The 72089-nt window shown below is 44.5% G+C and overlaps 1 protein-coding gene across 1 annotated transcript; it reads left to right on the forward strand.

The window, feature by feature from the left end:
• Positions 1 to 8722: 8722 nt before the first annotated feature.
• Positions 8723 to 42208, forward strand: APCDD1 (APC down-regulated 1). The gene is made up of 6 exons (XM_035013812.1): positions 8723 to 8829; positions 8978 to 9177; positions 22084 to 22267; positions 25164 to 25695; positions 37784 to 38105; positions 39717 to 42208. Exons 1-6 carry the CDS (start codon positions 8738 to 8740, stop codon positions 40166 to 40168), a joined length of 1782 nt encoding a protein of 593 aa, XP_034869703.1. The 5' UTR covers positions 8723 to 8737; the 3' UTR covers positions 40169 to 42208.
• The last annotated feature ends 29881 nt before the right edge of the window (positions 42209 to 72089 follow it).

Raw genomic sequence — 72089 nt, forward strand, 5'->3', positions numbered from 1 at the left:
TGGTAACCATCAGTTTGTTCTTGACACTCAAGAGTCTGTTTTTTGGTCTCTTTGTTTTTCCCCTTTTGTTCATTTGTTTTGTTACTTAAATTCCATATATGACTGCAATCATATGGTACTTGTCATTCTCTAATTTCACTTAGCATTTTACTCTCTGGCTCCATCCATGTGGTTGCAAATGGCAAGATTTCATTCTTTTTGATGACTGAGTAATATTCCATTATATATATATATATATATATATATATATATATATATACACACACACACACACACACACATATAAAATATATGGAATTCCATAATATATTCCATATATATAATGGATATATATAATATATATATTATGGAACATATTATATAATGGAATATATTACATAATGGAATATACATTATATATAATAGAATATATATTATATATAATGGTATGTATTTTATACATATATACATATATATATCTTCTTTATCTGTTTATCTATTGATGGACACTTGAAGGTGAGGATTTTAAAGGTGTTGGGGCAAGACACCTGCACGTGTGGACTTGTCCCCTGGCAGCCGTTGTAATAACTACTGCTGTCTGTCCGGTGCTTTGTAGCTCTTCTGCTCCAGCACCCACCTCCTGCAGCCAGGCTCAGCTCTGCATAAATGCTTGGGCTCCATGGGAAGGTCACCTCTCTAGGGCAGAGTGGTGGACGTGTGTGGGGGAGGGGGAAATGGAGGGTCTTCTGTGCAAAAGTGTGTCCAGGGGTTTGGATTAAGATGTTAAAACTGAGTTACTGAATTCAAGTATAATATGTGGGGTCAGCCCTCTTCAAATGGCCTTCTAGAAAGCCGTCCCACCTCTAAAAACTGTCAAGTCTCAGGAGGTCTCTCTGCCGCCGTGGCTTCCATGGAATTGATGGCCACAGAGCACAATGTTAAATTCAGCGTGGGCCAGGAATGCCTTAGCCTCTCCTCCGTGAAGCACAGAATCAACCAGTGCCCCTCTCCCTACCTGCCATGTTCCTAGAGAGCTACCAAGTCTTGGCATACTTGCCAGTTATGTGATGGCAAGGAAAATGTCTCTGTATTTCATTCTGCATTAAAATATTAGAAAGATGAGTTGGAGGATCTAGGAAGGTATGGCAGAATCAACATGTAGCCTCTAATTCCTCTTCTTTGTCCGTCTTTCCTCAGGCCCGCTCTGCAACAAGAATGAATCCTTCAGGAGTGGCTTTCCCCAGCAGCTCACCTCACGGAATCACAGTGGCCATACTGCACTGAAGGGCACCAAGTCAACAGCTACCATGATGGAGACAAAAAAAAAAAAAAAATGTAAGTACCACAGATAAAGTTGAATCACTTAGTTTGTCATGTTAAAAACTTACAAGATTATAAACCAGGAGCTTTTTGTAAAGTGGAAAATATTTTGATCCAGAAGAACCTCATGTACCTCCAAGAGGCAGCAAAGGCAGAATCGATGCAGTAAAGGAAAGAATTAATGATGCAGAATATATATTGAAGAGGAAATCCAAAATATAATTAATTCAACAAACATAATGCCTCATAAGGTCCTGCTTTCCAAGTTTTTGATCATTACGAGAGAGAAAATACAGACTTGAAGCACCAGGTGGAAGGGAGAGATGCTCTGAAATGAGATGGGGCACCCGGTGTCTGGTCCCAGCTCTGGACACGGACCCCAGCTTGTATGACCTTGGGGGAAGTCTGGCCTCAATGGGCCCCAGTCTCCTTGTGGCTGTGAACTCTCTGGCTAACCTCAAGGCTCCTCGCCACCCACCACAGGTAAATTCCACCTCTCCAAGTGTGAGAGTACCTGTTTGGCATTTCTCCCATCGGCTTTATGGTCAGTTGTTTCACTTCGACTGTTCTGGAGTTACTCAACCCTTCTCCCATTCCAACATGGAAGAAGTGAGTTCTGGCCTCAAGGCCGATAGCCTAACTGTACGGCTTGACCACCTGCCCGAGTCCACCTGCAGACACTATTTGTGTGGGTGGCCATGCCACCATCCTCAGTGTGGGGTCAGCACACTGGTGTAGGTCAGCCAATGGGTCCGCGTTAGACTTTTACGACCAGAGACTCCTTCCTAAGCACACTGTCTTGTTCTGGATGGACTGACTGTCTGCTGACCTCTTGTTGTATGAGCTTCGTTGGTGTGCGTGACTCAGTTTCTTACCTCCTTCTACTTCCCAGCACGATTTGCCAGCATATTTGCTGCTTTCATCTGACTCGGTGGATCCATTACAGTACAACATTAGGTCCCATCTAATCAATTGAGAGTCTGTGAATAACTACTACTTTAGGCACCAGGCTAAAGCATATGAAAAATCTAGAGATAAAATATGAGAAAATAAACTGTATACCCTTATAGTTTTCCTAGATTAATATGATTAATTTAGTTTTTTAAAGATCTTATATATTTATTTGACAGAGAGAGAGCACGAGCACGGGGAGAGGTAGAGAGAGAAGCAGACTCTCCGCTGAGCAGGGAGCCCGATGGGGGACTCGATCCCAGGACCCCGAGATCATGACCTGAGCTAAAGGCAGATGCTTAACCGACTGAGCCACTCAGGAGCCCCTGACTAATTTATTTTTAACCAAACTCTGGTGCTTTTTGAATATTGTGTCTATTTATAAAAGATTCCCCCTGCTGCCTGCATAAGGATAGAGGCTGCAAGGACACTAAGTTCTGTATAAAAAATAAAACAGTTAGGGCTTAAGCTAGGACCTGCTGTGCCCTGATAGAGCTAAAGTAATATGGTCAGTACGTGGAGATGGAAAATTATGAAGTGTTCTTTGTCGTGAGATCTTAGCACAGACATCGTAATCTCTGAAACTCAAACTGGCATCCCTACATCAGGACAGCCCTGGCAGTCATCTGGCCTTCACCGAATTGCATGAAGGTCAAAAGAGACCATGTATTTGGACATCTTTTGAGAATTACGAAGTGTTACACGAACGCGGAGGTTAGGCATCACTATGGACTCCGTGATGTTGCAGTTGGTGACCCAGAGGACTGTTTTGTTTAAGCTCCACACTGCGTTAGAGACCTGCCCTTCAGGGAGACGAGATGAGAGCGCACACAGTTATGCGTGCACAGCTCATCACTTTGTATATACACCGCCCGGCAGGGCACGCCCTCACGCCGAGAAGTTCAGAGACTCGCAGCAGCGGGCAGCACTTTAGTGACCTCCTGCTCAACCCCCCTATCTTACAGACTGCGATAATCTGTTCTAGAAATTAGACTGTTTGGATATTTTACATGTAAAACAGGGAACTGTAGCACCAACCATCCAGATGACAGTTGCAAGAAATGTCCAAATAGCCCCGACGGTATTGCCTTTTTAGCTTGCATGTCTCAAAACACATCTAACTCAATGTTGTTTGGTTTTTTGGTTTTGGGGTTTGTTTGTTTGTTTACTTCTGAGAGGTAAAAAGCATTTACTTTTGGTGCTATGGGCCTTAGAGCTGGGGGTAGCACCTCCTTTGGAAGTTAGGAACCCTACTGACTCTGCCCCTCGAAAGTTGTATGACTTTTAGGCAAACCGCTTAATCTCTTTGGCCTTAGCTTTCCTATCTGTGAAGGGAGCTAATAATCATTCCAGTACTAAATCAAAGATAAACAGTATTTGACTGTGATAGTACGATGATGTAATCAATGGTAGAATGCCACACCAGATGGTCAGTTGAGGTAAAACATATTTCGTTTCACATAGTCAAAACATATCAAGTGAATTACAGAAATGAAGTTATTATAAACGTTTGCTATATGATTAATTATAATAGGACTAATCTTAACTTCATTCCTCTAGTACTGATACTCAAACTTTTCTCATTTAGGCTCCCCAAGGAGGCTTTTAGACATTTATTCCTAATTGCCCCCTGCCCCCATTAAATTGTAAGTAATGAGGCCATACAGTACACCTGTTTAAGCACCGTGTGCCTTTGGAGAGCCACAAACCATCGGAAGAGTTTTGTTTTTCACACCCTCTCCCCACCAAAACTCAGTTTTCACCCTCTTGGGGGCGATTTCACCATCATTGAGAATGTATGGTCTAGTCTGACATCATCGTCAGTGAGTTATTTTTTAGGGTGCGCTTACATAGCGCTTGACTCTGTGCAGGTTATGCTACCCTCATCCCCATTTCACAGCCACGTTAAGTAACTTGCCCAAGGTCCTCTAGCTGCGAGAGCTGAGCCTGGTGAATCTGGCTCCCTACCAAGCGTGCCACACTGCCTCTCATTTGACAAACATGTTTGAGCGTTGCTATGTGCGCCATAACAACACAGGGCGTGCTCGGATTGAATACCAGGGTTTTTGTGTCTTCCTGTTTCTGTAGTTGTGTGCTGCGCTGGCTTAGGGTGGTGTTGGCCTCATAAAGACTCTTTCTTGATGGTCTGATCTTATCCTGCCTCATCTACCAGCCCAACAAATGCCCATTATGGAAAGATTTGTGAAGGGACTGGGGGGGGAGGAGAGGCAAACATAATACCCAATTTTCTTCCTGCCCTCAAAGAGCCAAGTAATCTCGTTAAGCAGATCAAGCAGTTAGACATACAGGGCAACCAGCCCGACAAGAAAGAATATTATAAGAAGCACATGAACGTATAGACAAAAAATGTTACCGAGGTCCTTTATTGTCTCCTGTCCCTGTTGATCTCATATTTTCCTTCGGTGTTAAGGGTCCCAAGTCTCGTCATTGGCCCCACAAAGACTTGTGACATGGGGTGAACGGATGGGTAAGCTGGGCCATCCTCATGCATCTCTTTCCCTATTTTGGGATGATTGTACATATCTATCTATATTCAGCAGTGGTCACCACATGTTGGATGGATGACTGGATGAATGAATGAATGCTAAGCTCACAAACATTTTAGTGGTTTCTTCTGATAATTGCCATGAGGATACAATGGAATGTAACCTTTAATTTCTGAAGCTCAGAAGACCATGTCACTCAGAAATACATCTAAACTACACTTTATTTTCAAAATAGAGTTTGTTCTAACTAACGTATTTTAAAAATGTAACTCAGATGTATGTCCCTTTCTAAGGACTCCTCAGGATAATGTTATTAGCTCTGCCTCCTCCTAAGGAAGCTGTATAAGATTTTTTAAATGTAATGTCTTTATCAACTACTGAGTCCTGCTGGGGACAAAAAAATGAAAACACTGACACAGGTGCTCAAAGGGGTTGAGTCATGACCAGACACCATTCCTGTCCTCCAGCCTCTCACACTCAGAGGCTTTTCCACAGTGTCACAGGCTGGGCACTGACGTCCAGCAAGTTTCATGAAAAGTCTATTCTCAGTGACACTTCCCATCTTCTGAGGACGCAGCAGTAGTAAAATGCTTTCAACCTTATTCATAGTTGAATACATTTCAGAATTCATGTTTTCATCCCTCTGACCCTTCTTGAAATTATCATTTTCTTCGAGAACTGACAAACATGGAATCTCCAAAGTTGCAAATGACTTGCATGATTATACATCTTTAGTCAGTTGTCCCGAGGACTGATTAGGAAACCAAATCTTGGCACAGATATTAAAGGACATTGGTCCTTGTGCCTCCTGGGATACTGATGCAGTTGAGCTGTCCACTACTCTGCTCGCTAATACTTGAGACACTCTCCTAAGAAAACCAAGCCAAGGTGATCACTCGAGCTATGTGGCCAGCACAGTCCGTTCCAGAAAATGTGCTCATGATTCAGAGTGACTGGGGGAAGAGCAAAGGGTGGTTCTGACTCAGAGCCAGAGCTGACTGTAGAGGCTCTGAGTTAGGATCAGCAGTGTTTATGGGAAAAGACCACTCCCTAGGCATGTGAGAGGCCCCGTGAGCTGGTGACGGAACAATCACAGGAGTTCCAAGGGTGCCTCTGATTTGCCGCATGTTTGAGAACTCAGCCCCTTTGACTTCTTCCTCATCAACATGCCCAAAGTTAGTTATGAGTAGCTCTGACTCTTGTAACATACTGGTTGATACTGCTGAGGGTATCTTGTCCAGCTGCCCCAGCCAGGACTCTCCCATTATCACCAGGACCTGGCTACCAACGCTCCTGCTCAAGGCTTGGTCCTTGCAAGTAGCCTGGGGAAATTCCTTGCGTGGGTTGCAAGGGGCCCACTTCTGAGCGGAGCTCACAGCCACCTTATTACCTCCCAGAAAAGGCCCTCATCCCAATTCTATTACTCTAAGCAGATAGCCACGTACTATGTAATCACTCTAAGATAAATTCCTACTGTTGTTTTCATTATTCCCTTCCAGAAGCGAGCACACTCAGGGCAAAAGTAAAAACGAATACAGAGAGTGAACCCTACAGCTAGGACAAGGCAGAATGCGATGAGGGAATTTCTGGGAGCAGCGACTCTGGCTGGATATTATGTGGAGGGTCGAGGGTCACATCTTTAAATCCAAGACACTACATGTAGAAAATAAACTGGCAAAACACATTTTAAGCTGATGACATCATTCTGGCTATGTTCATACCACACCAGTAAAACCAGTTGGAAAAACAAAAATTGAATCAACTTGACTGTCAAGATGACAGCAAATTACTGGCTGGGCTGCTGGTTTTCTTTTTCTTAAAACACAGAATCAAATAATTATTTAACTAGATATATTACCTAATTTTTCTGCTAACGTGTGATGAATGACCTTGACATTTTTCAATTACTATCAACGCAGTTGCTTACTCATAAGCACACCATCCCTAACGTTCTCTCCTGTTGTTTGCTTGTTTCAAATATTCGCTGAAAGACTAAAAAAGCGTCAAATGACTAGAAGGCATAGAAAAGCTAAATACTGCCTAGGATGTGTTCTTGGTGACCAGGCTAATGTTCTGCTTGAACAGCCAAGTAGGCTATTTACATCATTTCCAACTGCCCAACATTCATGAGGAAACCAAGTTCCTGCTTTAAATACGATTGACCTTTGGGCAGCATTCAAATCCAACAAGTCATAATCTGCTACCCAAACCTCCTAAATGGGACAAGCCAGAGACTGGGAACAAAGTGGGCCCAGAGAGATGGTGCAAAGCAAGCCCAGCACGAAAGAATGCTCCTGCTCAACCTTCCCTTCTCTCCCACAGCAGGAGTCTTACATCTCTGAGATTTGCAAACATTGGCTCAGAATCCTCACAACATCCTTGTGAGCCAGGCAGGTGGTACATGTTATGATCCCTCTCATTAAAGATGGAAAGATGATAATGATGGTGATAAAAACTGAAGCACATCAAACAGTATCAGCACCATCCCATCCAAAGACCCATGGCTTTCTCAGGAAAAAAAGAAAAGAAAAAAGAAAAAAGAAAAAAACTGGAAAAGTAGGAACTGTCAAATGTATTCTTATCTATTTTACTAAATTTTACGCCCATGCTAAGGTCCCACTAGTTCTGAAAGTCTAGAGCATAAAGAGTTGAATTGTTACATTGTTCAAAGGGGCAGAGAACTCTCTTGGGAAATTAGGCATTCTTTTTAAGTGTTTTATTTATGAAAAACACTAGCAGAGTCAAGAAATGTTCTCTTGATTCCATCTGGTCCCATGGCTGCTCCTTATCCCAGTGTGAGGAGGGGGGGACATTTAGCCTAAGAGCCTGGAGAAACCTCCTGAGAGCTGGTGAAAGGCCCATGGAGGAGCTCTGCAGAGGAGAGGCCTCCAGAGAAATGCGAGGGCCCTGGCACATCATCAGCCCACCAGGGGAGCTGCCATGGACCGAAACAGCTTGTACTGCGCCCTGGGGAATTGAGAGAGTGGAAGCCATTCCCGCCTTTCGTCTTAAAAGCCACTGTCCCAAATTGACCATACCCAAAGGCCCACAGAACACAGATAAAAATCAAGATTTGGGCTGGGAGAGAGGAGGAACCAGAGAAGGGCCTCGGTGCACTTTCTTGGGGACTGACAGCGAGTGTTTCTCGGAGATTTCTCCCGTGTTTCAACAAGTCATTTGCCTCCTGGAAGGGGAAGAAGAGCAAGAGCTCCTGTTGCCTACACCATTCCCTTCACAGGTTGGGGCCTGTGACAGGGCTCCTTGCTCATGGGGGTAAGATTGTCGGCGAAGGCGCGCACTGCACCCCTGAGGGAGCCGGCACTGCAGCGTCCAGACCCTGAGCAATTTTCCAAAACTCAACTCCTCTTTGCACTAATCTCCTGTCTCTTTTTCTCTCCTGCGCCCGGACACGCGCGCGTGCCTACACACCCACACACTCCAATCCTTGCAAGCGGACTTTTCTCGGACCCCCTCCACGAGTCCCCCAGCCCTGCAGCGCCCCCCACCCCTTTTCGGAACACCTCTCACAAGTGGTGCCTCCACCCCCGCGGAGGGATGAGAAAGGGTCCAGAGTTCCCCGGGGTGGAGGCCGGGAGGGTGAAGGGCACCTTTTTCCTGGCCGGCGAGGGCGCGGCGGCCGAGGGGGAGGAAGGAAAGGGGCGCCGAGCCCCGGACTGGGAGAAGGGGATGCTGGCGGGAGGGAGGAGGTTAAGAACTGGGAGGGGAAGGAAGGGGGCGGAGGCGCGGAGGGAGAGGGAGGAGGAGGCGGGAGGAGGAGAAGGGGCTGGAGCGGAGGACAGGGGAGGAGGCTGGAGAGGGAGGTGGGGGAGGCGGTGCCCCACGCGCCCTTTCAAGTCTCCGCGCCCCCGGCCCCCGGCGGCGGCCCGGGAGGCGGTGGCGCGGCGTCACCGCCCCGACTCCTCCCCCGGCTCCTCCCCCGGCCCACGGCCCGGCAGCCCCGCCGGCGGCGCTCGGGAAATATGAAGAGACGCTGCAGCTGCGGCGGCGGTGGCGGCCACTGCAGCACGGAGCGGCGCGCGCGGCGGCGGCGGTGGCCGGGGAGGGACGCAGAGGGCCCGGGTGCCGGGAGGCCGGGAGCGCGGACAGGGCCGGGCAGGGCGCGCGGGGCCCGAAGGCGCCCAGCGAGCGCGCGCCCCGCAGCCCCCGCACCGCGCCCCCCGGGCATGGGGCGCGCCGCGGCCGCCTGACGCGCGGGGCCTGGGCCGGCCGCCGGTGTCGCCGCGCCGCCGCCTCGTCGCGTCCTCCGGACTGGAGGCGGGGGGACAGAGCGCGCGCGGCGCCGCGGCCGTTCCCGGGGAGCGGCGTCCCTGGACGGCGGGCGGTCCCGGAGGAGGACTGGAGATGTCCGGTCTGTGCCGCCTCCTGCTCGCGTACCTGTTCCCGGCCCTCCTGCTTCACGGTGAGTTCCTGCGCGGGCGCCGGGGAACCCGGGCGCAGCCGCTGCTCCCCCTGCCCGGCCCCGGGAGAGGGGGCTCGCGGGTTCCCCGGCGGCGCCCGGAGCTGGTTTGCGGCTGGAGCTTGCTTTCTGGAAGGGTGCAGAGCTCACACACAGACACTTTTTAGCTCCTGAATGGATTGCATCAAGTTCCAGGGAAAACTTTTCTGTCCTGTTGGGGTTTCAAAGTACAGACTGTCATGAAATCGCGGGCTCCGCGATCCGGTCTCCAAAGTGTCAGGAGTGTTTGCCGGAGGGGCTCTTGATGTGGTGCAAGGTTTTGTGGGGCTGTAAAGCGAAACTGTGGTCATTTAAGGGGAAAAACAGCCCGCGCGCGTTTCTCTGTGCCCTCGGAGAGGAGTAGTGTTTGCTGAAGGTGTGGTGATGGGGCTCTCGCCCCAAGTGGACTGGGTGCAGTCGCAAGGAGCAGGGGACTCTTAACACCCCAAGATGTAATCATGAAAACCGGTCTCCGAAGGTTCTCCGGAACTGGACACCCTGTTTCCATCAGACTCTTGCTTGATGGTTTTGTTTCTGCGCCTCATGGGCCACATTTCCTCGGGGGCTCCGTAAACCCTTAGCTAGAAAACCCCAGCTCTTTCACAGAGTTCCAGGAATTGCACTGAGAAAAAGAAAGCAGATTTTGTGGTAGATTGGTGTTGATCCTTGCTGCGGGCGGTGGCAGAACATGTGCTGATTCAGAAATCCTGAGTGAACTTTCCCAAATGGTGGACACCTGACATTTCAGCAGAGCGTCTCCACCGGGAGCATGGCTCTCCTGCCTCCACACCACCAAGCCTCCAAAACCCCTGCAGGTCAGATGAGCACCCTCAAGACCGTCAGTTTCTGAGCAGGACCTGCAGCTCTTGGTGGAGCTTCACAATGCATTGATGCATTGTAGCTAGCACTGAAGACCAGGCTGTGACCCCCACCCCACCCCTCTGCACCCCCCACCCTGCGTGATCTAGGAAGGCACGAGCCCGGGAGCTGTGTAAGTGGCTCTTTTCTTTGTCGCCCGGCTTCAGGGCAGACAGCTTGAGCACTGCAGGCCCGCTAAGGTGCCTGGTGGGGCCAGACCTGCCTGATTGCCAAGGTGTGTCCATTGAGCCCCAGTGATCCCAGACTTTAGAAGTCAGAATGGAAGGCTTGCAGTTTGAGGGCCAAAGAGAGAAGGTATAATTACAGGGTTGCACTCCTAGGCCCATCTGCTTAGAATTACAGAGCAGTTTTAATCTTTGGCTGAAACATGAAACAAATCAGAGCCAATGAGCAGATCAAACAGCAGCTGCCACACACACCAGAAGAAAGAGGGTGAGAGAGATGGAACAGAGAGAATTGTCCCCTTAAAAAAATCTGTTGTAATATCTGCGAAAAAAAATGGCAGGATCTTTCAAATGAGAAATTACTTGAAAATTTGGCATAAACAGGATTTTTTTTGCATTTTGGACTGCAAAAGTGGGCCTCAGAAGTGCAGCTTGGACCAGCTTATTCCGAACGCTTTCTCCCTCCTTTCAGAGGTGGGTGTTATAATTATAAATTATACTTCCTAGGCTACCCGCTAGTCCAAGCTGGGATAATAACTAATAGTTGGTAATAAAAGCCCCAGTAAATCCTTGTGAGTATAGCCCTAAATCTCCCAATTTGAGTCTGTGTTGGCCTGAATTTCTTGGGATAAGAGATTTACCCAGACCGGGTTGTGCTGGGAGAACCTTGTGGCGGAAGGGAGGAAGGAAGGGGGCAGTCTGCACTATAACCCAGCGGGGGCCCGGTGGGGGGTCAGACCCTGTGCATGTGTGCGTGCCTATACGTGTGTGACAAAGAGGATATAAGAGAAAAAAGGCGTTTGCAAATTGTAATTGGATGGCATGGATACCCTGCAAAAAATTATCCAATTTCAAAGTGAGTCTGCAATGGCAAAATTATTAACGCTGCCGTTGCTCAAAGATCCACTTGGATCCTGCAGGGAGTGTTGGACTCTAGCGTAAAAAAAATAAACAGATGGAATGGTTGTTCAATGTATAAATCCTTGGGATTTAAGAAAGGCTTGTCATAATTCGTTAGGATAATGTAAAGCACCAGGAAATAATTGAGTATTCTCCTTTTCCCTTTTTTCCTCCTGATTTTCCCCGATTGAAGTAGTTTTAACTGAAAATGGATATTAATCATCTTAACCCAAGAGAATGGCTTGATGAACGTGTCCTACTCTATAGTCGGAGGTTTTACAAACATTTAAAAATTCTGTAGCAGCAGATGAGCTTGATCATATATTTTAATAGTTATGAGTCGAAATCTTCTTAGAATGGCTTGATGATTTTTTTCCTGATACCTAGGCATCTTATTTTACTAAACATAGGACACTATTTGTCTATTGTAGCAGTTTTGGTAACAACAGATTTGGGGGGTTAGGAGTGTGTTTGTGACAAACTTTAATAAGTGTAGTTTCAGACATCATTTATAGATTCTTATAGTAGCAAGTCACATTAATAAGATTAAAAAGTACACAAGGCCTTTATGAAGATTCTGTGTAAGGATGACATAGAAACTATGATGTTTGGCCTCCAGTCTTTGCTCAGTTTGTTGGTTACTTTTATTTCTACTAATTGCAAATCATAAATCACTCCTATGTCCTACTGGGGAGTAAATTAGGCTCTGGCTAGACTTGAGCCTGTTGTTTGTTTTTGCTGTTTTTTAAACTGTAAGTGTAGGGCAGGACACAAGTTCAAAATTTAATGGCATGAAAGTATACGTGTCAATTTTACTTTCCTCTCCTTCAACCTTTGAAAACAATTGAATTTCTTAATCCAAATAAAACCTATTGAATGTCACGGAGGTATGCAGCTGGAAGATGTCCATTATCACTGTTTTCTTTGCTTAGATGAAAAGCCACAAAAATCATTCGGCTCCAGAAACACAGATTAGCATGAGATATTCCAGAATAAGTGGTGCTTTAATGCACAGCAAAGTGCGGACTCTCCTTGCTAATGGAAAGATTTGATTTTAAGTTTTGGAAGTGATGTTGGGGGAGATGTTCTATCCCTCTGTGCTGTTTATTTGTGTAGAATTAGTTGACTTTTCTGAAAGGGAAGGCACTTTTGAGCTATTCTCTTTCATTCAAGCATATTCTAGCAAAATGAAAAAAAAAAAAAAAACCTGTAAATTTCCAAGTGAGAGCTTACCCAACAAAATCGGACGAAACACTTATATAGGGTAAAATAGGAATCTTTGAAATACCGTTTTACTGAAGAAGACAGTTTTTGTAACCAAGAAACCATTGTGTTTCCTGCACCCTCTCCCCCTTGGTCATAAAATGAAATCTTGAAAAGAAATATGACTCATTGGTACATAACAAGGAGCAAGGGTCTTAGGTGTTAAATATTCTCTTGCAGAATCAGTTGATGTGCTTCAGACATGTGGCTAGGCGCATCTATAGGAGCCGTGTTCATTCTTTTTCTCCTCAAATGAGAAGAGAACTAAACCTTAAGTGGATGATACGACTGTGTAATTACATACTGTTTAGGGACAGACTGATGACAACTTGATATAATCAATTAAAGTGAAGCATAAGACATTTAAGACTAGAGACATGAAAAGCTATGTTAGTGATTGTATACATCTGCTGAAAGCTCACACAGCAGGACGTGTCTTCAATAGACCCTGCCTGGTGTGTAGCGTTGAAGTGAAGACCCTGCCGTCGTCGTTCACACAAGCCTTCTTACTGTGTCAAGATTTTATGTGTTAGGGTCCTTATGGGAATAGAATTATTCTGTAAAGTCATGTGATAGGTATCAAGGTTAGAGAAATGATAGTGTGACACCCTAAAATTATTAAGGGTATTCTGTTTGGTAAGGGTTTTCCACTTTCATTCATTCAGCAAGTACGTTTATGAGGCCCTACTGTGTGCCAAGTACCCCCGCATGCCAAGGACAGGAGCTGTGAGGAGGTGCATACTCCCTTTCCTGCAGAGCCCCAAAGAATATCAACGGGTGAGGGAGGAAAGCTTGTTGCAGGGCCCCAGAGCGGGGAGGATGGCAGCTCTGGGTGACTGTAGTGCTTTCCCTGCTGAGAATCCCACCAAACCGCCCCAAACATACACATACCCCACGTACACCATACACACACACACACACACACACACACACACACGCACGCACGACCGTGCTGAAGAGCATGGGTGTGGCAGCAGCAGTGAACTACGGACGCAACATGCAAATTGTGCAGTTTGTGGTTCAACCCCAGTGTCTAGCCTGGGGACCGTGGCATTAGAAGAAAATGACATAGAAAATTACCTCATTTGCAGCTTTGGTTGAGTGGAGCCAGGAATTTGAAATCTTGACTTTATTATATTTCTCATAAAGGGAAAAATACTTTTAGATAAAAAGGTTTAAAGATTGGCAAGAGCAGCTCTTTCAGCTTTTATCTCAAAAAACAATTTGGAAATAAAAAGAAGAGCTTGGTAGGCATAGCTACCCACATGGTAGTAAAATCCAGTTTGTCTGCAATGCATACAGGCTTTTATTCCAACACATGGAAAGCTCTGCTGGAGCTTATCTAGCAGAATCCACGGTAAAGCATACAGTTACAGTAATGACTGCTTATTTAATTGGGCAGGACAATTTCATGGCTAAGTAATTACCTGCATTTAATCTAATCAGTCACATTTTATCTGCTTTGCGTTTTTACATATCACACCAGTTCTAACTTGAGAATACTTTCTCACTCTGATTATCTAAGTAATACATGTCACATTATTTAAAACAGAAGCGTGCAAAATGAGCAAGAAAAGAATCACTCAGAAGCCCCTCTCCAGAGACAACCATTGTTAATATTTTTACATATGCTTATTTAGCCTTTAAAAAAATTTTTTTTAAAGCATTGAACTACATATTATAGAGACTGACCTGATCAAAGATTAGTTCAGGTCAGTCCCAAGTGTGCTTGAAAATTGTTTCCTTCCCCACTAATTTTACATTTTATTACATGTAAAATGGTTTGGAACTTTTGGTTCTCGATCTCGATCAGCAGGTGAGAAACTCTGGAATGTATCTAGATAATTCAAATTTTTAAAAATGTTATTGAAAAATTGGGGATTTGGACATGGAGTATACTTTCCTTCTTTTCTTGTTTCCTTTCATTAAAAACAACGGCCCATGCGCGAGTGAGAACCTCACGTGTAGTAGGCACTTAGCTATTTGGTGAATGAATGAATGTTGACTTTCAGAAGGCAAGTAGTCACTTGCTGCTTGCTCCCCTGGTCTCCCACCCTTCGCTCTTCTCTTTAGTCCCTTCCTGTCCCTGGACTGGTTGCTTCCTGAAAACACCATGGGTTTAAGAACAAGCTTTGCTGGGGACGACCATAGCAAAAATAGTATATTCATTCCCTTTGACAACTATGCTAAGGACTGCTTTCTGAATGCATAATCTGGTGAATTCAGTGGTGTAAACAGTCATCTGGTCACGCACGCGGGCTTTAGATTTAGGGTGTCAATCTCTACATAAATGGCCAACTCTGTGCTTCCTTTCATTTCGGGAAATCTGGTTTTTTTATTGATACCATTGAGAGTTTTCAGTATCTGAACTGTAGACTTTACAATTATGATAGTGGTTAAGGTCATTCTGCAGTCATTTTGGATTACTGTTACTTCCTGGGAGTAAATCACTCATGCGCACGCATGCATGTGAATAAACCTTCCAGAGCTCCAGGATCTCGTTTAGTTCTCTAGAAGTGGTAACCTGTAAAATAATACCGTAAAGCCTTTAGGAATTAATTTTTTTCAACAAGTGAATAATTTCCTTCCGAAGTCTACTATTTTCTCCCACACTTACTTGAAAGAAATACCCACTTGTCATCATAATTTTATCTGAGCCCAGGCCCTGGGACCCCCAGTCTTGGAGACCATTTTATGGTGAAGTCCTTTTCCTAATTCACAACTCTCCTGGACAGGGAACAGTGCTATGGAGAGCTTCCAGCTTATTTGGTGTCATGGACTGGCCGTTTATAGAACACTTCACATTAAAGAGTGGTTCTCTGCTTGTAACTTTCTGTACCGAGGTAGTAACTGGCATTTGATAAATGAGATAGCATATGCATAAAGTAAATTGTTAAGTGTTACACAAACTTTAGTTATTATCATTATTGTAATTTTTACTTTGATACAAGTAAAAGGCGCATATTGGATGACCTACCCCAAGCCACCCTGAAGACCAAATTCACAGTCACTTTCTTACTGGATGGTGGTGGTTTTTTAATCCTTTGAGATACTCTTTTCCTTGGATTCATTTATAGCAAAATCTTAGTAGAAGAACCCAGCTAACTAATCTTCTCAGTTAAGCAAAATATCTAGAATCCTCAGTTAACCAAAATGTTGATGTTCTTTGTACCTGCACTCCCACACACAGACTTCATCAGCTTATAAAAAGTGAGGAAAAAACCTTTCATGGCTTAAACAGAGTTGTTACCTATTCACTCCAGTATCTCTGTATCCAGAGTACCATCCTACAGGGACTGATGTTCCTAATAATGACCTTGAGCCACTTTGAGAACCTGAATCATCAAAGAACGACCATAAATGTCAACTGCATTCAACATACAATGGCAGAATTTTCAACAACCAGCTGTTGTGATTAGTCAACACTTCCAGTTACATGGGTAGTCCAATTAAATGGGGGTATTAAAAAGTTGTTATATATAGCAAGCAGATATATTATAAATAATAGGGATACTCAGACAGCAGCTATTCGAATAGTTGCCACCCCTGAGTACTGCATTGCCAAGTACCAGGATGACAGATTTACACAATGTAAGATTAAAGTAGGACATATAAATATTTTGCACAAGTGTCTTTTCAGATGTAGTCCTAAATTAGTATTCGTTCCTACTTTCCTCTCTCCCTCCCTTCCCTCCTCTTTCCTTTCTTTGACTATAACTTCTTATATACCTTCTCCACAACATGCATAAGATGGTCAGGACAAAAAACTGAGAGACTACAAAAGAGATTTACTCTGTTTGTCCAGAGTGGTTCCCGTCTCTTATCTTTCTCATTTATTCAGGCAAAAATGATATGCTGAGCCATCATCACAGAAGTGTCAGAATGGATCTGCCTGTTTCCCATCTGCTTCCCATACCTCCGAAAATGGGAAAAGTGGTCTTCCCAAAATGGAATTCCTATTGTGCTCTTACACTGCATAACATCTTTTGGTGGTTTCTCTTAACCTTTCCAGTGAAATGCACCCTCAGCATGCTACATGGTAATCTTGATCATGGCCCTGCCTCTCTTCTTCTGTTCCTCTTTGTGGGCCACCCTGTGGTCCCCCTCCCTGAGCCCGGCCCAGTTCCTCCTACGTGAACCCCTCCTGTCTACCTCTTTATGTTTGAATATGCTGTATACTCTGCCCAGATCACTTCCATTCAGCATTCAAGGCATGGTTGCCCCTCCATGAACCTTCCAAGGATGAATTCAGAGCCTGCTCTCTCTGTCCTATGAGTCCCTTTACAAGCCCACTTGGGGGTCTGGTTTCTGGCCCAACTGAGACTCCCTCAGGGTATAATGTTTGTAGCTTCCATGTCCAGAACAGAGCCTGGCCCTTCAGAACCTTTCTGATGGTTTGAATGAATGAGTTGCTAGTTTCAATCCCAAACTGGAGTTGACATGCTCTGAGCGATGCAGTGAACACAGGGGTCCCTGGGTTGACCAGAAGTCTAAGGCTGGTTTCCTTGGAGGGCACGCCATGGGCGATCCTGAGACAGAAGTCTTGGGGAATAAGGAAAGCTGTTCATCTTGACCTCTCCTGCAGGTAGACTTGGTTCTTCAAATGATCTTTTAATTCTAAAAGCCATTTCATAGAAGTAGCACTCACGAGAAGGCCAACCAGAGTTTCTCCACCAGACAAGCCAAGTAAATATTGGAGACCACTGTTAGCAATTGACTGAAAACCTAAGAGACAAGTTTCTCCGATTGTACAGCAGCTCCGGCTTTCACATGACCCATTTAATTTTGTTCCCACCAAGGTGATGGGTGCTCGAAGGGCAGAGATAGAAAGGGAACCAATCCCATTTTTTCTACCCTAAGAATATAGTATCGGCCTCAAGTGCAGACCCTAACTCACTGTATGCCGAAGAGCCGTGCTAACTGTAGAGTTCTCCTCCACCTGGCTGCCCATGCTGCTGCTCTTCTGCCCTGACAGTCTTGCCATTTTCTGTGACCTGTGCTCGTTGTCTGGTAAGAGCGATGGCCAAGTGGAGATTTGTCTCTAGAAACCCGAGCGACATAATGATCTTTTGCCTGCTTTCGAATGATTGGCGTATTGGTGGCTCTGGGATTTTATTTCTTCCACCCCTGGTTAAAAAGCATCACTGTAGCCTCCCTTCCTGTGTGACTGGCCTTATGAACGACTCATGCAAATTCTGACCACCACTCCCTTTTCCTCTGCCTTTGAACTCCCAGCTTCCTTCCCAGAACCCTCCTTCATCATCTCCACCCTTGTTCTTTGACATTCAGGCCAGTGAGTCCTTGAGAGCCTCAAGGTCAGAAAAACTTACTTTCATTCTTCTTCATGCTTCCAGCTCCTAAAATATACAAAGTAAGAGTGAATAGGTATTTGTTAAACTGAGTAGAACTTGTCAACAACCACAGAGCCCAGCGCTTTGGGTCCTACCCCCTTCTGCGTCAGGGTCATCAGTTCACTTAGGGAGCCCTGTGTCTTTCTTTACTCTGAGCATTCTGTCCTTCTCAGAGCTCAGAGGGAGCCTGGCTCTGGCTGACTTTTACCATTATTTTAACTCTGCTGTTGGCTGGGAAGGACTTTTTGAAGGCGATCTAAAAGCCTAATCATTATTTAAAATAATAACCCATTTAATGAGAACTATGTCTGTGCTAAGGAAGACAACCCTAAGAGATGGGTAATGTTATCCCCTCTTTACAGATGAGTAGACGGAAGCTTGGTGAGGTTAAGTCATTTGTTTCAGGTCACCACGCTAATGGTGTGTTTCATCGACTGGAAAATACACTTTTTTCCCCCTATTTTAAGATCTCTGCAGTGGATGTGCGTCCTCTGGTCTGTGGGGGTCCCAGGCCCTGTCAGCTTGCAGGCAGCAGTCATGCGGGCGTGCTGCAGTCTTCCCCTGTGTGAATCTGGACACAGCAGTTCACATTGTCATCACATCACTTCCTTTATATGGCCCCTTGTTACTCCACATCTATGGTTTCGTTGCAGATAGGTCAGTTTTGAAAATAGAATAAATGTTTGAGCCACGCGTGCTTGGTTATTTTCTCCATAACTCACTCATAAATTTCACTCTTCAGAATCAGCGTGGCCTTGTAACAGAGCCATGGAGTGTGAGTTTGACATCATTGAGGCAGATATTTATCACCAGGAGAATAAACTGCGATTCCCTATTTTCTCACATAGCAACAGTCAATTACATAGAAAGGAAGACCCACAAAAAGATGTGGCTGTGTTCGTGTTTTGCTGTTGAGATACATACAGAGCAAACCCCTTACCTGTCACACGTGAAGGGTTGCAACTGAAGACAAGAAACCTTGTCAAATCTCTTTGAACAGATAAAAGCAACGTCAGAGCAGTCGGGTGCTGCTGTGCAGGATGCAGGGGGATCGCGGGACTGTTGTGTAGGCATCGTTGAGCTGCAAGTGTTTTTGTCACGGGTAGTAAAATAATGATGCATCTTCACCGTCACAATCCGTGAATTCTTGGATTTGATGAAATGCTTTAAGTGGTGGATCCAGTTTCAGACTCGCACAGCCTAGCTCCAGAGACTTCACCCATATCCACTATCCTTCCGGCTTTTATTGTCTTTACAGGAAAGCACTTGCAGGGTGTAAAGGGGTTTACAAATCAATTTTTAGAACATAACTTGGTTGATAGGGAGATGATGATTCTTTACTGCATGCTCAGTGTCACATTTAAAGCAGAATCTTCCCCAGCTCCCAATGCTTCATAACTTGAATTAGAATCTGTTTTAAGTTGCCCACACTGTAATTGATCACACAGGCAGTTGACCCACCAGACAGCAAGCTGTAGTATCTTTCATTTCTTGATTGAATAACGGGGAATTCAGGAACTGCTTCCCATCATCAAGATAATTACAGCTCTTGGGATTGGTAGAGATCCATACTACTCTCTTTCCCTCCTCCAGTTCAAAGCCAACTGAGAGATCAGCAGAGGTCTCAGACAAATGGGGATGAAAACATAAGAACTGTGATAAATACTCAGAAGACACAGTATAGTGTCCCATGGTGGGATTGTTAACAGTTCACCCCCGAATTTTTCAGCCTTTCCACCTGGCCTAGTGCCATAGCCAAACAACTGAAGGGTCAGGGTCCTTACTATGTGGCAGGGGTAAGCGCTGATCAAAACGCATGTGCAGTTGGCCCTTGAACAACACAGCTTTGAACTGTGTGGGTCCACTTGCATGTGGATTTTTTCTTCTGATATAGTACAATACTGTAAGTGTATTTTCTCTTCATTACAATTTTTTTTTAAAGATTTTTATTTATTTATTTGAGAGCGAGAGAATGAGAGACAGAGAGCACATGAGAGGGCGGGAGGGTCAGAGGGAGAAGCAGACTCCCTGCCAAGCAGGGAGCCCGATGCGGGACTCGATCCCGGGACTCCAGGATCATGACCTGAGCCGAAGGCAGTCGCTTAACCAACTGAGCCACCCAGGCGCCCTTCATTACAATTTTCTTGATAACGTTTTCTTTTCTCTAGCTTACTTTATTGTAAGAAGACAGCGTATAAGACATATGACATGTTGTTCAAGGGTGAACTGTACTTTGAAAAGAGGCCAGTTTGGCAGACAGAAAGAGACGAATGGCATAGTCACGCACACCTGTTTCCATCCTACACACAACTTCATTGGGGAGGGTTGAATAAGGAATGGGGAGAGAATACTCAGAAATGCAATCTTCTTTCCTCCATGGAAGCAGGGGCCACTGGTAGGAAGGGCCTCGCTGAACCGCCAGGAGCCCATGAGCACCGACACCACCAGACGTGGATTTCGGAATTTTAGTGTTCCTCTCATTCTTGCTGGGGTCCGAATCACCTGGTTGGGCTAAATGGGGTTGGTTGTGAGTTGCATTCATTTGAACGTAGCACCATCATCTCATTTTCAAATCTCTTTTCACACTTTTTATTTAGTTGAATCATACTCATGGGTGTCTCTGCCTTGTTGCCTTTCACTTCATTTAAGATCCATAGGGAACAATCCAAAGTTGCTGCTCTAGCCCAAGGCCAGCATTTTGCTCAGAGGAGAAGCCGAGTTCCCACATGTCTTCTTAGTACCAAAGACTTTCAGCAGAAGATTAGTTCAGCCTTCTGAGTCATGGCAAATATCTGAATATTTTATAAATATCTGAATGTTATCAACATGTGGGTCTGAGTTTCTCCAGTAGGTTTTCACCATGTTGCTCTAAGTCACCATGTTCTGGGTCTAACTTTGCATTTTTAAATGATCCCCCATAAACCCTGGTTTCTCTATGAAGTTATTTAGGTGTTGATTGCCAAATATATAATTGCCTCTTCATAGTACAGTTCTGATGGGTGCATTTTATTTATTTTGTGTATATTTTTATTTTATTTTTGTCTATTTGTCTAGGGTTTTTGGTTTTTGTTTTGTTTTTTAGCACAGTGCTGAATACTTAGTAGGTCCAAAATAAAGACGTATTGATGTGTTCAGGAGTGAATCTCAAAGGGAAGAGTGGGCTTTCAGATTATAACTCAGTTAGCTGGCAATGGCTTCTTCTGAACAGGGGCTGCTGGTTATTTTGCATGTTTAAGGGTCCGCCAACCTAAACTACTTACACTGAAGATGAACTTAGTCCTAATATTCCTTTACCTGTGGAAAATAAAAATATGTAGTCTTCTTGTAGTTATTCTTTATTTAGAACCCTATATTAGCATTGCCTTCGTGGGTGTGAGGGGCTGGAGTGGGAAGGTAATTGGGGAAAAATGTCCCACACGTCCCCCACCGGTGGTATATGACTTGCGCCCCACTGATGGGCAGCCCTGTAGAGGGTGTCCATCAGAGATGGAGAGAACCAGAAGATGCATGGCTTGGTGGGAGCAGCGGGGAGCCCAACCAGGGAGCAGATGTCAGTTAGGAGCCCTCTGAGTTATTCCTGGGCCTTTCACCACCCCATCAGAATTCCCCTTCCACTGAGGCTGGTCTCCATGCTCTTCCTCCTCCTCACCTAAATGTGTCACTGCATGAGTCTCCCTTCCTGCTGACCCCTTTCTTACCCCTCCCTTGGGTGGCTTTGGAACACGTTCATTTCTCTCTTCAGCCCCTGTTATATTCATTTGTCTGCACTGTAAGCTGCTCACTTAGATGCACCATTTTATTTGCGGTTGCACAGACACATGGATTTGAGCTCAGCCTTTGCCAGGAACTAGCCAAGAGACCTCCCAAGAGCCTGTGTTGTCTCTGTGGGCCTCAGCTTTCCCGGCTTTCTCACCTGGGAAATGGTCTCCCAGGATGTATCCCCCTTTGAGATGTTAACTCCAGGAGAGCAGAGACAGTGATAAGCCTGGTGGGGTAAGAGTGCATTTCCTACTTGCAGTGATTTCTTTTCTTTTCTTTTCTTTTCTTTTTTTTTTTAATAATTTTTTAAAAGATTTTATTTATTTATTTGAGAGAGAGACAGCAGGAGCAGAGGGGAGAGGCAAAGGGAGAAGCAGACTCCCCACTGAGCGAGGAGCCTGAGATCATGACTTGAGCCAAAGGCAGACACTTAACCAACCGAGCCACCCAGGCGTCCCCCATTTGCAGCGATTTCTTGCCAAGGAGGCAGTTCCTCAGCCTGACTCCTGTCTGCTGCGAGCTCTCCTTTCAACGAACTTCCACTTTTCTTTCAGGGCTGGGAGAGGGTTCTGCCCTCCTTCATCCAGATAGCAGATCCCATCCCAGGTCCTTAGAGAAAAGTGCCTGGAGGGCTTTCAAGGAATCACAGTGCCATCACATGCTCAAACATCTTCACAATGGTGCGAGGATCACTGTGCAGATGCCACCAGCAATTGAGGGCCACTGGGTGTCCACCGGGTAAGAGGGCCGGGGACTGGACCCGGGAGGGGGCGGGGAAGTGGGGGGGAGGATCGGAGAGCACACGTCTGTGGAAGGCCTTCCTGGGGGCTTCTCAGATGCACAGAGACTGTATCCTATCTCAATGGCGCAGGTGTTATCTAAGTTCTAACTAAAAACCAAGCAACACTTTGAAACTCCGTTTGGTAAAGAAACAGAGCTAAGGACTGTAGAAATGTTAGCTAAAGCAGAGATGCGTACCACTGTTAATCACAGGCTGTGAGTGAATAGGTCCTTGTTTACCGAACTCTGTGGGACCACTCAGGTATAAAAAGAAACCATTAGCAAGTGAAATTAGGAGTCTGTGTTTCACCAACCCTGAAACATGACTTGCAAGCTTCTGAGGGTCTAAATATTCCAGCCATATTCTGGTAATTTAATATATGGCTTCAGGGTTCTAAGAGTAAGTGAAAAGGTACTCAAGCTACCTCTACTAGCCAGGGCATAGTTCTTGGACTCTTCCAGGCTACAGAGCTGAGATTTATCCCAGTTTGAGCTCTGGCTTATCTTCCATTAGAGCTTTTAAAAATAGCCTAGAGGCAGACCTGCAGGTTTTCCCCTACCCATTAAATTGCTGAGAATTAACAAGACTCACTCTGGGATCTGATCACTTCTCCCTTGCAGCCTCCAGGTACCTTGGGGAGGGATCAAATGCACACAGAGAAGAGAAAAAAAGGAATTTTTATAAGATGATGAAGACCCAGAGGTGGTTTTTTTTTTTTCCCCTAAAGATGGGGTTTCTTAAAATAACCACACGATAAATATTTGCACGATCTTAATGTGATGTACTTTTAAATAATTTATCATTTTATTCAAACACATATTTATTGAGTATACAAATATTTACTGTGTGCCCAGCACTGTTCTAGATTTTGTGTATATAGCAGTGAACAAAACAAATCATGGTCCCTGTCTTCAGGAATTTTACAAATAAACATACAAAGAAGTACTATGAAGAGGGTAAAAAACAACAGGTGCTAAAGGAGAATACCAGGGGCCTTATTTTAGGACGGGGGTGGGGTCAGGAAAGGCTACCAGAGGAAAGGACACTTGAGCTGGGATGTCCTTAGCTATGCAAAGACCCAGGGAAGAGCTTTCCATCTGGAAGAACGAGCAAAGATGGGGTTGGAGAAACAACTGACCTGGAGTCCTTGTGGGGCGGGGGGAGGTTCGTAAACCTGGGCATAGGGACCTGGGCGGGGGACAGCTCCAGATGAGGCTGCCAGGGAAGGTGGGGCCAGCTCCAGGGCAGTTCTGGCCAGATTGGGGTTAGAACTGGACAGTCACTGAAGAGTTTGCAGCAAGGACTGTGCTTAAGACATGATCCAGCTTTCACACAAGGCACTCAGATGCACCAAATGGCTGGTAGAAAGTGTGAGAGGAGGGTGACCAGTTAAAAGATGGTTGCAGCAGGTGCATCTAGAGGTGACAAGGCCTAGGTGAGGGGGTGGTGGCCCCGGTGGAGTACGCAAGGACTTGAGATACGTTGAGCCCTGAGGCCAGGCAGCACATCTTCCATGGCCTTATAAACAGACCGCAGTTACAGCTCACCGCTCACGCTGAACAGGGCCTCCTTTGTAGGGGGAGGACCCTTGCGGCTCCTCTCTCACCTTCTCAGCAGAGCGCAGGGCTCAGGGTTCCGCCGAGTGCCTTCTGTGCACTCGCCCACACTGGACTTCCCTGACAGCCTTTCCCAGAGGGAGGAGCCCGCTTGGGATGATGTTTACCTTTCACCAGTGTGTTAACTGAAAAATGGAAATGTTACCGATTTTGAGAATAACAGGTCTTTGGGATTTCAGCTCCACTGTTTGATTTAGCCATGCTGAGTCTGCTCAAACCATAATTATTGTAAATAATACATATATCACAGACTCAGGCAGAGTTCTAAGGCCAAACCTGAAGGATGCAAATCATGATGTAACTGAAATTCTGATCTGGTGGAGAGTTACAGAGGTCAGAATCTTTGGCAGATATGTTGAAGAAGCCCTCCAGCGTTTCCCTGGTGTGGGCTGGGCTGCAGAGACAGGAACTGGCCCCAGGTAGGGCAGTGATCAGTTCCTGCTGGCCATGTATGCCCCATAGACCTAGTCTAAGTATTTCTGGCCAACGAATCTAGCATTGATCTAAGGCCACAGCAAAAAACTACTTTGTCGTTGTCATCTTGTCAGTCAGCACAAACAAAAGGAGCCCTTACCTGTGTTCCGCTAGCTTTGCTTTCACTAATGGACCCTTTTCCCCAGTAGAGGGAACATTAATTCTCACTGGATGGGAGGGTGGGTTTCCCCTTGCCCCTAGGTGACTCCTCCCCAGACTAGATTCCGTTTTGGAGTGGCAGACACCCCACACCTGCCTGCTGTACCCAAGGTCCATGAACAGGAGTGTTCAGGGGATCAGCTGTTTTCAAGCTAGCATGAGGAGACTTCCTTCATAGGCCAGCACTACTCTCTTCCCTCTTCCCACCCGAAAGACACTTCCCTGAAGTTAGGCCCCCAGGTGGAAGTGAGAAGGGCAGGTTTGGGCTCTCTTGGCTTGTTCCTAGGATGAATAAAGACTGTGGTGTAGAGAGATTAGGAACACGGCCTGGAGTCAGACTGCCTGCATTCAGGTTATGTGGCCTGGGGGCACTTTCCCTGATCTCTCATGCCTTGGTTTCTCCAGCTGTAAAATGGAGACAATACCTCCTTTACTCCTCAGTTGTTGTGAGGATTCAATACATTGGTGTCTATGCAGGCACAAAACAGTGTGTGGCCCAGAGTAAACATTTGTTATTATTACCATAATTTCTTGACACCCTAACGCATCTGTTCCTCAGTGCCTTTGGGCTTGAAAACGTCTTCCTTTCCCTTTTCCCCTTCAGCTGTGAAGTGAGGTCGGGCCCAGAGTTCATCACAAGGTCCTACAGATTCTACCACAATAACACCTTCAAGGCCTACCAGTTCTATTATGGCGGCAACCGGTGCACCAGCCCTACCTACACCCTCGTCATCCGGGGCAAGGTCCGCCTGCGCCAGGCCTCCTGGATCATCCGCGGGGGCACTGAGGCCGACTACCAGCTGCACAACGTGCAGGTTGTCTGCCACACAGAGGCTGTCGCCGAGAGGCTCAGCCAGCTGGTGAACCGCACGTGCCCGGGCTTCGTGCCCACTGGGGGCCCCTGGGTGCAGGACGTGGCCTACGACTTGTGGCGGGAAGAGAATGGCTGCGAGTGCACCAAGGCCGTGAACTTCGCCATGCATGAGCTGCAGCTCATCCGGGTGGAGAAGCAGTACCTGCAGCACAACCTGGACCGCCTGGTGGAGGAGCTCTTCCTCGGGGACATCCACACTGATGCCTCGCAGAGGATGTTCTACCGGCCATCCAGTTATCAGCCCCCTCTGCAGAATGCCAAGGTACCCTGCCGCTGACTGCACTCGGGGCCCGCGGGCTGTTCTTTATTAAGTGAGATGAGCGACCCACAGGGAGGCATGGCAGTGGGGTCCAAAGGGACCTCTGAGAGGAAGCACCCTGCGTCATGGGGGAGCTTGTGGAGGGCTGCCCAGGGAGGGACACGCAGCAAGGTCAGGACACCTGGCCGCACCGCCAACTTGCTCTGCAGTGAGGGGCTGTGGTTTTCCTCATGACATGGGTGATGGCGGCAGGCTTGTTGGTGTGCTAGGGGCCCTGGGGTGGTGGTTCTAGAAGATTCCTAAGGCTCTTCTCAGCTCTAACACTCCACGAACATCTTCTTTGATTCTGAAAGGAAAGCATAAAGGAAATTCGGAGATGTTAATAACCACACTGTGGAGAGATGCCACAACAGGAGTGATCCCAGCCCTGGAGGAGAGGGAGAGGCGCCTGAGGGGAAAGTGACAGTGCTGTTGTAGGCTGGAGAGCTTATAGTCTCCCACCCACACTACTGCTTTCAGGCTTCAAAACGACCCCCTGAGGCAGATATTGCCGCCCTCTTAGGCAGAAGGGAGAGGTAGCGGAGATTCAAGGGCTTGTTGTCTTTTGCCCTAGGTCACCCGGGTAGTGAGGTTCTGCGCTGGAACTTGAACCCAGACCTCCTTCTCCAGACCCCACATTCTTTCCATTCAACTAAGTGAAATGTAAAGTCACTGTGATCACAAGGGAGGAAGGAGGGGGCAGGAAACAATTAAAACCTTATAATGTTCTTTTCTTGAATGATAGTCCAGTAATTATATTTGGAATTCACAAAGCATTTCCTTCCCATGGGCTCAGAATCCGTGTCAGCCTGTAACACGATCTTGTACCTCAGAAGTTGGAGAAGCTTGAGCTGGGGGGTGTGTGCAGGGAGGGGGTCAAGGGAGATTTCTCCAGTGGCCACACACCCCCCTCCGCTGCCATCGGATTGGCGTCTGTGGAACCCTCTCTCCAACAATGACTCTCTAAATGAGGGGCCCCATATGACTTTTGTTTGATAGTTTATTCATTTTTTTAATCTTTTTTTTTTTTTCTCTTAGTCCTTTGAGCTTATTTATGACTGGTAGAGATATCCCAGAGTACTTCCCCTGCCAAAGACCACTCGGTGTTATCTTCTGTTTATCTGTGTTATTGTGAGCTCCCGTAATGAAAGTCGCCTTTATTATAATTGTGGGAAATCTGCTGAGGAAGCCCACTTGGCCGAGGCTGCTTCCTCTAGATGCGCCTCACCAGGGACAGTCCCCATGTGCGAGGAGAAGCCAGACTGAGGGCCCCGGGCCCCAGACCCAGCCCTCCCTGGGCTCACAGCATGACTTCGAGTGCAAACCCTGGAGTCAGCCCCCTGTGTCCTGCCGTGAGGTTGCAGATTTGCTGAGGAGGAAGAGGGGAGGTAGGGCAGTGAGGGAGAGGGTGGCCTTTCTTGCCTGCCTTCATCCCAGTGTCTGCCTGGGACTCCCCAGGCCTCCTCAGGAGGGGTGGGGAGCGGAGGAGCTGAAGCTGTGCCCATTCCACACATCATGCCAAGGCATCAAGAGGATAATGCTCCATAGGTGGCATCTAGGCAAGGGCGTGGTTTGGGGGGGGCCAGATAGGAATCCAGATGGAAGCGTCATCCAGAGTCGGTGCTGAACACTGCAGCTGAACAGCTCTTCTCTTGAACAAATCTCTGGTGTGAGAGAGCAGAGGGGTAAAGGAGCTTTTCATCTGAACATTTGGCTTCCTCTGAGTACAGTCTAGCCAACTTTTAAATTATCTCTAGTAATGGGAGTAAGAATGTCATGAATAAAAACGGCCCACAGATAATCCAGAAACCTGATGTCAGCCAAGAGCACCAACCCGGTCCCACCCTGAACCTTTATGAAGATCTGCTAAGCACACAGTCCTTTTCATGCCTGCTCGCCCTCCAGCGGAGACACTAATAGGCAGCGAACAGCCAAGAGGCAGGAACAGTGAGGCAGGGAACTGAGTAAGGAGGAGGCAGTCCGAGGGAGGAGGCAGAATTGCTGCAGGAGGAGGCAGGTGCCGTCCCAGAGCTGCCTGGGTTGGAGTCTGGCCGCTCTCCTATCCACACCTGACCTTGGGCTAGTCCTTTGCACACACTCAGGTTCAGATTCCTTTTCCTCAACTGCAGACACCCACGGAGGCTCTTTTTAGGACTGAAAAGAAAAAAATATTAACCCTAACACCTTTCTTTTCTTACATCTGTTCCCTCACTCTGATCTTCTGGTGGCATGCCCCATTAGGAGGCCCAGTAGGAGAAGTCAGTATTCCTAAGACTTGCAACTCTGGAAGATTCTCTCCCACTCCCTCCCCAGGCCTGTAGGAGGCATTTCTCCTGCTGTCAATCGACTCACTGAACAGAGCCTGTCTGTTGGGAGAGCAAAGGCACACACTTGTGGTTCCTGAAGGAAAAATTGTCTTGACTGTGAGTTATTACCACTGGCATGAGGACTAAGGATGATAGTTGTAAGGCCAACCTTAGAGTTTTTGTAAACAAAAAGGTGGGAGACATGCTCTTTTTTTTTTTTTTTTTTTTTTTGAATACTCTCTGGAGAAGCTGGTGAGAATATGGACTTTGGAGGTGGTAGCCAGTCCGGGAACCCACTTCTCCTGTGGCCATCAGCTGCAGGTGCTAGTGGTGTCGTCTGACCTTGGGGAGCCTTGATGTTTCTTCTGTAAAGTGGCAAGAATAGAAGAATCAGCTGGATTAGTGTGCAGAATGCTGCCTGCCATCGGAAAGGACCGTTCACCAAAGTTCCCTTCTCCCCACTCCTAGAGTAGGTAGCCCTTCTGGGCAGGTGTCTCCTGGAGGGATGACAATGACATTGACGGGGGGCCTCAAAGTGTTTGATGATGCCTCACCATGAAGCATCGCCTCCCATTTTCTCCTCCACCCCCCTGCTAAGGCAATCGTGAGGACATTGACCCAGATATTTAAAAGGTAGACCCTCTAAAACCTAGGCCTGAGGCCCTGATTTAAGAAATTTTAAGTGTGGAAAGAACCTTCGGCATACTGTTAAATACAAAAAAAAGAAGATCTAGAGTAGCGTGAACAGTATGATAACATTGTGTGAAACTAATAATGAAAGAAGCATAAGATGAACTTACAAAGGAGGCAGTATTTCTGGAAGAGCACATGAAAAACATAACAATCCGAGGAAGGGAACAGTTGGGGGACAGTTGGACCATGACTCATCACTGTATACCTTTTTTGTACCTTTTGCACTTTGTGCCATGATCTTATATTATCCAAACAGAGTCATCATGCAAAATTAAAATAAATTTTGGAAGCTGGGGCTCTGAGCTCAGAGGAGCTCCGCGGCCACCACCAGAACTGGTGGCAGGGCTGGGAGGCCAAAACCTGATGCATCCAGGGCCAGTGTGCGCTGCCCTCCACTTCCACAGCCACCCCGCGTGGCCATGGGTGTCCTTCGAAGGCCAGTGAGGTCTGCAAGGCTCTGGGAGCTGAAAGGGCCCGTTCTTCTAATGTTGTCCCTGGCGTCGAATGTCTTGGCACGCAGCATGCTGCTGAGTCCTCAGGAAGTTTTTAGATCCTTCCCCAGGATAGCTCTGAGAAGGAAGAAGCGGACTTTGCCATTGGTGCCTTTCCAGAGTCCGCGCAGGCAGAGCCCCAGGTGCTCCCTGCCCGCGGGCCAGTGGCAGGTCGCCTCGCCTGCTGGGAACTGGGAACGGGAAGGAGGAGGGCTGGGAGCGCATCCGGAGAGACCACACTCCCCCCACCACCCACCTCTTTGAACTCTTTGCCTCCCCTAATTGCAGGTCCATAGAGACCTGGCTGAAAATTAGTTTAAATGCTAAATTGAGTTTGAAACCACTAGTCGCAGCCCCTCTGGAAACGGGACACCATGTAAAAATAGAAACTTTAAATCAACTTGTTTTTCTAAGCTTAATACAGCTTTGCTGTGAGGTTCCGAGTCCTTTGGCAAATACATCGTGTTTGAAGAGAATCAGGTGTGCTGGGAGGATTCTTTCAGGATGAAATTGGCCACTCTTCACTATGAAAAATCAAGACCACATAGAATAACCCTGAAAGAAGATGCTTTCCCTCAATTGAGTTTAACATCAGGGCAGCTGTCACCCTCTGCCTAGATTTTTGTGCAGTTGAAGGGTTAGCGAGCTGAATTCTTTCAGTGGTAGAATCAAATAGTAATTAAAAGCAAATGATCACCCGGGTTGTTGGAAATGCCAGAGCCTCAGGATCAGACTTGTAAGCAAACGGAATTGGTCTTTCTCCAAAATCCTGCACTGATTTAGCCACAGGGTCGTAAATCAAAGGGGTTGTCTAAAACCAGACAGCTTTCCCCAAGCCATGCATCTCAGATATTCTGGCCCAGCGCATTCATGGCACATCTGAGAAAGACAGGCACCGAAGTGTTTTCAAGGGGAGCTGAGCACTGAAAATGAAAAAGGTGATGCTCATGTGCTTTCTCTCTGGCATTCTGTAGACTCTGTAGACTGCGAATGAGCATTTGATTTTGAGGGAGCTGGCCTTTCCGAGCCTTTTCAGAGTCTGCGAGAAATACAGATGAACTGTGAGACTTTCTGTATCTGTGACATCCAAGGCACTGTGGACCAGGTGGCCACGGGCAGGGCACTTTTCAGCCCAGCCCCAGGAGGTGGCTCTGCCACAGGACGGGGGCCCCTCCTCAGGCATGTGCTTGGCGGGGCTCCCGGGGGGCTGGGTGAGCAGGTGTCACACGAGTAAGGGCAGAAGAGCCGGAGAAGGTGGTTGTGGAAGAATTCACCTTCCTTCTCTTTCTGCCACTGGACGGAAAGGAGAGGGGTTTGTGGAGGTGACAGGGAACAGAAGAAGTGGTAGAGGGCCGGGGAGTTCAAGGAGTCATGACCTAAAAAGCCCGTCTTACATCAAGGATGAATCCTTTCTTTTAAGGTTTTTTTTTTTTTTGAGAGAGAGGATAGAGCACAAGCAGGGGGAGGGAGCAGCAGAGGGAGCAGGAGAAGCAGGCTCCCCACTGAGCAGGGAGCCCAACGAGGGACTCGATCCCAGGACCCTGAGATCATGACCTGAGCCGAAGGTAGACGCTTTAACCGACTGAGCCGCCCAGGCGTTCTCAGGGATGAATCCTAAAGAAAAGTGTGGCCCTGCTCACCAGGGCTGGGTGTTTATTATAGAGCAGCAAATGGTGCACATTGTTCAAGAAGACGGAGCTGATGGTGGGTGTTGGATGATGGGGGCTTGACTCGGAAAGGATTGCCTGTGTGGACCTTTGATTTGGGCCTAAGTGTGAAGTGTTGTGTAGTCGCTCGCTGCACCCTACAACGGCTGGCGTCCACTTTTCTTGCAGAAACAGTTCAGTATTTCTTGACTCCAGGGTATTTCAGCAGATAAACAGAATTGCAAGGTTGCTTTGTTTAAGGAGTTAGCCGACCAGGAAATACTTGTTGTCAGGGACAGTGTAAGTGGTAAACAGTTCCTCCCTTAAAAGGCAAGAGAGCCCAGAGGACTGAGTGAGAGCCCAGGCGTGCCGGCAGTCAACCGTTCAGAAAGTCTGGAGTAGGCCTGTAGTATGCAGGGGTGCCGGCCCAGCACTGCGGGGAGTGTGGAGGAGGGGGAGAAGGCCAGACCTGGGGGGAGGGCCCCTCTGGATTTACAGTAGATTTAATGTCATTATTAAAATGAATCTACTTTAACTATTGAATTTAAATTGATGGAGTGGAAGAAACAAACAAGTAAAAACATCAGTCAGAAATTTTTTTCCGAAATCATTCTTGAAGTCCTTTGTTTTAAAGAACTGGCTTCTCATGGCCCTTGCTATCTGGCTGTTGAGTCTGTATGTAGTGTGTGTATAGGCAAGGTGGAAGCAAACTTATCTTTGGTGTGATTTACTAATGTTTTGTAAACTGGAAAGGCTTTTGTGAGCTAACTTCTTGGATTCTAAACTTCTTAGAAACCTCTTTCTTGAAAATGAAGGGTTGCTCCCAGGGACCCCCCTCCCCCCCAAGTGCCCCTTCTTAACTCCAGGACAGTGTTGAGTTGACTTTCGTCTCACTAAGCGGTCAGGAGACAGATGTGAGGCCTGAGACGTCGGCAGCTCACCCTTCTTGTGTCCTTCCATCATCCTTTCATTCCCTGTCCCTTCATGGCTACTGCCAGCCACTTCTAGCAGCTCTGAAAGCTGCTCTTTGAGACACACGACAAGTGTGACCATGGCTATTCTACTTCCTCCTGAAAGTGGTATCATCAGGACCCACTGAGTGGTCAAAATGAGCCCAAGTCCATCAATTCCTGCGACCCCAGATCTGAAAGGCACCCCGAGAGGCCCCTTCCACAAGGCGGTCAGCTTTCCTCATTTGCGATGACCACTGGCCTACTCTATTCATATTGTTAAATAGCCAGTGACGGCGTTCCGCCACCTGTGAGCCTTCACCATACCTGCCGCGCTCCCCCAGATGTCATGAGAAGTAGGAGAAAGGGAGAGTACTCTGGTCTTGGCCTCCAAGAGCTTGATGAAGTTCTTCTCCAGTGAAATGGAGAGGCCCCGGGAAGACTGCATGTGTAGGAATACCTACAGTAGAAATGGAATCAAATGCATGGAGAATTGCAGTTGTAAAAACAAACAAACAAACAAACAAAGCTTTCAGCTTCAGTCATTGGCAGGTTTCTTCCTGAGAAACACAAATGTGTTTTTTATCCCATGGAAGAAAGCTCTGTGAAAGGAAGTTTCCATCATCTGTTGCCATTTCTCCTCCTCCTTAGGCAAAACCTTTAGCCCAGGAAATGTTTTATTCATCCTGCTTCTCTGGTTGATCTGTTCATGGGAAGATGATATCAAGTGATTTCTTCCATTCTGGGAAGACGCTGGAAATGAGTAGATGCTGTCGGCAAATGTTGTTGACGAACCACCTCTCCAGAAATAAATGTTGGCAGGGAACAGGAGAAAGCCTGGAGAATCCCTATCAGCCATCGGCCAGGGAAGACCTTTTCTAGGGTCCAGGGTCCTTGACAGGGAGACATCTGTTCTCAGCCCGAGGGGCAGCCTGGGGCCAGGGATTAGCACTCAGTAAGCCCCAAGACCAAATTATGTTCCAGACTCTACTTTTGGCTTGTAAAGTCATCTGGGCCATGCTATTCAATCTCTCTGTGCCTTGGTGGCCTCATCTGTAACGCATACCCATGGTCTCTTCGAGAGGTTGTAAAGCTAAGGGGATGGTGTACTTCCTCAGACTCACATGTCCTGTACGTGCAAGCTGTGGGTGGCTGGCCTCATCTGTAACATGTACCCATGGTCTCTTCGAGAGGTTGTAAAGCTAAGGGGATGGTGTACTTGAGCTTCCTCAGACTCATGTCCTGTACGTGCAAGCTGGGGGTGGCTGACGTGTTGCCAGGGCGCCTGCAGGAATCAGAATGCGGAGTGAGCAAAACCCCACTCTTTGCCTAGGACATTGCGCACTTATGAAGTTGAAGGTTGATTTTTCATTTTTAGAATAAGTCTGATTGTTTTCTTTTAGGAAATTAATTACATGGGGATCTTTTTTTCTCCCCTCCTCCTTCAGAATGAAAGCTTTTTATAGTTGGTGTAGAGTAGCAACAAGGAAACACATTCTGATCCTTCTGCTTTAACCTTCAGATCTTCTGTATACAGAAACCCTAACTTTAAAGTAGCCTTTTCTGGGGCGCCTGGGTGGCTCAGTCGGTTAAGTATCTGCCTTCGGCTCAGGTCATGATCCTGGGGTCCTGGGATCGAGTCCCGCATCGGGCTCCCTGCTCCACGAAGAGCCTGCTTCTCCCTCTCCCTGCCACTCCCCCTGCTTGTGCTCTCGCTCTCTCTCTCTGTCAAGTAAATAAATAAAATCTTTGAAAAAATAAAAAATAAATAAAGTAGCCCTTTCTAAGATTCAGGGAAGGGAGTGAGGTAGAAGCCCAATGGGACAGCCTACAAAAGGATAGCTTCTCAGAGGAGAATTAGGTATCAGAGCAGGGACCAAAAAGGAGAGGGATTTCATAAAGCAAATAATATTTCAGAGTACACATCACTCTTAATGACGAAAAGCTCTTCCCATTTATTCTTTTTGAAAAATTGCTGTTTATTTTTTTAAGTATTTATTTGAGACAGAGCAAGAGAGAGAGAGCACAAGCAGGGGGAACAGCAAGCAGAGGGAGAAGCAGGCTTCCTGACGAGCATGGAGCCTGATGCGGGGCTCGATCCCAGGACCCGGAGATCATGACCTGAGCTGCAGGCAGACGCTTAACTGACTGAGCCACCCAGGCGCCCCGAAAAGCTGCTGTTTAAGAAAAGCATCCCGAAAGAGAAACTGTACAGCCAGTATATGGGCCTTAATTTCTGCTTCCACATAATTGTTCCTATAGGTCTTTCAAGTTTTATTCCAGCCAAGGATGGTTAGAATCAAGAGCACAAATTAGATTTTTTAAAAATCTGTCCATACAACAGAGAGGTTCCCCCTTACCTAACCATGGCTAAACCTGTCCACTTGGTGACAGTATCTACGGAGAGGCCAAAAATCCCACCCATGTTTATGACATCTTGGTTTCTTAATGCCTGCTCAAGAGTTGTTATAACAGGTTACTAGTCAGTTCAACAATAACAAGAAAAACAACCCTATTAAAAAATGGGCAAAGGACTTGAATAGACATGTCTCCAGAGAAGATATACAAATAGCCCGGAAGCATATGAAAAGATGCTCCAGATCACTAATCATTAGGGAAATGCAAATCAAAACTATAGTGTGATATCACACTATACCCATTTGATTGGCTATTATCAAAAAGAGAAAAAAATAGTTGTTGGCAAGGATGTGGAGAAATTGGAACCTTTAAAGGTGCACCGTGGGTGGGAATGTAAAATGGTGCAGCTGCTGTGGAAAAACAGTATGGTGGTGGTTCCTCCAAAAGTTAAACACAGAATTATGGTATGAGCCAGAAATTTCACTTCTGAGTGTGTGCCCAAAAGAATTGAAAGTGGGGTCTTAAATAGACTACACCTATATGCTCATAGCATCATCATTCACAGTAGCCAAAAAATGGAGTGTTCATCAGCTGATGAATGGATAAACAAAAGTGATGCATACATACATTGAAATATTATTCAGCCTTAAAACGAAAGGAAATTCTGACACAGGCTACAACATGGACAAACCTTGAGGATATTATGCTAAGTGAAATAAGCCAGTCACAAAAAGGACAGATTCTGTGTGCTTTCACTTCTGTGAGGTACCTAGGGTAGACAAATCCATAGAGACGGAAAGTTGAATGGTGGTTGCCAAGGGCTTAGATTGAAACAACGGGGAGTTGGTGTCTATTGGGTACAGAGTTTCAATTTGGGAAGATGAAAAAGTTCTAGAAATGGACGGTGGTGATGGTTGCACAACAGTGTGAATGTGCTTAGCACCACTGAACTATTAAAAGGGTTAAGATGGTAAGTTTTATGTCATATTTTACCACAATAAAAAAAAAATAGGAATTTGGCAACACTAATAGCTAAGGGCCAGGTTCCTCCCACTCTGTCCCTAAATTCTCACAGATCCAGCTGATGGATGGCAAGCTTCCCTTGCTTGTAGCTTGCTTTTCTCTGCTGACGAACAGAAATGCTTCAGCCGGGTCCCCATCTCTAAGGTCAGGCCTCTGTGCCGTTGTTCTTAAAAGCACCACTTGGACTCCACACGCTACCACGGCACCTTTCCGAGACAGCCTGGGCCCAAGGGCTGTGCCCACCTCCTCTCACCGAGCCTGTTCCTGTTCTGACGGAAGAGCACTTGATCCCTGATGTTAATGCTGGGGGCAATAGCTCTTGTGAGAACGAAGACCCCTGTTCTCCCACCCGCTCTGCCCCGTCCAAGAAGCTTTCTGGGAGGTTCCCGAATTGATATTGGTGTTTGAGGAGACAAATCTTACCAGGGAATGAGACTATCTTAGAATGGCCAGAAATGAAGTGGCCACAAATGATGTTAAATCCCCGAATTACAGATCGCAAACCCATTTGTGGGGAATGAAACGAAAGAGAAACTTCATCTCACTCTGTGGCTGCCTACTTGATATTATCATCTACAAGCCACGAACGGTGTTAGCAAAGGAAGCCCTCTCTCCCCTAACTTACAGCTCTAGGCTCCTCTGATGAGCACAGCAACAAGTTGGCGAGCTTTGAGTTCTCCTTGGAGGAGGCTGTAGAGGCATGGCGGCCGAGAGCCCTTCCCCGCCCGCCCACTCTCTGAGATCTCTGAGCACCTAGCCAGACAACTGCAGCGTCACATTGAGTCACTGCTGAACAAGGAGAGGCCTTGGCAATCCGGATTTCCGGCTCTCGGAAGCACGGGCATGCCCTCCTGGGCGTTCCTGTCAGTGCCTGTGGTCAGGCCTGAGGTCACACCAGGGAGCTGCTGCACACCATGGATCCCATGGCTGGGGGGGGCCCAAGGCCAGTGTCCATGAGCTGTCCCCCCGACTGTGGGCTACGACTGTTACCCTCCCGCCACCACACACAGGTGTCCCATGGCTTCGATCAAACAGCCAGGCAATGGCAGGTATGGCCCAGAACCCAGCTGTCCTGCCTTCCAGACTGTGGCATTTTGAGGGGAGCTCCGAGCCCTCTGGGCAAATGACGTTTGTACGACTGGCAGCCTCTGGCCACCTCTGCTCCTTGGAGGATTTCTCAGCCACAGCTGTGGACAGACAGCGTTGTCCCCGAGGCTGTGGGAGTGTTCTAAAGCAGACGCCCAGGGAGGCAGCCCCTGAAAGGCCGAGCTGCAGCTATCTTGTGCTAAGTAAAGGGCTTAAAGCTATAAAGCAGGAAGCGAATTAAGAGCCCGTAAACCGTCAAACCCCGAGGCCCCAGACGCAAATGGATGACAGGTGTGCAGGCTGGCTTCGCCGAGGTCTCGGCCCCTGCCCTCTTGCTGGCCTCCTCCTTTATGCCTTCCTTTGAAAGGACCCCTGCTTTACTACACAGCTCCCTTTGTCATCCCAGCAACTGGAAGGCTGGCCTTTTTTTTTTAGTTTTGTGTGTTGTTTTTAGTTGTTTTTTAAAGGGAAAAATCTGATTGTAAAATACACATAGCATTTCCATCTTAGCCATTTGAGGTGTCCAGCTCAGTGGCATTAAGTACATTCACAGGGTTGTGCGACCATCTCCCCCATCCATCCAAAGAATTTTTTCATCTTCCCGACCCGAGGCTGTGTCCCCATTAAACACGAGATCCCCATCTCCCCTCCCCCAGCCCCTGGCCACCAGGATTCTACTTTCTGTCTCTGAATTTGATTACTCTGGGTCCCTCATAGAAGTGCAATTGAGGTGGTACGGTATTTGTCCTCTGGTGTCTGGCTTATTTCACTTAGCATCATGTCGTCAAGGCTCATCCGTGTTGCAGCCTGGGTCAGAATCCCTTTCCTTTTTCCAGATTGAATAATCTTTCATGGTATGTGTGGACCACATCTTGTTTCTCCATTCACCCGCGGATGTATACTGGGTTGTTTTCATCATTTGGCCGTGTGAATATGCTGCTAGGAACGTGGCTGAATGGCTGTCTCTTCAAGACCCTGGTGTCCTTTGGACATAAACCAGAGGAGGGATTGCTGCATCATATCGGAGTTCTTTTCCTCAGCCACTGCACCATTTTATCTTCCCACCAGCAGTGCACCCGGGTTTCAGTTTGCCCCGCCCTTGTCCACACTGTTCTGTTCAGATTTTTTTCATTGCAACCTTCCCAGTGGGTATGAGGTGACGCTAGCCTTGCCGAAGTCAAGTGTCTGGGACATGTGATAGGATTCTAAAGCGAGTACACATCCCAGCTGACATATTTAGACAAGTCCCTGATGTCAGCCAAACACACATGTGCGCTTGTGAGCCCACACTTGTGTGCGCGCACACACACACCCCACCACCCTCCCATCTGTGCCTGAGGGCCTAGCCCCAGGTGCCTCTCGGGTCCGCAGGTGACAAGTGATGGAGCCCCGGGGGGCCCTGCCCGGTCCCACTGGTGAGCCTCCTTTGAAGGGAGCATGTGTGCACTGCTCTGTCATGAAGACAAAGGTCTATCCGTGTGTGTGTCTCTTGTCTCCAGAACCACGACCATGCCTGCATCGCCTGCCGCATCATCCACAGGTCAGATGAGCACCGCCCGCCCCTCCTGCCCCCCAAGGCTGACCTGACCGTCGGCCTGCACGGCGAGTGGGTGAGCCAGCGCTGCGAGGTGCGGCCCGAGGTCCTCTTCCTCACGCGCCACTTCATCTTCCATGACAACAATAACACCTGGGAAGGGCATTACTACCACTACTCCGACCCCGTCTGCAAGCACCCCACCTTCACCATCTATGCCAAGGGCCGCTACAGCCGGGGGGTGCACTCCTCCAGGGTCATGGGAGGAACGGAGTTTGTGTTCAAAGGTAGGGCTCCTGCCTCAACTCCCAAAGTAACAGCCCAGTGGCTGAGAAACTGAGCAGTTTGGGGACCTTTTTGTCCATGCAGAGCCTGAGGGAAAGGGGAGATGTTGAGGGAGAAATTAGGGAGTCCTTTCTGCTTTAAGGTCATCGTTCACATCAGCCTTCGAGGTTCCCCTCTGCTCAGAATGGGGCCAACAGGGGTGGCTCAGCCCTTGGGCCACAGTGCAGGAGGGCCCACACTGTTATGCGTGCTGTCAGATGTGGCCAGGGAGTATGTGACTAGGAATGAAACCTCATGCCTGCACCTTTCCTATTTGTTTGTTTGTTTGTTTATTAGAGAGAGAGCACAAGTTGGGGGAGGGAGAGGGAGAAGCAGGCTCCCCACTGAGCAGGGAGCCCGACATGGGCCTCGATCCCGGAACTCTGGGATCAGGACCCGAGCCGAAGGCAGACGCTTAACCGACTGAGCCACCCAGGCGCCCCTACACATTTCCTTTTTTGTGCACCGCTCAGGGTGATTCTGAGCTGCCCCTGTGATAACATCACACTTACTTGCCACATTCAGTGTGCTTTCTGGAGTGAGCAATAAAGAGCAGGTGTTAGTTACACCTCAGGTGCTCAGCATTGTCCTTTCCAACGCCGAGTTTGTCATGCACTTGAAAGTTGTCCTGTGCTTGGAGGTGGGAGTTTGGGATTTGTTAATGATGACCTAAGTGAGGAAGGTAAGGGGTGAAATTCACCAGGGTGTTGCCAGCAAGGGAGGTCTCATGGCTTCTTTTTCTAGAATTTCTTTTTACACTTACACATCTTTTTAAGATGGTGTCAGTCATGTCACAGACAAAAGAGAGGTGGCTCAGATACTGGGTATGACCCCTTCTAGGGTGGCATTCCATGGTTCAGTCTATTTAATATGAAGTATTTTTGATAACCCAGAGAAGACCAAGGGCATCTTAATCCTCCACTTAGGAAGGAAGATTTTCTCCAGGAAGGACGGATCTTTGCTAGATGTGGCCAAGAGAACAACCATCTTGGTCTGGCTCCACACCGAAGCTGTCGTGGTGTACATAAAATAGTCCCCTGGGGTCCTTCAGAAACAGCTCTCTCTTAAGTGCTGGGATTTCTATTTAATACATTCACTGATGTTTTTCTTACTTGCAGCCTAGTTCATTTTAGATGCCTGATATATGGGCCAGTATGAATTTGCAAGACTGCTAATTAGTATAGGCATTCAACACCAAAACTATTTAAAAACCTCAAAACCTTTTCATAAAAACAAAATTCCAGTTTGTGTTGAAATATTGTGGCAATCCCAAAGAGTCAGCGTCACCAAGGGCAACTCCTTGGAGACACTGTGTGTGACAGTTTGAGTTCACGTTAGCAGGCAGTCAGGGGCAGTGTGGGCCCCGCACTTACACGCCGAATGTGGTCTACCGGCAGTATATTTGGTGTGATGACCGTTCACGTCCACATGCTGAACCTTCACCACTGGGAGGCGCTTTTAGGGGGGCTCTGACCGGTGGGTGGCTGTGTGGGGTTGGGTTTAGAGCAGATGGCCTTTCCGCACCACTCACCCCCCACCCTTCGAGTCACCGACCTGTCCTCTCTCCTTCGCAGTGAACCACATGAAGGTCACCCCCATGGACGCGGCCACCGCCTCGCTCCTCAATGTCTTCAACGGGAACGAATGTGGGGCCGAGGGCTCCTGGCAGGTGGGCGTCCAGCAGGATGTGACACACACCAATGGTTGCGTAGCGCTGGGGATCAAACTACCTCACACCGAATACGAGATCTTCAAAATGGAGCAGGACGCCCGCGGCCGCTATCTGCTGTTCAACGGCCAGAGGCCCAGCGATGGGTCCAGTCCGGACAGGCCCGAGAAGAGAGCCACCTCCTACCAGATGCCCTTAGTCCAGTGTGCGTCCTCTGCGCCCAGAGCCGAGGACTTCTCCGAGGACCACCGGGGTCACCAGTATGGGAGCTGGGCGCCCGGGAGGAGCGCTTGTCCCCTGCTCCTTGCTGTGCTCGCCAGCCTTTTGACTCTACCACACTGGGATGTCCTCAGATAGAAGTTTTTAAAAAGCTATATTTTTCCAAACCAGGATTCCTTACAATTGACAGATTTTCTTTACAAAAAAAGAAAGGGCGCTGCTTCTTGTGATGCACTTGAATGCCCCAGAACTGTGGCTCCTTTTCTGCTGCCCAGCCCCCTCCCGCCGGCCTGAGTCCTGAGCAGCGCGCTGTTTGAAGTTTCTGCTTTGAACTCTGGCCAGTGGGATCCCAGGCCGGGGCATCTTCTCAAGAGTAATTGCACTTTAAGACCACAGAGAGTGGCGAGCTAGTATGTTTGGTAGGGGGGGGCAGGGTGACAGCTAAATCCTCTTCTTTTCTTCCTCATAATTATTATTCTATTTCTGAGTTACACTTAGACGGATATCAAGCTCCAGCTTTTCCTGCCACTGTACCACTTCCTGTCCTCCCCTGAAACCGTGTTACGACCTGGAATCCAGTGCAGAGTTGGTTTGGGACAGCAATCAAGACACCTATTATTAATAAAGAAGAGACTTGAGTGTAGATATGTACATGGGGAAAGACACTGGGTTTAGCTTAACCATCCTGACAGCCTTAATGCAAAAAAAAGGAGGGAATCCCAGCTTTCAAATGCTGAGTGGAAAAGTATCTGTAATTAAAGTTTCAATGTAATTTAAACTATTGTTGTTCTAACTTGTGGGGAAAGGAGACTGGTGAAATGTTGGTTTCTGGGTGGTTGTGGAATGCACGCTGCTTGATGACTGCTTGGCTGGCGAGGGTGGTCGAGCAAATATCAAAAGCAGGACACACGGGAGCAGCAGTGTATGGGACGGTGACAGTGTGTTAAATGCCACCTGAATGATAAAACAGTGCCTGTTCGTTCCACAGTTTCCTCTTCGTGGGACCCTTGTCCTGGCTCATGCTGTATCTGGTCAGGGGTGAGCAGACGGAGCCTTGCTTGGCCATCTGGGCTACCTTCAAAGATGACTATTCAGAGCCCACGCTTTGCTGTTCAAAGACAGCATAGCGGGGGCATCCTCACCGGGGCTGCACTTGACCCTCAATGTGTGTGAAGCCCAGGCTTTGGGTAAAGCCCCCTTATCACCGGACGCACCAGCTTGACTCCGTTTCTGACCTGCTGTTGCCTTTGTGGCTGCACAGGATCTCAGGGTCACCTTCTGAAGAGTCCGTGAGCTCCTTCCTCACAGACGCTGGGAGGGGGCATGAGTCATGTCTACCCATTACTTTGGATTATTACAGATGGTGCTATCTGAACACCAAGTGGCACCAACGGGAAATAGCAAGTCACCAAAAGCTTGGATGGAACTGGAAATGAGCGTGGAAACCACAATCAAGGTTGAGAGTCATGCTTGTATTTAAAAATTATGAAATGCTGCAGCATTCAGTGTGGTGAGAAGTTATAGGATAGCGTGGAGTAACAAAGTGCTTTATGTTTAGAATATATTTTAAGTTGTGGTGCATACTGAGGGGGTTTATTCAAATGAAAATACTAACTTAATGTCTGCCAAGTTTAATAAGCAAAGATGTCAAAAATACTCCCACAGAATACATTTTACCTGTGGATCTATTTAATTAACACTAATGCTATCTTTAAAGGATATAATAAAATTATGTGAAAAACTTATGTTCACTGCTAAGGAATACCTTAGTGATTTGCCATAGAAGTGATAGGTTTGTAGCCATTTAATTCACAGGCACTCACCTAGACTTAGCTACTCACACACATACACATGCACACATGTATATCCAAATATATAGATATTAACATGTATATAATGTATGTGTATGTATATATGTCTTGGGGACAACATGACATTCATTCATGGGCTTGTATCACATTCTGATACACTATAAATCATTACAGAGAATGGCCAATATAATTTACTCACAAATTATCAACACAATTAGATGTACACCTGTCGCTTGCTCTATCACCCATATATATCACATCTTGTCTTGGTTATGTCATATTAACACAAATAAGGGTCAGTAAGTTCGTGGCATGTAGCTCCACTTGTAAATACTGGGTTTGGTGCAAGAAGTAAGTAAATAAAGGATGGCTCTTCTCGACCTCCCTGGCGCCTGGAGCTAGACTTCCTCTCTTCCTGGGTAGTAGGCTGATGATGGTCAGGGTCAGAAAGTTGCTCCTTGGGCAAACCTTGTCAACTCCAGGTGGACCTGGACTCAGAAAGGAGCTTCCTACAGCCTCCAGTCACCCAGTATGGAACAAAGGTAACTCGTGCAAACATGACCAATCTGGTCATCTGCGTAGATGCCCAGTACCTGCGACTTCCAGGTGGTGTCCATCCTGCTATCCTGAACAGTCCATCGTGGCGTCCTGGTGCTGTGGCCACCCGCTAGGGTAACTCTCAGCAGCACCCAGCACCCAGGATCCCTGCGCGAGGGGCTGGGGGTCAGGGTGTCCTCGGCAGGGCTTCACACACACCTTGTAAAAGCGACTGGAGTGTAAGACCTGTGGTTCCTGGTTGAAGGGACAGTTTTTGCAAGAATAGAAGAGATTCTCCATCCCACCAACTCTTTAAATAGGTCTTAAAAACAAAGATGATGTTCAAAGCAGTCCACACACACATCGAAATGTTTCATTTTAAAATGGTACCCCTCCCCCGTCCCTATGACTTGTCAGGCGCGTGGCAGTGGATGCAGCAACCAACCGATAGCATCTCACTGGGCTTTTCTGGACACCATCCCCAAAGGAAATCACAGACCGTCCCCAGGTGGCGTTGGGGAAGCAGGGATGGTGGGTGGAAATACACGGAGAGTAGACCTACTCTGGCATGGAGAATTTCTCTACCTGACACAGATTTTTCTGGCCTTTTTGAGACATCTAAGCTTTCGTGAATCCAAACATCTTTCATAAGGATACACCTGCATCAGGAACAAATAAAGGTAGCTTGGATAAATGTTTCTCACTGATTTCTAGATTCTTGAGAAAATGTGTAAGCATTCTTTTCTTACAACTAAGAGAATCGTATGTCCTAAAGGACTAATTGAATCCTTTAAATCCCTATAATGATCCAAGAGTTTTTGGCTTGCACGGTAAATGATCTCTGCATGTCTGTGGGGCTCCTATTTTATCACAACCCCATTCCCCTGGGGTTTCAGTAGGTAGAAGTAACACTATCACAAGAAGAAAAAATACTGGGGAGGTTATGCCCTCCAACTTCTCCATTGACTGAGACCTGATGACTGGGACACTTGACACAATCACATTGCTCCAGGGGCGACCTAACTGACACCAAGTGGTATGCCACAGTATGCCACACGGGGCAAACCCACATCTCTACTCAAGTGCACGGCACACTGGACAGCAAGTTGCAGGATCTGACCGGTGGCCTCCCGTGGTTTCCATGGATTTGTTTGGATCTCTTGGTTTCGCACATCCATTGTACAACCACCTCTGCGACCCCTATGCCCTCTGGAACACCACCCAAGCAATTCCACGCCCCCTTCACAAAATCAGTCTTGTAGAGCTATTATGTGAGAATCTGGAGGCCAGTGGGTTTGTGAGCATAGAGAGCAACAATTTGCAACCCCGGGCCTCCAGGCTTTGACAACCACCAGCTTCATCTTTATCCTGAGCTGGAAGGGCACCTGGTAGCTTTGTCCACTGCTCAGAAACAGCTCTAGCCTCTTTATTTCTCATGAAGTCTCTCCCTCTCGAGTGATATGAAAGGCTGAGAAAGATCCTCAGCAGGTTGGGAATTGAAAACGTGCAGCATTTGAGGCTCAGGCTTTTTCTGCAGCAGATGAGGCAACATATGTAGGACAATTGAGAGGACTTGACCTTCAGAAAATCAATGTATAATAAACAAGCGAGGGACTCTGTGTGGTAAGAAAGCTCATCTGCAGAGTGTCTTCTGGTTCCCTAAATAACACAGTCCATGTTCTCACACGTTGGGCCCAGGGTAATACGTCTGCCCTGGAATCAGTTGGAAACACTGAGCTATCTCACTGAAATTGAGATCTCTCATAGATTGAAAAATCGAAATATCTGTTGCATGTTGCAGTTTTATTCTCCAACTTATTTGGGAAGTGGAGTTATATTATATTTGAGTCCCAGCATCACTTACGTGAAAGAGTCAAGTTAATCGGCCTCATAGTATTCTCAACTCATAGCACCTAAGTAGAACATTAAAAGAAAAAAGTCCCTGAGAAGAATGTATCGTCTCGAAGCAGAAGAGAGTATATTGCATTGTATTAGAAGCAAGCAGCTTGGCAGGGGAAGCTCGTGTAGGCAAGAAGAGAGCTCTCTTCCACTATTGCTGCCTTGCTATCCCTGGAAATAAAAGGCACCTTAGTAACACATAAGGCCTCTTTGCCTTAAAAGCCCTTTGCATAAGTTAAGCTTTTGAAATGAATTCTCTCCCCAATATCAGATGGAGAGCACAGCAATATGAGTACTATGTTCCATTAAAAAGAAATAGCATTCGTTATAGAGTTTGCTGCCACTTACGTAGAAAGCGGAGCAGTCAGGATCCAATTCCAGTGGGCATTTGTGTCCATTTTCAATGCTTTTTCCACCCTTTGTCAATGTGAAGATCTTTCTGGTTTTTAATTATATGTATATTTCACCAATGTACAAATCAATTCTTCTTTCCCACTACATGTTCCAGATTAAATCTGACCCGTTGTTAAAGTGTTTGTTAAAGTAAGGCTAGCAAATAGAGCATGGATTCCTTGGAAATTTTGGCTCTAGAGAAGACCAAAAAGGCATCACTAATTTTAGATTCTAGATGATAAAGGTGTAGCTCCCTGGGGTCGGGGATTAGGGAATCAAAGAGTTATTACAGAGCTGTTCTTTTCCTGCCACGGAATTTCAGCCTGACTTTCTCAAGCACAGCAGCCGTTTCTTGAATGCACAATCTATGGCATCATAACTGGTTCTTCGCGTACATTATCTTGTTTCTTCACTACAACCTAGTACTTTACCATTTTGAATTCTCGCAGGGAAATCCGGTTATGGTTTGCAGTGTGCTTGTCCTAACGCCCCACAAAGCCAGTTTTTCTTTAGAGACTTTAACACCCACCCTTCCAGAACATGCAGAGACACAGTGAAGCTAGTGAAGCCTATGTTAGTCCCTGATTTCAGGGGAGAGAGAGTAGAAACTAGGGTGGCGTCAGTCTCTGCTTTTAACTTTGAGAGCTCATTACATGATCATTACTCTCTGATCAGGCTTGGGGAAGCCGAGGGAGCCTCCTTCCTCCCAGAAGTCTTCGGGAACCATCTGGACAGAACAACACATGCCCTCTTTGCAACAAGTGGACATTTTCGACTTCCAAACATCAAGTCAGGCTTCAGTAACCCTCAGTTCCTCAGCCAGCCCAAGATGATTCCGTCCAGATCTTCCCTGGTCCAAGGTTTCCAGACCAGTGAGTGAAGGTGCCTTCGGGATGGGCTTCTGCACACACGAGCACACACTTGATATTTCAAGCTCAAAGGACAGATATTTGAGCAACTCGGGTCAAGCCAGAGAGAGATTTAATGCACTCGGTGAAACTCCTGAGAAGAAGCATGTTGTGCAGTGTGAGGGATCCTCTGGGTGGACGTACACATACCAGTGTCTGCACTCTCGGGGACCGAAGTATGTTTTAGCGAATTGTTGGAGCAGGCTAGCTTTCATCTTGGCCCTGGCAAGACATCCACGTCTGCCCGTGCTTATTAAATGAGCACTGCCCAGACAATTACTCACTTGAGCTCTCCATACTTTCTTTCAGTCTTTGTACCCAAGTCAAACATTCAGCCCCTGCTCCCATCCGTGGGGTGGTGGTATCCGCCAGGCCGTAAGCTGGTCATTTCAGATAGACAGGCTTGTCCACATCTTGAGGATGAAGTACTCAAAAACCATGCTCAGCAAAAGAGGCCCAGAAGAAAATCCAAGAGAAGCACGCCATGGTAAGCTGGGCAGGAGATTGTCCACTGGGCTCTCCAAGTCCAGATCCGGGCTTCCCCCTTCCCTGCCTGGGTCCCCACACAGACTGCAGCCATGGGCTCCCTTGCCTCCACCATCTGACTGGATTCAGCCAACAGGGGCGTAGGCAGGCAGTTCCAGCCAAGGCAGGAGGAGAGGGGTAGGTGGGGGAGTTTTCCCCCCTGGCTCTTCCTGCTGGGTCGCTGTGGGTCCGCTGCCAGACCCACAGCTCCTATCAGATGGTCCACTCCAAACAGCTGCCCTCTCTGCTCTCTCTGGAAGCCCTTCCTCCCATACCCTTCATGGCTCCCCACCAGGCCTATCCCCTGGAGTACCGCACTAGCCCTTGATGCTTGTCCTTAACTTTTGGTACATTCCTTCATAAATAAGAGTCATTTCCCCTTTTGGTGACCAGCTCTATTTATCTAACTTTGTGGCTCATCTGACCTTATGAGAGGAAACACAGAAATATGAGTTTGAATTATTTTGTCAGAGGATGCCTTAGCACTTCTAGGACATCTGGGCAAATTTGGTGGCAGCCTTTCCGAGAAGCTGCTTCCTTTCGTAAGCAATAAAGTCCTTCCTCACCTGACCCAATCTTCCAGTGGCCCCTCACACACTGCCAACTGCATTTCCATGGAGGCAGGTTAGCTGCTGGGCAGGACAGATGGACAAACGAGAAGAGGAGAGACGTGGACGAAAAGCTGAACAGCTCAGATTCCACGAGGGCATGCTGAGTGAGAAATATTTTCCATATTACACAAACTTCACTCTCCATTTAGGGGAGGGGAATAACTGATCATTTAATTCAGATCAGATTTCATGGTTTTACCCCAAGCTCTTTTCTATTTGTCTGCATTCTCTGTTAATCTTCCCATGGATGACTTACGTAGTCACTATAACTTTGAGTTAATTGATATTTCTATTTTCAATATGAAAAGTTCAACGCTGAGACATGCTGTGTATTAAAATATATATCTATTAATTTTTCTATTGTAGTAATAACATTTAAAATGTCTAGCCCTTTAACAAAATTGGAAATGTACAGGACAGTATTGTGAACTGGAGGCACAATGTCGTACAGCAGATCTCTAGAACTTACGTATCTTGCATAACTGAAACTTTATGCCTATTGAAGAGAAATACGGACAACCACTATTCTACCCTCTGATTCTATGAATTTGGCCATATTGTATACCTCATATAAATGGAATCCTACAACATTTGTCCTTCTGAGTGGCTGATTGCACTTAGCATAATGCACTTCTAGCTCATTCATGTTGTAACATTTTGTAGGATTTCCTTCTTTTTTAATGCTGAGTAATATTTCATGGTATGCATATACTTACTACCTTTTGTTTATCCATTTGTCTGTTGATGGACATTTAGGTTGTTTCTACTTCTTGGTTATTAGAAATAAGGCTGCAGTGAACATGGTACAGGTAGCTTTTTAAGATAATGATCTTGTTTCCTTTGAATAAATACCCAGAAGTGGAATTGCTGGAACAGATGGTAATTCTATTTTTAATTACCTGAGGAATCACCATATTATTCTCCACAGTGGCCACACCATTTTGCATTCTCATCAACAGTATACAAGGATTCCAATTTCTCCACATCTTCTCTAATACTTGTTAGTGGTTTCTGGTGGGGGAGGGGGTATAATGGCCATCTAAGCAGGTATAATGTGATATTTCATTGTGGTTTTTATTCGCATTTCCCTGACAATATTAGTATACCTATTAGCCATTTGTATAACTCTTTGGAGAAATACCTATTTAAGTCCTTTAGAGCAGTTTAAAGTTCACAGCAGAATTTAGGAGTAGGTACAGAGATTTCCCATATACCCCCTGCCCCCACATATGCACAGTGCCCCCCCCCCTCCGTTATCTACATCCAGGCACCATATTGGTACATTTGTTAGGACTGATGAACGTACATTGACATGTCATTATCACCTAAAGTCCAGAGTTTACCTTACAGTTCACTCTTGGTGTTGTACATTCTATGGGTGTGGCTAAATGTATAGTAACATGTATCCATCATTATGGTGTCATACAGAGTATTTTCATTGCCCTAAAAATCCTCTGTGTTCTGCCTATTCCTCCCTCCCCCATTCCACCCCACGAAACCCTGGCAACTACTGATCATCTTACTGTCTCCATAGTTTTACATTTTCCAAAATGCCATGTAGTTGGAATCGTGCAGTATGTAGTGTTTTCAGATTGGCTTCTTTCACTAGTGATAGGCATTTAAGGTTCCTCCATGTTTTTCTCATGGCTTGACCGATCATTTCTTTTTAGCACTGAATAATATTTCACTTTCTGGATGTACTGTAGTTTGTTTATCAGTTCACACACTGAAAGACATCTTGGTTGCTTCCAAGTTTTGGCAATTATGAATAAAATTGTTATGAACATCCACGTGCTGGTTTTTGTGTAGACGTGAGTTTTCAACCCCTTTGGCTATGTACCAAGGAGCATTCTTGCTGGAGTATATGATAAGAGAATATTTAGTTGTAACAAACTATCAAACTGTCTTGCAAGTGGCTGTACCATTTTGAATTCCTACCAGCAATGAATGAGAGTTCCTGCTGCTCTACATCCTCACCGGCATTTGGTGTTGTCCGTTCTAATAGGTGTGTAGTGGTATCTCATTTTAATCTGTATTTCCCTGATGATATATGATATGGAGCATCTTTTCATGTGCTTATTTTCCTTCCCAATCCATATATCTTCTTTGGTGAGGTGTCTGTTAAGGTCTTGAGCCCATTTTTTAAATTGGGTTGTTTGTTTTCTTATTGTTGGATTTTAAAAGTTCTTTGTATATTTTGGCTAACAGTTCTTTATCAGATGTTTATTTTGTAAATATTTTCTCCCAGTCTGCAGCTTGTCTTCTCATTCTCTTGACATATTTCACAAAGCAGAAGTTTTTAATTTTGATGAAGTCCAGTTTATCAATTATTTTTTTCATGGATCATGCCTTTGATGTTATCTCTAAAAAGTCATTGCCATATCCAAGGTCATCTAGGTCTTTTCCTATGTTATCTTCTAGGAGTTTTATGTTTTACATTTAGGTCTACAATTCATTTTGAGTTAATTTTTGTAATGGGTGAAAGGTCTGTGTCTAAATTCATTTTTTTGTACGTGGATGTCCACTTGTTCCAGCACCATTTGTTGATCCATTGCATTACCTTTTTTCTTTTGTCAAAGATCAGTTAAGTACAATAATGTGAGTCTATTTCTGGGTGCTCTCTGTTCTGTTCCATTGATCTATTTGTCTATTCTTTTGCCAATACTATACTGTTTTGATTATTGTAGCTTTAAAGTAAACCTTGAAATCTCAGCCCTCCAACTTTTTTCCTCTTCAGTATTGTGTTGGTTATTCTAGGTCTTTTGCCTCTCTGTATAAATTGTAGAACCCATTTGTCAATATCCACAAAAGAACTTGCTGAGATTTTGATTGGGAATGCATTGAATCCAATATCAGGTTGGGAAGAACAGACATCTTGACAATATTGAGTCTTCCTATCCATGAATATGGAATGTTCCCTCATTTATTTAGTTACCTTGTTTCTTTCATCAGAGGTTTGTAGTTTTCCTCATATAGATCTTGTACATATTTTGTTTGACTTATAGCTGAGTCTTAGTTTTTTAGGGTGCTAATGTAAATGGTATTGTGTTTTTAATTTTAAATTCCACTTATTTGTTGCTAGTATATAGGAAAATGATTGACTTTTGTATATTAACCTCGTGTTCTGCAACCTTGCTATAATCACCTATTAGTCCTGGAAGGTTTTTTGTTGATTCTTAGATTTTCTACATAGATGATCATGTCACCTGCAAACAGTTTTATTTCTTCCTTCCAATCTGTATACCTTTTATTTCTTTTTCTTGACTTTTTGCATTAGCTAGAACATCTAGTATGATATTGAAAAGTGATGGTGAGAGGGCATATGCTGGCCTTGTACTTGATTTTAGTGGGAAACCTTTCAGTTTCTTACCATAGGTATGATGTTAGCTGCAGGTTTTTGTAGATAGTCTTTATCAAGTTGGGGACTTACCCAAGTCCTCTATTCTTACTTTAGTGAGAATTTTTATCATGAATGGATGCTGGATTTTGTCAAATACTTTTACTGCATCTATTGATATCATCATGTGGTTTTTCTTTTTCATCCTATTGATGTGATGGATTACATTTTTGATTTTCAAATATTGAACCAGACTTGCATACCTGAAATAAATTTTAGTCATTGTGCATAATTCTTTTCATTATTCATTGTATAATCAGGATATTTATTTTTTGTTCTTGGGTTTTAAGAGTTCCATATATATATATATACATATATATATTTTTTAATATTAACCCCTTATCAGATATATAATTTGCAAATATTTTCTGCAATTCCATATCTTGCTTTTCACATTAGAATGAACTTAACTAAGTGAAAGACTTGTACACTGAAAACTACAAAACATTGATGAAAGAAATTAAAGAAGACATAAAAAATGGAAAGGCATCCATGTTCATGGATTGGACAAATTAATGTTGTTAAAATGTCCATACTATCCAGAGAGATCTATAGATTCAATGTAATTCCTTCAAAATCTCAATGGCATTTCTTATGGAAATAGAAAAAATAATCCTAAAATTTATATGGAACCACAAAGGACTCTGAAGGGCCAAAGCTGTCTTGAGAAAGAAGAACAAAACTAGAGGCATCATACTCCCTGATTTCAAAATATATTACAAAGCTACAGTAATTAAAACAGTGTGGCATTGGCATAAAGACACAGACCAATAGAACAGAATAGAGAGTCGAGAAATAAACTCAGATTTATATAGTAAACTGATCTTTGACATGGGTACTAAGAATACATGGGAACAGTCTCTTCAACAATGGTGCTGGGAAAACTGGATATCCACACCCAAAGAGTGAAAGTGGATCCTTCATCATATATAAGAATCAAATCAAAATGGATTAAAAGCTTAAAGTCCTGAAACTGTAAAATTCCCAAGAAAAAAACATAGAAGAATAGTTTCATGACATTGGTCTTGGCAATGATTTCTTGACTCCAAAAGCAAGGGCAACAAAAGGAAAAATAAACAAGTGAGCCTATATCAAACCAAAACCTTCTGCACAGCAAAATCAATAGAATGAAAAGGCAAGCTATGGAATGGGAAAAAATATTACAAATCATATATCTGATAAGGGGTTAATATCTAAGAAATATAAGGTATAAGGAACTACTACAACTCAATAGCCAAACACAAGGAAAATAACTCAATTTTCAAATATGGGCCAAGGATTTTCTCCAAAAACAATATTATATTTTATATTGTTTCTTCCTTGACTTTTTCTAAACTTTTCTAAATTACTTTTTTTGCCTTGGAAACAACTGAATGATGTCACAGACAGATTCATAAACATGGAAGTTCAGACTTCACAAAAGAGTTGGTCAAAGATGAGAAATAGCTCTGATTTCCAAATACAAATCATTTCAATGGCCAAAAAAACAAAGTCCCTGGTACGATAAAATGCATTCTCTGAAGAAACTTCTTTGAGTGTGTTCCAGCACAAATGTCTATCTACAGTATTCATAGCAAACTCTAGCCAACCTCTGCATTTCCTTATTAGCTTGAAACTAAATGGCAGGAAACACCCAGGGGCACCAATAACACTTGAGAATCTTGTGCCAGTTCCAAACTGGGTAGACAGTACCATGGAGCTCGTTTCTTAATACTTTGAAAAATTCCATTGAAATGAGAGATAACAAACTTGAAAGGCAAGTCCCTTTTTTGCATCAATAAATAAAACATCAAAGTGATTATTGAGCCAAAGATCCAAAGAAGTGATGTGTAATTCTCAACATAACAAAGCAGTGAATATGAATTCAAATGAGCAGCCTGATTGGAAACAACAACAACAACAACAATACTTTCTATTTCTGGAGCAACCTTTCTTCTAAGGAATGATATAGGCACTAACATCACCGTATTATGCCCAATTGTTCATTTGTGCCTAGTTTCTGATCATTTTTCCAGACAACAGAGAGCCAATATGTTAACTTTCCAGTTGCAATTCACTTGAAGAGCACCAGGATGTTGGAGCAAACGGTGGTGATAAAAATAATCAAAAACTCATAGGAACCCTGCAAGCCCCAAATGTTCGTGACAATACATAAATTTAAGGAAGAGAATGTGAGGTCTCTTACCTTTAGCTGACCCTTCTAATGATCTGTATGTATGAGATCCAGAAAATCACCGATCTTGCCCTGGAAACTGTTCTCTCCTTTTTGCTGTTTCCTCTGAGCAGGCTGGGCAGAGTTGCCATCATTTCCTACAGCCCTTCCCTGGGCATCTTGTGCAGGACATCCAGTGGTAAGATCACGGGCTTTGGAGCCAAACAGACCCCTGTTGAGTCCCTGCTCACCCAATGCCCACTTGCCCTCTTTGGGTAAGTCCTTCAGCTTCTCTGTATTCAGCTTCTGCGTTTATATAATAAGAATCATAAGCTAGTGAAACAGAAGCTTTTATAGCAGACCTGCACTTCTCAGTGACCTGAATTCACGGACTGTCCCATTCCCTCCAGAAAATATCCTGGCTGATGCCACGGCCGGCTTTAGCACCTTGCTTCTCAGAGTGGGGACCGTGAACTAGTGGCATTACGTCACTTGGGAGTTTGTTAGAAATTCACAACCCCAGGGGTGCCTGGGTGGCTCAGTTGGTTAAGCGTCTGCCTTCGGCTTAGGTCATGATCTCAGGGTCCAGGAACAAGTCCTGCTTCTCCCTCTCGCTCTGTGCTCTCCCTCTCTCTCTCAAATAAATAAATAAAATCTTAAAAAAAAAGAAACGCACAATCCCAGGCCCCATTCCAGACCTGCTAAATCAGAATCTGCATTTCAATAAGATCTCTCTCTCTAGGTGGTTCATGTGCACATTCAAGTTTGAGAAGTCTGACTTTAGCTTGCTCACAAGTATACTCAGCACTTCTGTTGCTACCAGCTGACTTGTATATCCATTAAGAAGTTGTTTTAATTCCCACGCTCATTTATGCTTGCTTTTTTTTTTTTGCTGTCATATAAATAACTTCAAAGCTGATTTTTAAAATGATAGAAAAGAGGGACGCCTGGGTGGCTCAATCGGTTAAGCATCTGCCGTCAGCTCAGGTCATGATCCCAGGGTCCTGGGATCGAGTCCCACGTAGGGCTCCCTGCTCAGCGGGGAGTCTGCCTCTCCCTCTCCTCCCTGCTTGTGCTCTCTCTCTTACTATCTCTGTCACTATCTCTGGCTCTCTCTCTCAAATAAATAAATAAAACCTTTAAAAATAAAATCATAGAAAAGAGAAAAATTAATAAACAAAATAATGATTTAAAAAATTTCAAAAGAGAATTGTTGTCTCCATGAAATTGACATTGAATGTGTTGGGAAGACAGGATAAAAAGGGAATGAAAAATGTTCCTGCTGAGTAAGCTGGAAATAAGGCAACTGCACATCACTGGCTAGGATGGTGGGACATAACAATATAGAAGGAATCTGAGCTCTAATGATTTCACAAGGGTTTCAAAATTCTCCCCCTTCTCTTGGAGGAAACCCAAACTGGAAATTGGGAAACTGGGTCATGTGCTATAAGTGAGCTGTATAAAAGAAATCAATGAACCGATGGGAAAAGGAAATTCCTAGTTCCTTATGAAAAGAATAATGAGTAAATGTATGTTTGTATGTTTTCAGTTAAAATAAAATGTTCAAGGATATATTTGGATCATCATCTAGAATATTTTTATTTTATTGCACTCTTGGTATCAGCTGACCAATTGTCATTCCCCCCTATCCCCGTGGCATGGGTACCCTGTGGTACCCACTTTGCAGAATTGTTGTAAAGATTAGAAATGATGAATGTGCTTGGTTCAGGGTAGGTGCTCAAGAATTTAAGTTATTACAATGGTCATGCTGCTTGTCATCGTGCATCTTGGGGCTTTGGGGCTATGATGCATTTGGGGAACTCTTTCCTCCCCATGAAGCATTTTACTCTAAGGACGTTGAAAGCAGCACTGTGAAAAATACAAAGAGATTAGTACACTGACTCTGGCTTCCAAGCATTTGCAATTGAATATTGATAAAACAATAGTAATAACATTCATTTAAGGCAAGCTGTTATCTGTGCATTTTGATATTCACTTTCAGAAAAATGTGACACCCAATGAAGTATAGACCATGTCTATAAATTACCATTTGAATAATAATGGTTTTTATTGTGCTTAAAGTCACATAACTTAACATTCTCCATTTTAACTACTCTAAAGTGTACTGTTCAGTGGCATTCAGTACATTCACAGTGTTAGGCACCCATCACCACCATTTAGTTCCTGAGCATTCTCATCCTAAGCATTCTCATCACCCTTTAAGCAGTCACTCCCATTACCCACTACTCCCCGCCCCAGGCAATGACTAATCTGCTTTCTGTCTCTATGGATTTGCCTATTCTAGATATTTCATTTGAATGGAATCATACAATATGTTACTTTTTCTGTCTGGCTTCTTTACTCAGCATGTTTTCTGTGTTCATCTATGTTGTGACATTTATCAGTACTTTATTCGTTTTTATGGCTAAATAATATTCTATTGCATATCACATTTTGTTTATTCATTCATTAGCTCCTGAGCATTTGAGTTGTTGCCAACTTTGATCTATTGCAAATAGTGCTGTTATGAGCATTTGTGTACAAGTTTTTGTCTGAACACCTGTTTTCAAATCTTTCGGTTTTTTTCCTGGGAGTAGAATTGCTAGGTCATAGACTAATGTTTAACTTATTGAGGGACAGCTGCATCATTTTATGTTCCAACCAGCCGTGTATGAGGGTTTCAATTTCTCTACACCCTTGCCAACACTTATTTCCCTTTCATTGTTGTTATAGCCATCCCAGTGGTTGTGAATTTGTATCTCATTGTAGTTTTAGTTTGCATTTCCCTGATGACTATTGATATTGAGCATCTTTTCATATGTTCAGTGGCCATTTGTACATCTACTCCAAAGAAATGTCTATTCCAGTCTTTGGCACCTTTTGAATTGGGTTATTTGTCTTTTAGTTGTTGAGTTTTAAGAGTTCTTTACATATTTTGGATCCTAGATCATGATCGAATATATGATTTGCAAATATTTTCTCTGATTTGAAGGCTTTTCCTTTTTTGTTGACTGTGTTCTTTGATGCACAAAAGTTTTTAACTTTGATGAAGTTTAATTTTTTTCCTTTTCTCAAATATACTTTTGATATTATATATAAGAAATCATTGCCAAATCTGAGATTATATAGACTTACTCCTATCTTTTCTTCTAGGAATTTTATAGTTTTAAACACTCTCACATTTAGATCTTCAGACCATTTTGCATTAATTCTTGTACATGGGGTGACATAAAGGTCCACTGTCCTTCTTTTATACTTGAATGTCCAGTTATCTCAGCACAATTTGTTGAGGAGACTATTCTTTTCCCATTAAATGGTCTTGATAGACTTATTGAAAATTAGATGTATAGGTAATTTATAAAGTCTCAATTCTATTCCATTATATGAATATGATCTCATATATACCTTTATTTATAGAATATCCTTAGGACAATACCACATTATTTTGATTACTGTAGCTTTGAAATTGAGAAATATAAATACTGCCAATTTGCCCTTCTTTTTCAATATTGTTTTGGCTGTGTAAGGTGCTTTGCAAATCTTTATGAACTCCAGGGTTGGCTTTCCCATTGCTGCAAAAAAAAGGCTCTTGGAATTTTGATTACATTGGATCTATCAATTGCTTTGGGGAATACTGCCATTGTAATAGTATTAAGTCTTTTTTTAAAGATATATTTATTTATTTGAGAGAGAGAGAGGGAGAGAAAGGCAGAGGGAGAGAATCTCAAGCAGACTTCTGGATGAATGCTGAGCCTGACTTGCGACTTGATCTCACGACCCTGAGATCATGACCTGAGCAGAAATCAAGAGTCAGATCCTCAACCGACTGAGCAACCCATGCGCCACATCAGTATTAAGTCTTCTAACCCATGGACACAGATGACTTTCCATTTACTTAGGTCTTCTCGAATTTCTTTCAACAATACTTTGTGGTTTTCAGTGTACAAGTCTTGTACCTTTTCAGTTAAGTTTATTCTGAACTGTTTTACTCTTTTTAACCTTATTGTAAAAATGCAATTGCTTTTTTAACTTTCCTTTAGATTGTTCATTGCTAGTATATAGAAATACAACTGATTTTTGTGTGATCTAGTGTCCTGCAACTTGCTGAATTCATCTATTAGCTCTAATAGTTTTTATAAGGATGTTGTAGGATTTTATATAAGATTATGTCATATGTGAATATGGATAGTTTTATTTCTTTCTTTATAATTTGAATGTCTTTTATTCCTTTTATTCCTTTTCTTCTTATTTGTTCTGGATAGAACAATCAGTAAAATTTTGAATATAAGTGGCAAAAGTAGGCAGCCTTGTCTTGTTCCTGATGTTAGGAGTTATCAGTTTTTCACCGAGTGTGATGTTAACTGTGGGGTTTTACATAAATGCCCATTGCCATTTTGAGGATGTTCATTCTATTTCTAGTCTGTTGAGTGTTTTCATGATGAAAGGGTATTGGATTTTGTCAAATGCTTTTTCTCCATCAATTGAGGTGATCGTGGGTTTTTTTTTTTTTCTTTCTTTGTTCTATTAATGTAGTGTGTTGAATTGATTAATTTTCTTATGTTGAACCACCCTTGCATTTCTGGGATAAATCCCACTTGGTCATTATGGATAATATGTTCACTATGCTACTGGATTCAGTTTGCTAGCATTTTGTTCAGGAGTTTTTAGTCTATATTCATTGGGGATGTTGGTCTATCATTTTCATTTTCTTGTAATGTCTTTGTCTGGCTTTGGTATCAGGGTAATGCTGGCCTCATAGAATGAGTTAAGAAGTTCCTTCCTCTACTATTTTTTAAAAGCATTTGAGAAAAGCTTAGGTTTAATTTTTTTAATATTTGGTAGAAGTCACCATCCTGGGCTTCTCTTTGTTGGCAGGTTTTTGGTTAATCACTTAATCTCTTTACTTATTATAGGTCACTGAGATTTTCTATTTCTTCTTCAGTCAGTTTTGGTAGTGTTTCCAGGAATTTGTTCATTTTGTCTAGGTTATCTCATTTGTGATGTACAGGTTTTCATAGTATTGTTTTATAACTCTTTTTATTTACACAAGTTGGTACTCTCATTTCTGATTTCAGTAATTTGAATCTTCTTTTTTCTTAGTTTTTCAATTTTGTTGATCTTTTCAAAGAACTAATTTTTAATTTTTTTGTTTTTCTACTCTCTATTTCATTTAGCTTTGTGCTAATCTTGATTATTTCCTCCCTACTGCTAGTTTTGGTTTTAGTTTGCTTTTGCTTTTCTAGTTCCTAAAGGTGGACAGTTAACTTATTGATTTGAGATCCACCTTCCTTTTTAATGTCAATATCCACAGTTAAAAATTTCTCTCTGAGCACTGCTTTCACTGCAACCCATAAGTTTTGGTATGTCATGTTTTTGTTTTCATTTGTCTCAAAGTATTTTCTTATTTTCTCTTGCAATTTCTTCTTTGATCCATTGGTGGTTTAAGAGTGCGTTGTTTAATTTTCACAAATTTGTTCATTTTCCAGTTTATTTCCATTATTGATTTCTAGTTTCATTCCATCAGAGAAGATACTTCGTGTAATTTTAATCTTTTAAATTTTATATAGTTGTTTGTGGCCTAACATATAACCATCCTGGAGAATGTTCCATGAGTACTTGAGAAGAATGTGTGTTCTACTATTGTTTGGTAGTATGTTCTATAGAGCACAGAGCCTGATGTGAGGCTGGATTGCATGACCCTGAGATCACAACCTGAGCTGAATCCAACAGCCCGTTGCTCAACCAACTGTGCCACCCAGGCACCCCTATCTAGTGACTTTTCTAAATGAGTTTTGTAAAGACTGTATTCATTGTTACTCAAGGTTACTGAGGTCTCTGTTTAATTAGCTTTGTCATTAGACAGATTTCCTTAAATGCCTGGAGCTAAAGAAAAAAAAAATCCTGAGTTCGCAGGTTAGCTTTTGTTGGGACATTCTTTCCACATTTAGCCAGGCTGTTGACAAATCTGTCTTAACTTTCATTTCCCACTTATCCAGAGCCTAATGGTCAGCCAGAGGAGAAAGGTCAGTGTCTTCTCAGGTCTTTTCTGAACATCTCTCTAGCCTTGGGCATGAGCCTTCTAGATTCCCTGGTATACACAGGAGCTTTTCAAAGCCCTTGTTTCCCCATGGTGCCCAAGGTGTCTCCTTCCTAGCCTTTTCCTTCCCTAGTTTTTTGGTCTGCTGCTTGTTCTTTGGTGGGTGGCTTCTGCTAGTGTATTTGTGTTTGAATGCACTTGACAAATACTCCCTAGCAGGCCATCCAGCCCTGAGAAAGCTCCAAAGCAGGAAAACAAAAGTCATCTCCACGGACCCCCACCCCAGGCTCCCCAGGACTAAGCCTCAGGGAGCCACTGGACAGATCAAAGCCCACACACACAATCCTCTGATAACAAGGCCCACACTGCTCCCACTGGTTCTAGCAAGCTGCATCATGGATTCCTGGTTGCTGCCATGCTGAGGCATGGTCGATCATGGGGGTAGGTAAGGAAAAATGCCACCATTATCTCTTATTGAATTTTAGTAGCTTCTTCCTTCTTTTTTTTTTTCTTTTAAGATTTTATTTATTTATTTGACAGAGAGAGACACAGCGAGAGAGGGAACACAAGCAGGGGGAGTGGGAGAGGGAGAAGCAGACTTCCCACAGAGCAGGGAGCCCAATGCGGGGCTCGATCCCAGGACCCTGGGATCATGACCCGAGCCAAAGGCAGATGCTTAATGACTGAGCCACCCAGGCGCCCCTAGCTTCTTCCTTCTTTAATCATTCCCCAGTTGTTGTAAGTTTTTAAATTATGTTCCAGAGAACATACTACATTACATACAGAATTAACTCCAAAGAGTTAATTTTGCTAACTTAATCATTGCTTTAGTGAGGGGTGGGGATAGGGGGAGGTAGTTTTGGAGTTCTCTATACTATAATTTTCAGTTATGTAATAATTTTTTTAAAAGATTTTATGTATTTATTTGACAGAGAGAGACACAGCGAGAGAGGGAACACAAGCAGGGGGAGTGGGAGAGGGAGAAGCAGGCTCTCCACGGAGCAGGGAGCCGGATGCGGGGACTCAATCCCAGGACCCTGGGACCATGACCTGAGCCAAAGGCAGACGCTTAACAACTGAGCCACCCAGGCACCCCAGTTATGTAATAATGTTTTAACCTAAACTTTTCTACAACTGTTACTCATGTTTCATATTTAATAGCACGATTTGTGCTGATCCCAGAAAGGATCTTTGTGCTGAAAGTCCAAGATCTTGCCACACTCGTGAATCAAATTTTCTTTACATATTTTCTTTTTTTAAAATTTTTTATTTAAATTCAATTTAGTTAACATATAGTGTGTTATTAGTTTCAGAGGTAGAATTTAGTAATTCATCGGTTGCATATAACACTCAGTGCTCATCACACCAAGTGCCCTCCTTAATGCCCATCACACAGTTACCCCATCCCCCTACCCTCCTCCCCTCCAGCAACCCTCAGTTTGTCCTCTGTAGTTAAGAGTCTCTTATGATTTGTCTCCTTCACTGGTTTCGTCTTGTTTTATTTTTACTTACCTTTCCCTATGTTCAGCTGTTTTGTTTCTTAAATTCCACATATGAGTGAAATCCTATGGTATTTGTCTTTCTCTGATTGACTTATTTCACTTAGCATAATTCCCTCTAGTTCCATCCACATGTTGTAAATAGTAAGAGTTCATTTTTTTGATGATTAAGTAACATTCCATTGTATATATATACCACATCTTCTTTATCTATTCATCTGTCGATGGACATCTAAGCTCCTTCCATATCTGGGCTCCTTCCATATTTTGACTATTGTGGACATTGCTGCTATAAATATTGGGGTGCATGTGCCCCTTCGAATAACTATGTTTGTATCCTTTGGGTAAATACTTAGTAGTACAATTTCTGGGTCATAGGGTAGCTCTATATTTAACTTTTTGAGGAATATCCATACTGCTTTCCAGAGTGGCTGCACCAGCTTGCATTCCCACCAATGGTGTAAGAGGGTTCCCCTTTCTCCACATCCTCGCCAACATCTGTTGTTTCCTGAGTTGTTAATTTTAGCCATTCTAACTGGTGTGAGGTGGTATCTCATTGTGGTTTTGATTTGTATTTCCCTGATGCCGAGTGATGTTGAGCATTTTTTCATGTGTCTGTTAGCCATTTCTATGTCCTCTTTGGAGAAATGTCTATTCATGGCTTCTACCCATTTCTTGACTGGATTTTTTGTTTTTTTTGGATGTTGAGTTTGATAAGTTCTCTATAGATTTTGGATACTAGCCCTTTTTCTGATATCTTTACATATTTTCTTTATGGGCATTGAAGTAGGGTCTATTCCATATATTTTTATGGAACAAAAAATATGGAAAAAAATTGTATGGTAATCCTTGATTGCCTCAAAATAAAATCTATTTATTGACCATGTCTTAAAAACTTAGGCCTTCTTTTTTTCTAATAAATTTTAGGACCTGATTCTTTAAAATAATACCGTCTGTGAACAACAAGCTGGAGACTAATACTGTTTTATTATGTCCTATCTCTCAGAACGGACTCAAGAATAACAGTTGGGAATGGGAACTTGGCTCTTCATAGTTATCAGATTATTTTTGGTACATTTTGGGTGACTTGTGACTTCAAAGCCTTGCCCCACAATCCGTGATTCTATAGTCTTATTACCAGGCACTCTGGTAAAATGGAAGTAGGGTCTGTGAAATCCCAGCATCTTCCTTCATGCAAATTACATGTCCTAACTGCTTTTTACTAGGAGTTATGCTACAAGATAGTGGTGCATGCAGATTAGCTAATCTTAGATGGCATGACTTAAATTAATTATTCTAAAGTTCACATATTTATTTTGATAGTTTTTCACTTATTTTTACATGATCAACATTATGTAAACCGATCATTGGGCTATGCCCTTCCACGATTTAGCAATAGCAAATATGTTGCAACAAATAGAGAATTTTACACCCAATGAAACTTTGAATCTATCTAGTCCTACCAAATACCCAGTGCAGTGATCCTCTCAATGCTATAACTGATGGGGACACCCAGTATTAGCTCAAACACTTCCAGAAGCATTGCTTAAATGAAATTCTCAAAAAAACTTTCTAATAGTGAGTTAAAACGAATTTGCTTCCACTCATGGCCCTAGTTTTGTTAGAATAAGTTAGACTCTTCATTCACTTGATGGGCTTCCCAATAACTATTCTTTCCAATTCTGTTCTTTGGTAGTTTCTTCACACTTCCCTAATATGACTTGGCTACAGTGCTAAAAATCACTTCTCTATTCTTTCTCTTTTAGTTAGCTTCAGTCTGACAAATTAACATTTCTCTTAAAATACTGAATAAAATATCATAGATATTTAAATGAACAGAACAATGAACTGGACAAATGAAAATAATACTAGTACCACTGCTTCCCTTATTCTAAACCAATTCTGGACATATCAGTAACTTACAGTTTTAAATCTAAGACATGCATTTATTTTTGGCATTGTGTCCTTAAAAATTTAGAAGCTAAAGTTGTCTCTTTTAATGTTGTATGGTGTAGAAATGTAAGAACTCAGTTGCTCTAAGAACTTGAGAAGATTCAAAGTTTTTCATACAGGAATAATTTATGTATTTGTTGTGCCTGTCTAGAAGCTCTTCCAATGCATCGTCAACTTCACCTCCTTCATGCCTGGCATCTAAGACATGCATTATATATAATCCACAAAATAACAGATATTGCATGATGATATTGGTTAAAATATTTTACCTTTGACAGACTCAGTGCTTATCAAAGCTCACAGACGATATGTAATTGTAATGGAGGAACAAGGTCAGTCTGCAGGATGAGATGTGAGGGCCTGTTTGGGAATCCCTGGAGGCAGGACTCCTGAGTTTCTTTTCCATTAAGGACCAGGAAGTTTTAAGAATTTGGTATATTTTCAGGGGAAGGTAAAATAGGGAACATCACCTTGGCCTGATAGCGAATGGTTGTATTTAGAGCAGAGGAGTGGTTATAAACTTATATTTTGCTTATCTTACTGCATTATTGTTTGTGCTTTTGAGGGGTTGATCTGTACTCCTGGCTTTGATCTTACTGCATTACTTTAAGTAGATTTAAATTGTTTGAGTTCTTTAATTTGCAATCAATGTTTCTTTATTTACTTATTTATATCCCACTTTATTCCCAAAATGATTCAAGGCAGCTTACAGAAATACCTACAAGACCAAATAAAATATCAAAATAGCCGAGTGCATCTGAGCAAACAGAATGTAAGGCTACAAAAACAAGTACAATCCGGATGTGACAGGGTATTGTCAAGATGTGCCGGTGAACCTCAGCCCCTCACTTCGAGGGGAGCCATATTTAATGTCAGGCTCTCTAGAAGCCAAAATGGCAACATGACTTCAAATTTCATATGACTTAAATAAATTAACTGCTCAGAAAAAAAAGAACAAATATTTCTGAAAGCAGAGAGAGAGTCTTCTTTGGAAAACTTATTCAGTAAAGAAGAACCCACTTGTTTATTCCTCAGTCTAGTCACTTCCATTGAGGAATTTGAAAGCCACACAATCTTTGCACCTACTGAGCTGGATGCCCTTTTGTGTACTTTTTAGAAGATGCAGTAAGGATGCCTGTGTTGCATACCCCAGGTCTGCACCAAATTTAGTCCCAGTATGGAAGCTTTCACTTAAATTGAAAACCCCGAGTCCATCTGAAATTAGCCTTCACTGGTCCAGGGATCTTTAGAAAACATACTTCTCTTATTTGTGCATACCTTTGATGTATGTGGCTTTCATGTTCAATTACTGTGTTAAACACAGTGGTCTTCCTTTCCAGGGCTTTGTGTAGCAAAAGTTGACTTTCATCCTTCAGTTAAATCTAATTAAGAAAATCAACTGAAGGAACTTCCCATAAAAGTGAGATGTTATTATGTGCTAATGAAAGGCAGATTGTCTCCTTGTTACCTCAGTCATAAACACGAGGCTGCATTCCCATCAAAGGGTCTTAATTATCTGTCCCCAGAGTGCTCCCATAATTATGGTATGCTATTTTCAGGTGTCAATGAATGCCCAAACATGCAGTCTGTATGCAGAGTACATTCTGTGGGATATTTGACATGACGGTATTTGTTAAGCTTATCCAACTTTAAAACCCTAAATTGCTCTACTTCTTTAGAGCAAAACCGTTTCTTGTGTAACCTCCAGGTGGAAAGGTCCTTGCTTTTTTTTTTTTTTAAGATTTTATTTATTTATTCATGAGAGACAGAGAGAGAGAGAGAGAGGCAGAGGGAGAAGCAGGCTCCCAAGGAGCAGGGAGCCTGATGCGGGACTCGATCCCAGGACCCTGAGATCATGACCTGAGCTGAAGGCAGATGCTTAACCATCTGAGCCACCCAGGCGCCTGGTCCTTGCTTTTTTATATGTATCCAAGATGTTCGTGGGAAAAGTGTTTTGGAGGGAGGAGTAGGAGTAAGTGCAACAGGGAGTTATGCTTACTGTCCCCACTACTGGAGGCTCTTGATGAGGCCAGCAAGTGGGTCTGCTGCTCTCTGCACCAATGTTAATGGCATCAGCCTTGCCCTCCTTCACCCCAGCTCTCTCACCAAATGGCTGGCAGTAGGAGAGTCTTTTTTTCCAGGATCCCTCCGCCTAGACAATTTACCCCCGACCAATGACATCAGACTTTGGTGGTATTTCTTTATGATGAGTCAGCTGGTTCTCAGGGCCATGGCATAGCGTCTGAAACATTAAGGATAGAATTTTTCTTTTTCTTGGTCACAAATCATTCTCTTGTCCTACCCATAGGTGATGGGCCTTCTAGAGCTGAGCCCCTCAGACGCCTGCTGTCTAGCCTCTTACCTTGCTTTCTTCAGTTCTCCCTTATCTTCTTGCAGAGGGTTATTTTTTAAGTCCTCAAACCAGGCCAACCTCTTTTCAGAGAACTCTCTGCTCTCCCTAAGAGAGGTGTGTGTGTGTGTGTCTGTGTGTGTGTGTGCATTTGTGTTTGTGTACATGTCTATTGTGTGTCTGTGTGTGCATCTATGGGTGTGTGTATCTGTGTGTGTGTGTGTGTGTTTTGCATCACAAAGCTTTTCCTTTGTCTTATTAACCAGTGTCCTGGGCTTTAATAGGGGTTGCCTTCTTGGCTAGGTCACAGCTGTGCCCAAACAGCAAGAGAAGGCAGTGGTCCCTAAATGGGTTCAAAACAAGTTAAAAAGAGACCCCTCCAAATCCTCCTCATCTTCTGCAGTGCCATGAGCTGGGACGGATTCCATCACCAGAAGCAAGCAAGGCACCACAAGATAGAGCAATTTTTCTAAGAGTAGCATCCAACCTTTTTCTGGAGTTGCTTCCAATCCAAGAGTAATCCAAATTAGACTCTTTCTTTCTTCCATTCCCTTTCCCCCATAAAATTGTTTCCTCTGTTCATCTTCATACAATTATACTACCTACATATAAATAGCCAATTACTTAAAAGCCAAAAGCCAATCCTGCTAAGGAATGACCTTCAAATGTGAAAAATACTAGAGTTACCAGAATGTTTCTTTCTCTCTAATTCTTATATCATTATTTTCAACCTTTTCTGCCAACTATTCAGTATTTGAGATGTAACCTGTAACATGCCTATGAAGCATTCAGTTGATAGGGACTGAGGGCCTGGCTGCTCAGAGGTCCACATCTGCACGAAAGTATAGCTGGGGCTCATGGGCAAGTAGCTCCCTCAGTTATCAGTGTGCCCTCTTCCTTAGAATCTCATCTCCTTAACTTTTTCCTGAGCTGTTTGAGATTACACCATGCCCATCCTTCCCTACACTCCCCCGCCCCGACCCCCTACAGGCTCTACTTCCATACTTGTAATTTTTAAAAATGTTCTTTAGTATCTGTTGCTTTTGCTACAGAGTGAGCTCCTCCAGGGAAGGGAAGGTGCCTGACTTGCCCCGGCTGTGTTCATATCATGGACCTCAGTACTTTGCAAACATGTTCTAGATGAGGAAGTGAACATTGAGTACATAGTCTGGTTTCCCCACTAACCATAAAGCCTGGCTTCATTAAAAACTGTCCCGGGAAGAATTCAAAGTCACACAATGTTACAAAATTTGAACATAAACAGATTTCATCATAGCTCTGGCAATAAAATTAACAGAACTCTAGCTTCAAAAAAATGATCTTTTGATTCAATCCAGAATGTTCAGTTCTGTATAGAACATACAGATTTTTTCCCCAAGAGGAATGTTATTCTAACTGTCAACCTTCAACTATCGTCAGGAGCAAACTTAACTGAAAGTGCTCCTCTATGTAAAGACATCCAGTGCTTGTCTAATAAGACACAGAAAGGGAACCCTTTCTTCCAGAGGCAGAAAAAAGAATCTAGTCTGGGAAAATTACACACAGATAGTCCCAGCAACAAGTGTGAAGATCTGTGTCTTTTCTGTTCAATGCCCGGCAAGCAAGGCAGCTGAAGCTGGTCTCTGGGCGCCAAGAGCACCAACTCGGCTGACCTTGACAGGGACCCAGTCCAAGGTCGGGGGCTGCCTATACTGTAAGGGCTTCTAACAACAACTGAAGGATCTTGATACATCGACAAAGGAAAAGTTACTAAGTCTATCCACTTTTATAAATTTGTATTTTTGAGAAGTGAGATATAGGGACTACCTGGGTGGCTCAGTCGTTAAGCGTCTGCCTTCGGCTCAGGTCATGATCCCGGGGTCCTGGGATCGAGCCCCACATCGGGCTCCCTGCTCCACGGGGAGCCTGCTTCTCCCTCTGACCCTCCCCCTTCTCGTGTGCTCTTTCTCTCATTCTCTCTCTCGCAAATAAATAAATAAAAATCTTTAAAATAAAAAAAAAGAAGTAAGATATAGAAGATTCAGTAAGAGGGTTGATTTGAGAGCTGATTTTGAATATCGAAAACTCACACTATAGTTTAAACTGTAAGTTGCCTGCTGGTGGATGCTTACCTAAATCATAGGTGCAGTCTTGGACTAAAAAGTCAAACCCATCAAATTCAAGTTCTAAAGTGATAAATGAGACAGCTTCTAAAGGGTGACTCTGAAAATGTAGCTTGAGTAGAGCCATGAGATTATTTGTTCAGGTGAATTGCCGCTGTCCCTTCCCACTGCGCCGAAGCAGGATCTTTCCCCGTTTGTCTTCAGGACCAGCACTGACCCCTGGAAATGGAGAGAGTTCGAGCAAATCATAGCTAATGCAGAAACACTTTCTAGAACCACCCACAAACACCCTGCATCCTCATAACCGTCTGTCTGTGGGTATAGGGTCCCAGCGTTAAATGCAGAGCCCACCAGGTGGAAATTGCCAGCCCCTTTGTCTTTCTGTCCCCAGTACGCTACTTGGTGAAGGAAGCAAGCAAAGGCAACAAGGAGCCACACAGGGAGTGTCCTTCAAAGGTAATGAGGCCAGTGGGGAGAACAAAAGTGAGCTGGGGCCGTATGCCAGGCCAACAGAAGACACCAGGGTCAAGCTTGTGGGAATACTGTGGAGATGTGCTATGACCCTGAAGGAGGAACTGAAAACATGAGCTCGTGTGACGAGAGACCAGAAACATAAGAAATAGAAGACTTTTTTCTTTCTCACTCTTTCTTTCTTTCTCTTCCTTCCTTCCTTCCTTTTTCTTTTTTTCTTTTTCTTTTTCTTTCTTTCTTTCTTTCTTTCTTTCTTTCTTTCTTTCTTTCTTTCATAGGCTCCACATCCAGAATGGAGCCCAATGTGGGGCTTGAACTCACAACTCTGAGGTCAAGATCTGAGCTGAGATCAAGCGTCAGATGCTTAACCGACGGAGCCACGAGGTGCCCGGAAGCTCGGTTTCTAAGTGGGGATAGAGGAGGTCACAGTGGCTGTGTGCCCTGGTGCAGAGCTGCACTCCTTGGGGAACAGAGGGGTGTGGAAGCATCAGCACGAGAACTGAAGTGCCTGGTCCCAGTTTGCTGGGGAACGCAGGAGCCTTGGCTGGAGGTCTCACTCTTTTCAGTTTTTCCTTTTTTGCTTTTTGATTTTAGTGAATCCTTCCTTTTTTCAAGCAGTTCCAAAGCACCAATGGGGCAAGCGTATCATCCAAAATAAGTTGTTCTAGTCCTAGTCATTTGAACCAATCCTGAGGTTCCCAGCTTAGGATCCAGAGGTGGATTGTGAGACATACAAAGTCTTTAAGCAAAAGATCCCCACCTCACCTCCAGCTGAGTCGTCTGTTTCTGTCACCTTTGGACGGTGTCATCCCCGCCTTCATCCCCCACTCCTCCCGACTTCCCCTCCTATCTGGGGATGGGCATAGTTATAGCATTGGCCTGAGCCATCAGTCAGAGCAGGTGCGGCAAACACAGGGCCCAGGCCAGGAAACCTGGGCTCCTAACCCTGGACTTGTTATGTTTTCTTCGGTCCCCAGAGGAACTACTGAAGTCGTTGAAAGAGGGAGTGGCATGGTCATACCGTGACACTGGTGCTTCCAGAAGGCTGCAGAGAGAATGAGCTTTCTACAGAAGTCCGAGTGGTGGCAGGATGACTGACCAGTAAGAACAGGTTGACCAGCAGTCTGGGCCAGAGAAGGGGCCAGCAGCAGTAGGGATGGGGAGCGGCAGGTTCATGCAGGACAGATTAGGAATCAGTACATGCCATTTCTTGGGATTCTGAGTTCTATAAGATCACTATATTAAGAATACTTTATATCCTAACATTACTACTGCCTCGATGGTCCCAGGACATCTAGCGTCATCACTGGGAGTACCCCCTAAATGCTGTCACCAAAGATAAGGTCACTTGGAGGCCATGGGGAAGGTGAATGCTTGAGAGGCTTTCAGCCGGGCTGGCAAGCTCTCAACTCCTCCCTGGGGGCTAGCACCAGCAGCTGCATTTAAAGACAATCTCTTGCCACCATGCCTTCTTTAAACCCAGTTATGTTTGGTTGCCCACTGAGTTTAGGTAGTTAAGGAGATTTATAGGAGAGAAAAAGCAAAAGGCAAGCACAGAGCTTCACTGTGTGCCCTGTGGTGTCACTGGAATGCAGGGCCAGCACGTCCCGCGCACCGGCAGAGCACGTGTTTAAAGGGAGTGCCAGCAAAGGCTGGACTCAGTGGCTCTCTTGTGCCCGACTTGCTTAGGCTGGGGAGGATTTGCAGCCCCGAAGCCTGTGGACTCCCAGGCAAGTCAGCTGTGAGGGATTTCATTGTCCTCTGTGAGCTCAGAGAGGATTTTATGCCCACATTTGAAAAAAAAAAATAACCTGTCCTATGGAAAGAAAATGCAAGCAGCAAGAATGATGATGATACTGTTTACTGAGTGCTCACTTCGTGTCAGTTCTGGGCTAGGTGCCTCAGAGGTATTTATTATTGGTAAAATTGACAACAGCTCCTCAAGATAGGCACTTAGTGGGCTTATCTACTGCAGCTTAGCAAACTATCCCAGAGCTCAGTGGCTTAAAACAACAATTTGTTCTTAGCGTATCTCATGATAGTGCAGAAAGGAATTTGGATGGGAGCAGTCAGAGGGCCTCATCTCTGCCTCATGACATCTGGGTACTCAGCTGAAATGGCTCACATGGCTGGGAGTCAGGAGAGCTGGTAGCTGGCCGAGTACCTCTCCCTCCACACACACACAGACCCTCTCCTGGCTCACTCAAGCTTCTTCCCATCATGGTGACCTCAGGGTAGTCATACTGTTCAGGGCTCCAGGAAAGGCAGGAAGTGGAGCTTTCTGGAACAACATCTTTCCCTCCATGTTCTCTTGGTCAGAGCATCCACAGAACATCTCCCCACCCTGGGTTCAAGGTAGAGGACATTGACTCCACCTCTCCATGGGAGGAGTGCCAGAGATTTGACTGCCATTTTGAATCCACCACTGTATTATTATCCCTATTTTATAGACCAGGAAACGGAGGCGCAAAGAAGTGAAATAATTTACATCCTATGAGCAACCCAGCTGAGATTGGAACGTGGGACTGCCTCTAAGCCTTTTCTCTTTCTGGTACATGACCCTGCTCTCTCAACGTTTGAACATTTGATATAATAAGATAAAACTTAGTGAGGGGCAAACCACCTTTCTGACTGGATATAGAATAAAGCAAAGCAAATCCTTTTGCTACCATCTTTCACCCTCTATCACTAGCAAAAGGCACCCCGTCCAATACACAGCTGTAGAATCTAAAGCTTCTCTCCAGTTTGAGAGGTTGTTCCAGGTAAAAAAAAGAGGAAAAAATACAAATGAACAAAATCACCAATTTAAATGAGAACTACCTGGCTCAGGGTAGGTTTCTTTCCCCAGAGGATATAAATATATTTACATTATGAAATAAGCTGGAATCCAATGGGAACCCCTTGTTATTATTAGATTTCCTCTTGAGAAGGGTTCATAAATGAAAACATAACTTGCTATTTTAGTATTTTGTTTTTCAGGGAAAAAAAAAACCCTTTGCAAAAACAAATTTAAAAGGAAAAACTTACCCATTTCAAGCACTTGTTTATTTTTTTATTTGCCATGCTAAAACTGTCTTCTTTCATCTCTTTGTTGGGAGCTGGGGAGATGAGGGTGTTATTGCCTTTTTTTTCCCAAATCTGGAAGGTCTCCTTTCGAATGTGAGCACGACTAAAGATCCTTTCTTACCCCAGGGCGTATTTCGGAGTCCACGACCTCCCCTGGCGATGGCCATGGGCCTAGAGGTCCCCCCAGTGGGAGGAACGAGAATGGCCGGCAGAGGGGAGCTAGCTGCGTCTGCCCAGTTTTCGCTGGGAATTCAGGGGTCCTGTGAACAGGATTCCTCTCTGGACCTTTTATGTCTCTTTTCTAGCATGTGTCCCACCAGAGTGTTGTTATTCTATCTCCGCAGTGACACGAGAATCTTGAGAAAAAGGGTCTTGTGCCTGCTTTTGCAACCCTAGTGCACTCTGTGGGTTTGACATTTTCATGTTTGAGTAAGCGTTCCATCATAGACTGAGCAATTTTTTTACCTTCTTTATTAACATATGTTCATTTCTGATCACTCAAGCAGATGGAAGTTGTATGTAAGCGAGAGACATGTTCCTGAAGATTTTCAAACATAATCCAAACTTTGCCTGATTTTAGATGGGTCTTGACAAAGAATTGGTGTGTTGGCTCATTCACTGAGTGGTTGGTCTCCTGCACTCCTGGGAGCGGCCTGGGCCTCACTGGTCCCTTATGTTCCCTGGAACAAGCCAGGCACACCCTGCCTCACCAACGTGCTGCTTCACTCTATCTCTCTATCAGCCGCGCTCCTTGTCCAGATAGCCCATTGGCTCAAGCCATCATGCCTGCATGTCTTCATTCAGCTGTCACTTGCCCAGTGATAACTGCCCCCACCCTTGCATAGGCACTGCCTCAGCCCTCTTCCTGCTTTCTTTTCCAAGAAGCACGGATTCCATTTAGCATTCCCACTTGTCTCCTAAGTCCCCACCCACGCCCTTCCCTCCCCAGCATGTAAACTCTGGGAGCACCAGGAAGAATTTCTGACTGTTGTATCCACAGCTGTACCTCCAGAGCCTAGAACAGTGCCTGGCATGGAGAAGTCACTCCACAAATATCTCTTGAACGAATGTCTAAAGAGTAAACAGCGTAAACCTAGTCTACAACTCTTTGTTCCTGATGGCTTCAAATTACGCAATTCTTTTTTTTTTTTTAAGATTGTATTTATTTATTTGAGAGAGAGAGAGAGCATGAGTGGAGGGGAGAGGCAGAGGCAGAGGGAGAAGCAGCCTCCCCACTGAGCGGGGAGCCCGATGCTGGGCTCGATCTCAGGACCCTGGGATCATGACCTGAGCCGAAAGCAGACACTCATCTGACTGAGCCACCCTGATACCCCCAAACTGTGCAATTCTTGAGGAATTTTTAATGTAGAAGATGCATGTTATTTATAAAATTTCATTGATAAATTTTTGTTGTATTACTTCAAATCTGTATAATTTATATTCACACAAAGATGTAGCCACAAAATTAAATTATTACAATTTAAGGCTAAAATCTTCTTCATGGGTATATCTTTGGGATATAGTTTTAGAACGAGAATACTTTCAGGATGGAACTAGGTTATCTGCAAGTAGTCCAAAAAAATATACAGTAGGACTCTATTAAGCCAATTTAGTAAACTGGTTTCAACTTTTATTCAAAGATAACTAGCAGAGTAAATTCTACATCTTCTCTCTTCTTAAAAGTATTATTCATCAAAACAGATGTGTTGGTTAAAGTGGATATAAAAGATGTTATTAGATATATTAATAATGAGGCAGATCTTCCTAGCTTTACCATGCTCTGAACTCTTTGGCAACATTGCTTAACTTTGTGTACAAAATAGTGGAGGTATCCCTTTTATGTGGGAAGTTCAGTTATGAACGCGAAATGTTGCCAGAATATGACTCTATAATACAAAGTAGCAATCACGGCTGTTTCGGTGGCTTGTGGCTATAAAAACCTGCGCGAGTGGTGCCACCGTGTGTTTCCTCGGGAGAACTACATGACCTTGAGCAAAACCCGAAAGAACCCGGGAAAGTCTCAGTAAAATATACTTAACGGCATCTGGCAGGGATGTTTCCTTCTCAGCCATTTGGCAACTTACTTCAGTCATACCTAATAAATTCCCAACTCCATTTTTCAACTGTTAGTGAAATTTCCAAACACTAACAGATACATAGTAAAGTGCATTCTGAATTTTTTTTTTTTTTCCAAAAACATTTGAACTTCTGTAATGGATCCATGCAACTGAGTGGAGGTATTGTGTGAGTTGTTATTAAACTACTACAAAACAGGGACCATTTTTCAGTCCATTACAGTGGCTTGACTATAGATTTTGGAGTCAATTGGTCCTGGGTTCAAGTTCTGC

The sequence above is a fragment of the Mirounga leonina genome, unplaced genomic scaffold (assembly GCF_011800145.1).
Source record: "Mirounga leonina isolate KUSES-001 unplaced genomic scaffold, KU_Mleo_1.0 Mir_167, whole genome shotgun sequence".
NCBI lineage: Eukaryota > Metazoa > Chordata > Mammalia > Carnivora > Phocidae > Mirounga > Mirounga leonina.

What these genes read in the sequence shown, in the direction of transcription:
- APCDD1 (XM_035013812.1), top strand. Translation starts at nt 8,738, where the DNA reads ATGAAGAGACGCTGCAGCTGCGGCGGCGGTGGCGGCCACTGCAGCACG. An exon ending in TGGCCGGGGAGGGACGCAGA is followed by an intron (nt 8,830 to 8,977) that starts GGGCCCGGGTGC and finishes CGCGCGGGGCCT; the next exon opens with GGGCCGGCCGCCGGTGTCGC. An exon ending in CCCGGCCCTCCTGCTTCACG is followed by an intron (nt 9,178 to 22,083) that starts GTGAGTTCCTGC and finishes CTTTTCTTTCAG; the next exon opens with GGCTGGGAGAGGGTTCTGCC.